The sequence below is a fragment of the Vicia villosa genome, linkage group LG6 (genome assembly GCF_029867415.1).
Source record: "Vicia villosa cultivar HV-30 ecotype Madison, WI linkage group LG6, Vvil1.0, whole genome shotgun sequence".
Classification (NCBI taxonomy): Eukaryota; Viridiplantae; Streptophyta; class Magnoliopsida; order Fabales; family Fabaceae; genus Vicia; species Vicia villosa.
Genome location: NC_081185.1, coordinates 106,616,154 through 106,688,242, shown reverse-complemented (window position 1 = coordinate 106,688,242; position 72,089 = coordinate 106,616,154). Strand labels below are relative to the sequence as shown.

General features: G+C 35.4%; 4 protein-coding genes across 6 annotated transcripts; 2 read left to right on the top strand and 2 right to left on the bottom strand.

Moving 5' to 3' along the window:
- Window positions 1-26,586: 26,586 nt before the first annotated feature.
- On the top strand, window positions 26,587-30,222 carry LOC131612044 (protein PIN-LIKES 6). 2 transcript variants are annotated; one of them, XM_058883864.1, is made up of 11 exons: window positions 26,587-26,737; window positions 26,836-27,114; window positions 27,225-27,304; window positions 27,886-28,010; window positions 28,190-28,311; window positions 28,545-28,748; window positions 28,927-29,001; window positions 29,113-29,213; window positions 29,499-29,551; window positions 29,653-29,841; window positions 29,996-30,222. In XM_058883864.1, the coding sequence occupies exons 2-11, from the start codon at window positions 26,923-26,925 to the stop codon at window positions 30,115-30,117; spliced, it is 1,263 nt and encodes a 420-aa protein (XP_058739847.1). In that variant the 5' UTR covers window positions 26,587-26,737; window positions 26,836-26,922; the 3' UTR covers window positions 30,118-30,222. The 2 variants fall into 2 exon arrangements, with proteins under 2 accessions (XP_058739847.1, XP_058739845.1); XM_058883862.1 differs by having other exon boundaries at window positions 26,613-26,757.
- Window positions 30,223-42,877: 12,655 nt separating this feature from the next.
- Window positions 42,878-45,875, bottom strand: LOC131609497 (uncharacterized). 2 transcript variants are annotated; one of them, XM_058881201.1, is made up of 3 exons: window positions 45,744-45,875; window positions 45,606-45,639; window positions 42,878-44,819 (listed from the first exon to the last, which is right to left on the bottom strand). In XM_058881201.1, exon 3 carries the CDS (start codon window positions 44,813-44,815, stop codon window positions 43,100-43,102), a length of 1,716 nt encoding a protein of 571 aa, XP_058737184.1. In that variant the 5' UTR covers window positions 44,816-44,819; window positions 45,606-45,639; window positions 45,744-45,875; the 3' UTR covers window positions 42,878-43,099. The 2 variants fall into 2 exon arrangements, with proteins under 2 accessions (XP_058737184.1, XP_058737185.1); XM_058881202.1 differs by having other exon boundaries at window positions 42,878-44,815; window positions 45,744-45,848.
- A 12,441-nt stretch (window positions 45,876-58,316) lies between these two features.
- On the top strand, window positions 58,317-60,812 carry LOC131609496 (uncharacterized). Its single transcript, XM_058881200.1, has 6 exons — window positions 58,317-58,641; window positions 58,777-58,950; window positions 59,058-59,177; window positions 59,285-59,449; window positions 59,765-59,935; window positions 60,150-60,812. Exons 1-6 carry the CDS (start codon window positions 58,405-58,407, stop codon window positions 60,522-60,524), a joined length of 1,242 nt encoding a protein of 413 aa, XP_058737183.1. The 5' UTR covers window positions 58,317-58,404; the 3' UTR covers window positions 60,525-60,812.
- A 522-nt stretch (window positions 60,813-61,334) lies between these two features.
- Window positions 61,335-66,741, bottom strand: LOC131609494 (uncharacterized). The gene is made up of 8 exons (XM_058881198.1): window positions 65,744-66,741; window positions 65,540-65,616; window positions 65,260-65,428; window positions 64,731-64,819; window positions 64,339-64,503; window positions 63,872-63,949; window positions 61,995-62,098; window positions 61,335-61,772 (listed from the first exon to the last, which is right to left on the bottom strand). The coding sequence occupies exons 1-8, from the start codon at window positions 66,279-66,281 to the stop codon at window positions 61,667-61,669; spliced, it is 1,326 nt and encodes a 441-aa protein (XP_058737181.1). The 5' UTR covers window positions 66,282-66,741; the 3' UTR covers window positions 61,335-61,666.
- Window positions 66,742-72,089: the final 5,348 nt, after the last annotated feature.

Here is a 72,089-nt window from a genome sequence, read left to right as displayed (position 1 = left end):
CACTAGCATATGCATATCATCTAGCGCATACAAATCCTTACAAAGTCCAATTCTCGTCCTGGCAAATCGTTACAAAGTCAGTTCCCGTCTGGCTGTTACATTAAATCCAGTTCCCGTCTGGTAGTCAGTTCCCGTCTAACTGTTACAATAAATCCAGTTCCCGTCTGGTAGTCAGTTCCCGTCTGACTGTTACATCAAAATCCAGTTCCCATCTGGTAGTCAGTTACCGTCTGACTGTTACTACAAAAGCCTAGTCTCCAACCCTCGTGTTGTGATAGGTGTATTTCCCGACCCACGTGTCGTGAGTTTCCAACCCTCGTGTTGTGAAAGGTGTATTTTCTCCGACCCTCGAGTTGTGAGTCTCCAAACAAGTGAATCTTTTCCATGCAGGTACGCTTGTCAGAACCATGGCAGATAATTCCTTCGATACAGGTGAGTTTGCGATAACCCTCGCAAATAATCCCAATGGTGCAGGTGAGTTTGCTATAACCCTAGCAAATAATCCTAATGGTGCAGGTAAGTTTGCGATAACCCTCGCAAATGATCCTAATGGTGCAGGTGACTTTGCGATAACCCTCGCAAATAATCCTATTGGTGCAGGTGAGTTTGCGATAACCCTCGCAAATGATCCTAATGGTGCAGGTGAGTTTGCGATAACCCTCGCAAATGATCCTATTGGTGCAGGCGAGTTTGCGATAACCCTCGCAAATGATCCTATTGGTGCAGGTGAGTTTGCAATAACCCTCGCAAATGATCCTAAATGGTGCAGATGAGTTTGCGATAACCCTTGCAAATGATCCTAATGGTACATGAGCCTTTCCAGGCAATCTTCTTTAAGACGTATTCCATCCTTTCTAGGAGCTTTTCCAGGCAAACGGAGTTTTACAAAGAATTTTACAACAAAGGAGTTTACAAAGGGGTTTACAAAAGTTTCTCAATTGGGTTTATCACGTTAGTCCCTCGGCAGTGATCTTCTCCAAAACATCATCAATAATCAAAGGTGTTATCTTTCTTTTCAGAGTTACTAACATACTTTAAATAATAATCATGCATCATTCAACTAACACACCTCATTCATACACATCGCATATACATACACCGCTCTCATTTATTTTGAGAAGCTCACTGCATCATGCATCGCATGCATCATAAGCATTGCATAAAGTCAAAGTTGTTTTTTTAGGCCAGGCTACGATCTAAATGCGTAGCTCCTGCAAAAAAAAAAAAAAGAAGAGCGTCTGCTTCACAGTAAAAAAAAAAGAGAAGAGAAAGAAAGAATGGTATTCACCTTGGGTGGCATCTGTAAGCCCATCTCCCACAGAACTTCTTCCCAACAAGTGCAAATTTCAGGGCATTCTCAGTGTTCAATCATCTTCTACCTGTAGATCACGATAGGCAGACGTGCCTATCTGACTCTTTAGGTTTAAGAAGATTGAACAGGGGCAGCTGTCATACCCCAAAATTTGCCCGGTCAATTTAGGTCTTTTAATTCATCAAGGATCAAAATCAAGAATCATGGGGTTTGACATTCCTATTGTCAAACCTGCGTTCTTATAGAATATCCTGAGTTAAAATGAGGGTTAAGGTTAGAAGGTGTTTGGGCTCAACCATCTTCGAGATTTTTAGTCCGTTTCACAATTGATCATATAACTTATGATTTTTTGTTAGACTATTAATTACAATATTTGGTTTAATCATTTTTAACTATTATTATTATTAATTAGTATTGTCTGATTATAAATATTTGGTTTGGTTATTTTGTATTATTAAATAGTAATAGTACTAACTATTATTAATTAATTTTAATATAATTATCACATTTATCAGTTTCAATTATTGTTATCTATCATTATTTTTTTTACCTGATTTCCTTTAGTTAAATAAAAATATACTATATTAGTATTTTAATTACTATTATTTTATTTATTACTATTAGATATTATTATTATTAGGTTATTAAAACTCAAATTAAGAAAAATAAATCATGAAATTAATGGGGAAATGTCACATATTTGATTTATTGGGATTTAAACCAATTAAAATAAAGGGTTAGTAAAAGAACGTAGAGTTAAAGCTGGAAAGACACAATTTGGACCAAAAGGGAAGAACTTGATACAAAAGGTTTCAATCAATTTCCTGGAAATCTCAATCTTCTCAAATAGAAAGATTTAAGCCATATTTGTTGACCTAAAGCAAGGATATATAAGAAAACAACAATTGCAAACAGAGGGGGATGGTTTTCGGCCAAAAGGAGGACTGGACAGAGTTTTAAAAAACCGTGAAATCAAGAAGGCCATGGGAGAGGAGTTGCGGACAAATTCAAACGATTCCAACTATCCAGCAAGGTTCTTCGACATTATCTGAAGCTTTCCAGGCCGTCACCATTCTCTAGAACACTCAGATTCGCTCTCATAGAGGCCACGGTTTGCACACTTTGTTTATAATCGAATCCGTTAATTCGTGCGCTATTAGATAATTTTGGTTGCATATTCTTGTTATTCATGCTGAATACAACGTGTTTGAATGCTTTGATTAGAGTTTTGTGCTAGAAATAACTAAACACCATTGTTAGGGTTCATACCTCTCAAAAGAGGGATTTTAGGTTAGAGGTAATTACAGGTCCAATTAATATATCCATTGAGTTCGTGAGGTCACGTGCATTCGATCTGGGCTATTCCATGGTGCATATTGGTGTTTAATTTGCAGGTTGGTGAAGATGAACCTACGGCCACGGTAGAAAACCGTGGGTGAATGTCTTGTGTTTCAGAAAATACAAAGGAAGAAGATGGTACTGTAGCGGGCGCGTTTTATTTTTCATTTAAATTCTGGAATTTATTTGTGTCAATATATTATGTTTTACGCTGGTGTTATTATCAACAATTAACGAATGGCCTGGTGGAAAGGGGAATATGCAGTCAGCGCGCTGGAGAGGGTTCGATCCCTGGGTGATTCACCCTTCTCTTTATATTTTGAAATGTTTCTTTGCAAGATCATGTGCTCAGGACCAACACTGCATACGATGCACCATCAACCGGCGACCGTTGGATCTCCAGCAAGCAAAATCAAGCGCTCCAGATTTGTATGTCCATGGTACCCCATCAACAAGCAGTAATACAGAGTCACAACCAGGTTTTTCATGTATTTATTTTTATTTTTATTTTTTATTGTTTAGTTTAAAATATAAATTATGTTTAATCTATTTAACTTAATTTAGAATTTGAATAATATAAATTTAATTGATTTATAAAATTAGGATTAGAGATATATTATTTAGGATTTTCTCGATTATGTCGATTATTCGACTTAATTGATTTAATTAAATTTTAATTCTTAATTATAAATTACAAAAAAGCCCTAGAATGGCTATATAAGATATTAAGGTTTGCCCAATCCCACTAGCCACTTGGCCAAAGTTTTAGGATTTAATTTGTTATTCGTTCCGACTAAACATATTGGTCGCAATGGTTAGCAATCGATTAATTTATTTAATCAAATCCAAATATAAATTAAAATAAACTTATTTGGCTAAAGGGTTTCAACCATTTTTATTGGTTGCGATGATCAGCCTATTTTCCTCACCTTTAATCATTATTATTTTTAATCGAATCAATCGATTACGAGGGGTAATGATACAAATTAAATTATTAAGATTCCTAAAAAATACTTCTATTCGTTGTCAGTGATAATTGAATCCATCAGTTAAAATTGGTAACGATACCACTACTAATCTTTTAACTATGGTGATCGAATCCATCGATCATTGCGGTTAATAGTACAAATTAAAATCAGGGTTGTACGCCCAAACATTCAAAATGCACTAAACCACGATACTACGGATTTTCATCCATTCAATTGCGATTTTCAAATCACAGCTTCTAAAAACTACGACAGGCCATTCAAAAAGCCTCCAAACAATTTCAAATACATTCATAATCAATTCTAAAGGCGTACAATCCTGTGCCCGAACTACGTTGACTCTGATTCTCCCTAAGGAGATACGTAGGCACTTGGCAACAAGGCGAGTCCCCTTCCTTCAAACCCTAATCATGTTCAAATAATTAGCCTCTAACCCTATTTTACTGTCTGTCATCTTTCTTTATGTTTTGCCGTAAACCTTTATCTTTAAGTGTTAGCCTTTAGGAAAGGGTTGAGGGTGCCTAACACCTTCCCTCGACCTGAATATAGTATCTTACCCCGAATGTCGTATGTACGTAGGGTTTCCTATTCGCCCTTCAGAATAGGTGGCGACTCTCTAAACATTAAATTTTTAGGCAGGTTGCTACACCGTTGCCGGGGATTGCCAAAATATAAGTTATTATTCAGTCAATTAAAATTTTATTGCTCTGCAATTAAAATTTTATTTCTTTTGCAAAAATTTGATTTTTATTTACTTATTTATTTTTATTGTTTACTCCCAACTAATAACTGTCTAACCTTGTATGCGAGGTAAGACCTCAGCTGAACTTCTTTTTGACGTAGAACCCGAAAGATTATTGCGAGCACGACTCCGAGAAATTAAGCGGAAAAGACTGGCATCGAAAGAAGAATCACCTGTAGTTTCAAAATCAGAAGACGAAGAAGTAATATCTATTCAGTCCGAGCAGTCAGATTCTGAGCCTGAAACTATGGCAGCTGATCCACCTCCTCCAGAGAGACTTTTAGGTGATTATGGAAGGGCTAATGCACCGCTTGGAAGAATGACCATATTAAATCAACCGGTTAACGTGGCACACTTCCAACTACATCCTTCCACTATCCGTCAGTTAGAAAGCAAGCCCTTTGCTGGAAGAATCAATGAAGATGCAAATAAGCATTTACAGAGATTCCTCACCACAATAACATCATTAAAAATAGAAGGCCATTCTGAAGAAGCCAAGAGACTTGTGATGTTCCCATTTACTTTATCCGAAGATGCAGAAGAATGGTTTTACTCACTTCCAGCTGGAAGCATCACAACATGGCAACAGATGGAAACCGCCTTCTTGAATGAGTATTTCCCTGCTTCAGTCTTCATTCGAAAAAGATATGATATCGTGAATTTCAAGCAGAAAGAAGGGGAATCGCTGGGAGATGCATATAAAAGGTTTAAGAGGTGTTTGGTTGCTTGTCCTACTCATAACATGGACCCAACCGAACAAATGCAGAATTTTGTTAATGGTCTCCGACTTAAGACTAAACAGCTTATCGATACTGCCGCCGGTGGCTCAACAAATTTTTCAACAACCACTGGTATCAAGAGAATCATAGAAGCTATTGCCGCTAATGAGCACATTGAGTTATATGACCGTGCAATGAGCCAACCGGAAGGTAAAATTGATTTGAAGCTTGCTGATCAGGTAGTTAAAATGGAAGAACAAATTGCGGTTGAAGTAGAAAGAAGATTGAAGAAGATGAATATTAGTGAACAGAATGTAGCACAAGTTGAGCCAGTCGCCTCAGTTGTTTGTGAAATATGTAGTGGACCGCATTTTGCGATGCATTGTGTGGCAACGCAAGAATAGGTGGAGCAGATTCATATGTTGAGGCAAAATAATCCATATGCCAATACATATAATCCAGTTTGGAAAAATCAGCCTAATTTCGCATGGAAAGAACAACAAGGAAACTTTCAAAAGCAAGGATCAACTCAACAACAACCTCCATATCAACAACAATTCTAACACCATCCACAACAGTTCCAAACTCAGGGGCAACAACAGGTACAAAAAAAAGCAGATTGGGAGATCGCTATTGAAATAATGGCAGCTCAAAATTCTCAGTTTCAAGAAGAGACAAGAACCAACCTCAGGAACACCACAGCTTCAATCAAAAATCTGGAAGTTCAAATGGGTCAAATAACACATCATCTCACTCTACAGGCACAAGGTACCCTTCCAAGCTCAACTGTGAAAAATCCGAAAGGCGAAGAGAAGATTAATGCTGTTACTACAAGGAGTAAGAAAGTGGCAGAATCAGAAACAGAAGAAGAGGAAATGGATGATCCCTTGGTGATTGAGGTAGATTTGGAGATAAGAGAGAATGTGAAAGAGCCCGAAATTGTGATACCACCGGTTAAGCAACTTGAAGAGAAAAATAAGCAAAATGCTAAACCGACAATCAAGCTACCTTTTCCTTCTAGAGTGACAAAGAAGAATTCAACAGAAAAGGATTTTGAGAAGTTTGCAGCTTTGTTTAAAAAGTTAGAAGTCAATCTCCCCTTCTTTGAAGCACTTGAGCACATGCCGTTGTATAAGAAATTTATGAAGGAGGTGATTGCTAAAAAGAGACCCGTGGGAGGAGAACCAGAAATTGCAACTGAAAAGTGTGGTATAGTCTCGCCAGCAAGGAAGATCCCCATCAAGAAGAAAGATCCTGGAGCAGTGGCGATACCATGCAAAATCAAGAACAGAATGTTTAAAAAGGTACTCATTGATTCTGGTTCTAGTGTGAGTTTAATGCCACTATCTATCTTTAAAAAGCTTGAATTGGGAAAGATAAGTGAAAGTGAGACAAAGTTGAAGTTCGCTGATCACACCATCAAGAAATCATATGGGATAGCTGAAGACGTTTAGTGGAGATTGACAAGTTTGTATTCCCTGTTGACTTCCACATCATGGACATTCCTGAAGATGAAGAAACTCCTATCCTTCTTGGGAGACCATTTTTGTTGACAAGTCGTTGCAACTTTGACATTGAGAAAGGGACTCTGACGGTGAAAGCCTTTAATGAAGAAGTAACCTTAAAGATGCTAGAAGTCAAGAAACAAAGTGAAGGTGTACATAATCAAGCTTCTGTTGGTATGATCGAAAGTGAGGGAGAATACAAAAGCCCTAAACATCTCCAAGAAAAAGTTTCAAGCATAGCTTCTCAGGTGGAACTAGCTCATGTTGCTATCAAAAGTCCTAATGTCGCTATAGAAGTTAAGAAGAAAAAGAAAGAAAACCAAGGTGAGAAGATGAAGTTTGAAAGTGAGTTAAAGAGAAAAGTGGTCCATGCCTTTCATCTTCATGAGTTCTTGATGGAGAAAGTAACAAGAAACAAGGTTTGGAAAAGGAAATACCCTCCATAAAAAAGGGTAATGGACCGTCGAGCCATGCGACGTTAAACGAAGCGCTTCGTGGGAGGCAACCCACGGTTTTAATAATAAATCTTTCTGGTTGTTTGTCTTATTTTCAGGAAATAAAAGAGAGCATCTCTAGTGGAAGCTAGGAAGTGATCATTGGAATGCAATACCTCTGTAAGCAACCTCTCCGAGGCTGGTTCTAAAACATTGAGGACAATGTTTAGTTCAAGTGTGGGAGGGGTTCTTTTCAGTTGCTTTTAGTTGATTTCCATTTTTGTTTTTGTCTGTGTGTTGTGTTGACATTGTGTTATAGATTGAGTGATGGATGCTGAATGAATGATGAATGGTAGTTAGTGGATGAAAGGTGCAACCTGAACTTAATCTCTCGAGGTACTTTGGAAGTGGACATAGCCGAAAGTGTCGGACGCAACTTGAAGAACTGGACTGAGAAGGTAAGTGGTGAAATCGAGCCAGAAAAGAAAATCACATGACATAAAGGGTGTGTTGAAGCTGCAAACTTAGCCTACATGGTGAGGAACATAAAAAGGCAAACACATTTAAAGATCATCATGAGAGTGAAATCAGGTATGACTTTATCTCTCTAATTTTGCGTTTGTCCTACCGACACAGTACAAATATGAAATCACACACTGAGGCACTTGTTTGTTCTCCCCAGAGCCTTTTCGTCCTTCATTTATTTTTGTTTTATCCCTCGTTAAACCCGTTGAGCCATTCCCCCTTGTTTGTTTAAACCCACACATGTCATCCTTAACCATAATTCTATCATTTTTGTTTGGCACTTGTGTAATTATTGCTTCTTTTGAACTTGTGTTAAATTGTAAGTTTGGGGTGGTGCTTAAGAAAATAAAGGGCAAGTATGATATGAAAAAAAAAAAGAGATAAGAAAAATGTGTAAAGCACAAGAAAAAAATAGTTTGAAACACTTGCCTAAAAAGATTTGAAAGACTCGAACGATGTTGATTACCCGGTAATTAGGTAAAAAGGAGAGTCTAAGAAGAAACCCCCTCACACAAAACCGAACACAAAGACAAGAAAAATAACATAAGTGCTAGTTCATAAACCATTTGCATATCAATCTCTTGTTTATCCTTCCTTCCACCTCAGCCCCGTTACAACCTAAAAAGTCCTCAAAAAGTGTGTGAATTCCTTTTGTGTAGTGAAAGTAGGATGTATGCAAAGTCAAGGGTTGATATTGCATATCGTGATGTTGAGCGAAAAGCACTCTAACCCCGAGAGACAATGTGAGAAGTGTAAAAAGTTTGCAGGTGAAATACACTCTGTTGTGAAGTGTGATGGACAACAAGGTTCGATAAGCCCAAAAGCCTAATCAAGAAAGGGAAGTAAGTTGCGAAAGACATCGACTATGTTGTGGAAAAGAAAAGTTTAAGGTGACCTCTGTTTGATCTCTTGCATCACTTGAGGACAAGCAATGAGATAAGTTTGGGGTTGTGATCGGTCACCATTTCTACTTAATTTCGTCATAAGATCGCCATACTTGGTAACACTTTGTGGTTGTTTTTAAGTGTTTTTCTTTGATTCATCTAATTCTAGTTATTTTGTGTGCATTTTGTTTTTGTGCCATTTATCTTTGTCTATTAGGTGCTTTTGATCTCTCTACTTGGTGGTTGTAGGTTAATTCAGGATCAGAGGGAAATTGCACAAGAGCTGGTGTAACAGAAGCTGAAAATAGTGACAGGCGTGTAGTATTTTGATCATAATTGGAGCTTCGTAACTCGGAATGACGCGGTTCCGGTGGAAAAATTTCGCTAACGAAAAGGGCTACAACTTTGATGTTGAAGTCAAAGCCAAAAGAGGCAGGGTCGGACACGGTCAGACCGTGTCAAGTGACACGGCCGTGTCCGACCTGCTGAAGAATTCTCCCCAAAAGTGGCAGAAGCTGACACGGTCAGCCCGTGTCAAGTGACACGGCCGTGTCAGCCTGTGCGGACAGAATTTCTGATTTTCTATGTTTTCACAATTTTAAAGTTCTGGGGGCAATTTGGGTATTCCGGCTGAGATCTGAAAACCTAGAGGGATTAAAAGAGGATTGAGAGACAAGGAGAAGAGACTTTTGATCGTACGATAGAATTCCAGAGCAGAGAAAGATAGCTTCATCAAGGTGTTGGAAGACGAAGAGATTCAACGGTGGACACCATTGAAGATCCGAGTTCTCCTAATCTTTGTAAATGTCTAAACTTTTTGATTTTGGTTTCTTGAATATTATGAGAGGCTAAACCCCCCAATGCCAGGGGGTGTCCCTGATTTGAATTGTAATGACTCTGAATATCGTTGTTCTTTAATCAAGTATTCGTATTTTGCAATTTGATTGTTTAATGTTTTTATGCTTTCTTTGTCGGCAAAACAAGATTGATCCACGGTTAACAATCTGTAGGACTACGGTTGTTAAGGTTTTTAAACAATTAAATCTTATAGTTATCACCTAGGACTAGGGATACCGTAAGGTTATTTGAACAATTCTTGATTATTTACATCTTTGGTTTACAAACCTTTGTTTCTAAGGACTTAGGCATTAGGATTGCAAACCAAAAGGTTTTCACTAAGGACTTAGGAAAACACCCTTAAGAACGAATAGTTGCATCATATGAACTTGTTGAAGAGATCTTTTTACAGAGTCATTATAAGGCTGATCATACACCTACCTTGGCATTACTCTAAATTTATACACAAAAGCTCAACTTTACTTTCAGCTTATTTATTTGAATTTTATTATTTTAATATAAGAAAAATCCCCATATGCTATTTTGTTTAATTGACTGGTTACAATAATTTGTCTTTCCTACGCAATCCTCGTGATCGATACTTGGGGTAAAACCCATTATTACTACATCGGTGAAAATAGTACACTTGCTATTTTTTCGATCATTTGTGTCCAAATTTTATATAATAAAAACTATTTTTGATGTTAAAGGTATGGTTTTTGGGGTTTGGAGAGAAGATTTTCGTAGCAGAAAAACAAAACAAAAATACTGATTTCTGGCTCTGCAATAGTGGGTAACCGATTACCCAATTATGGTAACCCGTTACTACGTTATATTTTAACCCGTTACCATAACTGGGTAACCGGTTACCACTGAAAGCGAAAGTTTTTGAAAAACTTTGAAAAATTATATCTTTTGACTCGGGTGTTCGTTTAACGCGCCGTTTGGACCGTTGGAAAGCTAAAAATATTGTCTTTCAATGAATATAATTTTGGTAATTAAAAACTAATATTTTCGGTTGGAGACTTATGCCTCGCGTTTCAGTGTTGTACAAAGTATGATGATTTTGTGATGATTGGCGATGATGTTGCAGGAATGATGATTCTATAGATTTCAGAATATAATTCAATGATGTTGTTGTTGTTGGCCTGAAATGGTAGAAAATATTGTTGAGGGCTTATGCTCTGGAATTGCATAAATTTGTTGTCGCATTATTGATATCATATGCATACACGGTTAAAGGCTTATGTCTTATTGTTGGCCTGAATTGACAAATTGTTGAGGGCTTATGCCCTGTTGTTAAGGGTTCATGCCCTGTTATTTCTCATTATCTGGCACTTTAGAGAGGGCTTATTCCCTGTTGGTACCACATGCATGATTCAGTGAAGTAGCATTTCATTGTTTGTGTGTTTGCATGATGATTGGTGTAAAAGATGTTTTGATGATATTGTGATGTGAATTGACGTCTTAGTGATATTGTGTGTATATGATGTGGAAGACGTATGTATTATACTATGATGGACATTGTGTGTTGTTTGGATTGTGATTGCATATCGATATGCCTTGTAATTTCTATAAACGAAGTAAAGGCGGGAGGTAAAGAAGTATGATTACATGAACTTAAATTGCTATCGGCTCATTACTATGCTTTCTTTTATATTGTTATGATATTTCACCCCTTCTATTTGAATGTCACCTCTACGTGGGTAACATGCAGATGATCTGAAGTATGTTGAGGTTAGCTGAGAAAATTGTCTCGTATTGCGTAGATTGAGTCGGTGTCAGCTCTGATACGTAACACTGATCTGAATCAGCATGTACCAATTGTGTCACAAACACAAATCAAATACAAAATACAAATAAACATGTTAATAACTTGACCAACTGGTCGACCATGCTCTGATACCACTAATGAAACACTCTCTAACCCCGCAGAAAATATATTTCAATCATAGCAAAACATGCATATTAAAGAGGGCATCACATGTATTTCAAAATACCAAACAAAACAACATAAAATGCATATGTTCATATCCATTAGACGTATTTAAATTCATAATCCATATGCATATCACTGTGGAATTATAAAATGATACCAATAATGAAGTATCATAATAATAAATCAAGCATACAAGCATTCGGCACTAAGGCCACATATCACATGATCTCAACATATCCAAAATTTAAAGAGAATATAACAATATCTCTCAAACATAAACATGAATCAAAACGTATCCCTAATGTTACATAACCAAAGCATGAAATCTCTATCTAGAAATGCAATCAACAAAGGAATAGGTCTCCTACTAATCCTTGCAAGCAAAGCACCTCTACTCCTCGGTACCTGAGCAATGTCGTACAAAACATCATTTCAACAGAAGGGTAAGAATTCATATCATTTAAGAAGTATATAATAATAAACAACGTATAACAACATACAAAAAAATAATTCTACACACTTCAAGCATACATGTATTCAACACTTTATAAATACATATCACATGTTTGTATATACTACATAGCTCAATAGATTCAAGATACCAAGTAATCAAATCACAAGTATCAACAAAGTATCATTAACACAAATATCGCATAAGTACACCATAACAAAATTCACATCGACACATGTGACTCCAATGCGACTCAATGGAAAGGCATGTGGCACCAAACGTTATCCTTAGCGGATTCCCCACGTCCATCCCTCAGACAGATAACTACCAAAAACCCGTCCTCTAAGCTTTAAAATAAATCCTCTAGGTTTGGGACAAGTCACTAAATTACACGAAACTAACGAACATCGCCTCTTTCACACCAAATGAATGCATATGCAAATATCAACAATTATATGCAATTAAGACCATCTCACAATCTTAATCATACAAGCATATATTCCATCATTCATCACATATGAATTCATCTCACATTATCACAAACATACACATATTCATGTCATTAGTTACACATGAAACACATCCATAGTACTCACCAAGTCAACACACCACCATTAACATGTAACAAATAAGATTCAACAATGTTAACCTCACCCAATTCTAATTCACAACATACATACATACATACATACATACATACATACATACATACATACATACATACATACATACATACATACATACATACATACATACATACATACATACATACATACATACATACATACATACATACATACATACATACATACATACATACATACATACATACATACATACATACAAAATTCAAGTATTATGTTTCCATCAAAAAGTCATCCAAAACCCATCCAATTCATATCAAATAAATTATTAAGATTCATGGAAATAAATGATAAATATAAGCATATAGACCCCCATTCAATTCATGAAAATATAAAATATTTTATCCCAGGACGCGCTGAGCCCGCCCTACCGGGCTAAGCGCCCTTACAATTATGCAGAAAATTTTGCTACGAACAACATTTTGTCTTTTACGAATTTCATCACCAAAATCCTCCCAAAAACTTATAAATCATGGATTAAATGTGTCCTAACATATATCTAACATGTAGCATTATTTACCAACATCAAAACATGATTTCAAACATCAATTTTATGATTTCACGTTCAAACCCTAACATGTCAAAGTCTATAAATTGAACAAATCCATAATCATCTTACTACCCATCACATACTATTACATACACCCATAAATTAAAGAATACCCACCCTTACCTTAGTTGGTTTCTCTTCTAGGGTTGCCTCCTTCTTCTCTTCTCTTCTCTTCTCTTCTCTCCTTTTCCGCTTTTCCTCTTTTCTTTCTAATTACTCTTTCTAACTACTTTCTCTTGTTTTGTTAAACTCGCACTAACATAACATTCTAAATGGGCTTACTAAATCTCACCCCTACCTTTTCTCATTCTAACACACCATTAAGCCCAATTAATTATTTTATCATTTTCACACCTAATAAACCAACACACACACACATACACACACACACACACACACACACACACACACACACACACACACACACACACATATATATATATATATATATATATATATATATATTCACAAACCACACAATTTAATTAATTACTATATCACATAATAATTAATAAAAAAAATAATAAATAAAATAACTAGTAAATAAAAATGGGAAACGCATGATGATAATCGCCCACGTGCAAACGCGATCTAACTCTTAGGTCATAGCACCCACATTTCCTCATGAACACGTCCTCGGATGATAGCGTGAGGCGAATGCAATAATAGAAAGATGACTCGCGAGCAGATCCAGACGCTGAGCCCAAGCAGAAATCCGTCTCCTCGACGTGGTTTACAATGCCTCCAACAATGAGCTTGTGCATACTCAATCCTTTGTGACACTTGAAACTTCTCCTGGCCAAATGAAACTGTCGAGCAGCGTCTGTGACAACGTGAGCTCTCTATTATGAGCTCATATCTAACTCGCTTCGCACAGTGCTCTACGATCTTCCTCAATGCATTAGCTGAATCTAAGTCATTACTTCTATGTCTACAAGCAACGAGTTGGGAGCTCCTATTCTAGACTGGGCATGTGGTTGGCCCAATGTTAGGCAGGGACCAGTCCAATGCTACTACAAGGAAGGCCCAACAAACTAGCCTAAACTGCCATAACCATTGGGGAGCTTCTCTCCCACGTGCCCCCTATAAGGACATGTGGCCAAATGTCCTCCGAAAGAACCGGTCTTCCAACATCCGAGGATCTCGAGGCAGTTGACCCAGGATGTAGACCACACGCTGGTCTTCCCTACCCACGTAGGTTCCTGGCAGTCTTCTATTATGGGCCGGAAAATCCAGTCTATAACATGTTAGAACAAGATTGAGAATCTATATTCAGAATCTAGTTTTCATGATAGCAAGCATATATTTTGTTAGTAAAATTTTTACTACTAATGCTTTCATTAAGTGTGCATATATTATGCTATAAGCCTTATAGCACAATATCACAAAGAAACTCATACAAGCTTCAAGGAATTAAACAGAAATATCAGATACATGAAGAACTCATTAAAACAAGAAGATCACATGTGTAAATGATCAAAAGTTCTGTACATAGAGTAAGAATTCAACAATCAGTAACAGAAGATCATAAGTCATTGTAGAAACAAAGGCTTGACATTACAAAGAATATTAATCTTCCTCAGAAGTACAAGCAACATCAACATTCACAGCAACAGAAGTTTTGACTCCGTATTCAGAAGCTTCAAAGAACAATATAAATTGCTCCAATTAAATCACAAGCAATTTATCACGTTACTCAATGCAAAAACAAAATTATTACATCTATTATTTTCTACATTTTGACAAAAGGTAGGAAAACACGCTACCAAGAGAAACTGTCTTGAAAGAAGAAAAACAAGGAGAACACGCTACCAAAAGATAAGATTCGCCTTTTAAATAGGCGTGTTATCATTCAGCCTGCGACAAGCATTAAATGCTATGTTCAAATATGGTTCAACGGAAATATTCCAACGGTAATAACAGACTTCTATAAAAAGAACAAATCTATGATAGAAGAAATATGGAAAAGAGAGGGAAACAACGTGAGCAAGCAAATAAGCATAAGATTAATTAAGCTGCTCCAACAGAGGCAACACACACAAAATGTGTGATAAAACTATTATGTTGAAATACATATCATAAGCATATGAAAAGAAAATCAAAAAGAGTGAAAAAGAAAATGCTGCATGTTTTGCAGAATGCTCCAATGGAGTTATAAGAAATTCTCAAATACTTGATCGAACCATACACTTCTCATGTTGTATGACAAAGAAACTGAATACACTGAGTTGCTGCTCGACAGTGTTTCATGTTTACTTATGATCATCAATGTGTCATCAGCCATTACAAGCTCAATGATCAGTATTCAAGAAGAAGAAGATGAAGATCAATAAACAAGAAGCAATTCATACAAGAGTTGCTGCTCTTAATCTGCTTACTGAAGAAGAAGAAGATCTCATCCAGAAGTTGTAGAAAAGAAGAATACAATAATATTTTTTATTTCTTGTAATTATTTTTAAAACACATAGAGTTGTCGCTCGTATTGTGTTATATCTTAGGAAACTTCTGATAGATTGTTTAGGCACCAGAAGTGACTTCTAGTCAGTGTGTCGTAAACATATGTACTTAGAATAGGAGTAAATCTGCTTGACTAAGAAGCACACTTGTAATCTCCAGAAGAACAATTCTGATAGAATTGGTGTTCCTTAGGTATCCTCTGATATGGATACTCGAGAAGTACTTGAGATCTAGTTAGACTCTTGGAGGATTCTAAGTCAATAAATGTTATATCTCGTGGAGATCACTTAACGGTTTATTGTCTAGGGTTAGTCACGAGCAGTTGGCTTGTGCAGGGTTAGTCACGAGTAGTTGGCTTGTGCAGGTGTTGCTAGGCTGATGAATGTTATATCTTGCAGAGATCACTGAACGGTTCATCATCTAGGGTTAGTCACTTGCAGGTAGCTTGTGCAGGAAGTCAGTCACGATAGTTGATCGTGCAGTTGTAATCAATTTGGTTATAGTGGATTAAGTCCTCGATTGAGAGAGGCAAAATCACCTAAGGAGGGTGGACTAGAGGTATCCTTATTGAGAATGTGAACTAGGATAAAAATGGATGTCTTTTATCTTCTTCATCTATCATTTAACTCAAAACATTCACACTGATTATCTTCAGAACTGTCCTTGACGCAGTCAGAAGTTCTTATGGAGTTAAGACGTTAAATTGAATATGTATCTCATTGGTTATGACGTGTTATATCTAACATGCTTCTGCAACAACAATCTAAGCATATCCAGAAAATGAGATACTAAGAAGAAAGCAAAGATTTATAGAAAGGGAAATAAAATTTTAAAGAACACAATTCAAACCCCCCCTTTCTTGTGTTTTTCTCCACCTTCAATTGGTATCAGAGCATTGCTCTATTATTATCATACCCCAAAATTTTCCCATCATATTTTGACTCACATGACGTTCAAATGCTCAAGACTATGCAAGAATAGGGCACACTTACCTGTCTCCTAAGGAACAAGCCTCCAACTAGGGTTTTATTTCTCTCAAGGTAAAATCAGGTTCTGATACCTCAAGTGGACTTCATGGCTTCTCAAATGTCTCAAAGTATCCTCATGTCAAGTTGCAAGACTTGAATCACAAGTTTACTCAGACAAAAGCTCAAATGATTAACAGTTGACTGATTTGACCTAAAAGTCAACTATGGTCAATATACAGTCAAAACTCCTGATTTTTTGTCAACATCAATATTTTGAAGTTACATTCATCATTTGATCAAGGGTTGATCATGATTCATCCAGGAAAGTTCAGAAATCAACAAAACTCATAGTTTCTAAATTAGAGTTTTTAAGGAGAAAGTCAACTAAACTTTGACTTGCTATAAGTCTCTCATACTTTATCATAAATTCCCCAAAAGAAGCTCATTTTCAAGGAAATTCAATTCTCTACAACTTTTTGTAATCATGGTGTTGTTTAGAGTTGTTTTGAGCCTTTGTTTTTAAGCTTACACGCAGGAACGGAATATCACCATGGTTAGGTCATGAACAAGGAGTGTGTTCGTTTTCGTGCATGCCAGACGTTTCAGCCAAAACCAATGACGCCATTGAATTCACAAGGCCTTATTTAGAGAATTTGGGCACCGTTTGAATTCGTTTAACGCCTTAATTCGAGTTTTAATTTTTCCAGGAAGTTTGCTACGAAAATACATAACAGATATCATAGCAAAACTGTGGGAAATTCGTAGATAATCCCCAGGTGTGGAATGATGAAGAAGATGAAGCTGACTGGGCACGTTGGAGGCTTGAGATTGGCCCTTCAACATGATCTCTCTCTCTCTCTCTCCGTATGCGTGGCGCAATCCTGTTTGTTGGTCAACCAGTCAAGAATCCTCTCTCCATTCTGATTGGTTACGTGTGGAAGCAGGGGGACCCACGCGTGGAAATTTGACTGCAACCAATACTTTAATCATGTGTTGTTATATAATATTTTTTTCAGGATACATTAACAGCATAAAGTAGTGAATTGATTGGCCAAACGTGAGACTTGTATCCCTCATGACCTGGAATCGATTCCAGGTGCAAGCATTATTTTTCTATGCAATTATTTGTTGGCAGATCCGGTGTTATCACCCCAGGGAGGACTACGATGCGCCATCGCTCCCCCGCTACAAGATCTTCTAAGATGCAGATCCAAGGGACACTGCATCGCTGCCCACGATGTACCTTCATGGACCATTCATACCAGATCCCAACACCATCAGTTCTTTGTTCTTTTTTAATTTCCTAGGTCAACTTTGTTTTCTTTTTTTTCTTAATAACTCTTTTTTTACTAACCTTTTTTACTAACTTCTTTTTACTAACTTTTTCTTTACTAACTACCAATTAACAAAAAACATAATTTAGATCAACAACTAGGATTAGGTTTAAATTTAATTAGTTAATTTAGGTTAAATGATTTAGATTTAATTTAATATTAATTAGTTAAAATAATTAGAATTTAGGGTTAATTTTAATTAGGATTTTTAATAGATTTTTAAAATTTAATATGATTTAGAATTAGGTTAGTCTACCCAAAAAAAAAACCATAAAACCCTAAAAATATATGTTAGGTAGGTGTTGCCCATTAACTACAGTCTAGGTTTTAACCATTAGGTTTCTTAACCCTTAGGATTTTTTTACCAATAGGTTTTTCACCCATTAGGCTTTTAACTAACTTAACCAATAATTAATTAATTTAGAATTAGGTCTCAACCTTTTAATCCTAACCCTGCTTTTTAATCTTCATCCATCTTTCAAATTCCCGATTTTTGTGGTAAAACTTGTTTATTTATTTATTTGCTGCTTATTTAAATTCTAGAAGTTATGTATATGTTGCAAGGTTTTTTTTTGTAATAATTTTAGGTTTTTATTTTCGCGCTCAATTCTTCCTCTTTTATTGTAACTGTCCCAAATCCTTGTAATTGCATAGGTTTTATTTTCTGCCTTTACTTTCTCCATCCCCCCGTTTTTAGTTATGTACTCCCCTAATCCCGAAGCCCTGTAATAGCGTAGATTTACTTTCCGCACATATAAACTGCTATGGACTGTGAACTTTAACTATTAGATGTATGATTACTAGGATTATATGGCAAGACTAAAATCAACCTAGAATAACCCTAATTTTCAAGATTAAATAAATCAATCACTCTGTTTCACACACACACCTTTAAGGTAATCTCTCTTATGCTGCATTTCGATTAAATAGCCAAGTCCCTCGAATGTGGGGATACCTTAGCTTGTTGCCTTCGATTCAAAAATCATCAAAAGATCATAGTCCATTTGATGTTGCCTACGATATAAATGATTTTGTCCCTCGATTAAATAATGATAGTCCCTTTGAATGCTAAGGTATCCTTACTTGTTACCTTTATGACTATTCTCATCAATTCATAGGACTTCCTACCTTCTTTATGGTATGGATAACCCTATGGCAATACGATGACCCTCGATGTCCCTTCACATCCAATGAAAGGACTTCCCACTAACTAATGGTGTGGATAGTCTTTTTCCCTTGAAGACTTAAAGAACAAGAAAGACATTAAACTTAGGGTGGGTAGTTCTTAATTGCTTGCTCAATTCAAACAAATTCATAATGCTTTTCACACCTCTTTTTCAAAACTATTTTCAAAGACTACACTTTGTATACATCCGTACGAAGATCATTACAAAGTTAAAGCTCTTTTCAAAAAGGTTTTTCTAAACACACACTACACTTCCTTTCAAACAAATCAAACAAAAACAAAGTGAGCTAAGCAATTAAGGGCCCATGGATAACCATGGATACAAAGGGTGCTTACACCTTCCCTTTGTATAACCTGCCCCCCCAAACTTAATCTCTTTCAAAGGTCTTTTCTGTTCTTTTAGCCTTTCCAATTGGATAAAATAAAAGTCGGTGGCGACCCTTGCTATCCGCAACATTTAAAAAAGTCAGTTCTCCCACCGTGTTATAGTTATTGATCTCAGAATCAAACACTTAACCGTGTAGAGAGATCCAGAAGGAGAAAAACCACACTGAGTAGTAAACAAAGATTTACTTCTACACTTAGTATGATCAGAAGCTATCAGAACAAAAATGCTTAATACTCTGAGGAAATTATCTACATATCAAAAGGAGTTTGTGGATCATTTTTAAAGAGACTCAAGACATCAGAAAGAAGGAAGTGTGCTTGGTGAAACATTCAAAGTCAAACACGTTATCTGACTCATGCCAGTTGGTCAACTTCAATTCATCAGATCAAATTAAAGAAGATGTAGAACAAGATTTTTGAAGCAAAAACTAGACAGAATCATTATATCAGAAGATGCTATCTCTCAGTAAAGACTTGGAAGTACGGTGTATCTTCAAAATGGTCAGATATTTCTAAACTCTATGATTATTTATTTAAGTTTTTTTAATGACTATATAGCTTATTCACTTTTACCAAAATATCATACTCGTAGCTTTAAGTATTTATGTGCAGTCTTTTCATCACTCTCGAGAAACTAGTTCAACCACCTCATTAACTCACCTGTCTACTTCTAAAATTCGATTCCCTTAGTAATATAAGTCTATTCACCATAGCCCCTCAGCAGCTATTTCTTCCTCAAAATGCCTCCACTAACCTATCTAGGTAACAAAAATCTCCTTGAAGTATGCTTAGAAAATCAAGTTGAAATTTTACCAGTTGAAAACCATTTTGCTTATAGTCTCATGGATGTAGTCTTCTGTCAAAAATGGACTAGATGCCTCTCAATGCTCAAGAAACCTATCTACGCGAATCTCGTTAAAGACTTCTGGAAACACGCGTGTCTTAACCCTGAGGATAACTTTATCTCGTCTTTTATATTTGATATCCTAATTTCCATTAACTGTTTCTCCTTTGTTCTTGCGACTAGGTGTGAGGATCAAGGAATTATTGTTAACTCCTTTGAGACTCAGTTCATTAAGCCTGAAAAGTTGAGAATCCTTCACGATGTTTCTTCAGGATATAATTCCACTAACCCCGAAAGTCTCCTAACCATTCCAAAGACCTAGTTTAAGCTTGTTACTTCAAATTTCCTTCCTAGAAAAGAAAACCTAGATATCCTAAAATATAGGGATCAAGTGTTCATGTATCTTCTGATGAATGATGTGCGCATAAATTTGCCACAGTCTATGTTCATTCATCTATGGAATTCCATTTATGAATCCAGAAATCGCACTAAGTCCTACATTCCTTTTGGAATAGTGCTATCAGAAATATTCATTCAAGAAGGAATTGTGGATATCATTAATGAAATGATAATAGATGATGAAATAGAAAATTACCCTGAAAATGTGTTATTAAGAACTAAAGGCAACATCTTTAGAAACTAAAAAACTTAGGTATTTATTTAAACCTGCTCTCTAATGAAATTATGTTTATGAGTTTGCATTACATTACTATTTTGTTCTTCTCTTTGTTTATGTTGCTAGACTTTCTGGATAAAGACATTCTGACCTATTTAAATCACTTAAGCTAAAACTCGTTCAAAACGATGCCCTGACTACACTAAGCTCCGTCAAAAACTGGACTATGTGTATACCAACTAAAGTTAGAAGAACAAGTAGAACAAAAAGGTCAGATGTTTAGGTTTACAAAGTCATAACTAGAAGTTAAATCTAACCAAAAGTCAGAAAGAAAATCGTACAAAATCAAAAAGTTCATAACAGTAACTCACAAAAACAAGTGATTATTGAACGTGCGTCCAAAGGTTCTTTGAAATGTCACACGGTCAAACTACGGAGACAAAATCCCTAGGAAACTGTTCCAAACTCTTCAAATCACGTTTTCCCTTTCCAAAACAGTCAAAATCAATTAGTGCCCAACAATAATTACCTTTTAATTTAATGATTCCCTTCGTTTTCCATTACATCATCGCTGCAGTTATATATATCACTAACACTTCCTCGCTACATCTATCCCATATCTCTCGCCACCCGTCTGTTCTTACCTCTTTGTTTGTTCATCACTTCCTCGTTCTCATATTAAATGGATTTCCAACCCAGTCTCATTATCATCAAAGAGAACTACATTGGACTAGCTGAAAGAAATAATTGTTTTATGGAACTTCTGGAGAGACAGGGCTGGTTTAATTATGCTGTCCTTCTCAACGGTCCAGTCTTCACCAACCTTGTGAAGACCTTCCGGATGGAAGCATCTGTTAGTGAGGACAATCGCAGCATCACAGCCAGAATCTATGGCATTCCGTTTATCATTACGGAAGAATCCATTGCTGAAACGATCGGATATGCTCCCAACACATCTACTATCAGTCTCGTGTCGTTTGATCGCTGGAATATGAATCACACTATGAGCAGAAATATCAGACGCATCTTTAACAATACGGAATTTCTGACCCATTTTAGACAAGTTTTGTTTAGGTTCGTCTTGTCTAACATAAAACCTAGAGAAAACTTTCATCAAATCCTGTCAAATAGGGATCGCTTTCTAATTCACGGACTTGAAAACGGTCGTCCTCTAAACCTTCTAGCAACCATCTTCTGTCATTTGAAAGAATCTCTCACTGCATTTGGTTGTGGTCAAAGTGTTCACATTTCATATGGGAGAATTCTATCTGCTCTGCTTGAATCTGCTGAAGGGATTCAGATTATCCGCAATGCAGAATTTGAGAACAATGATGACATTCTTATTGAAGAAGAGTGTAAAGCGTTCTATGCTTAGATATCTATAGTTTTCTCTATTGTAATTTTTCGGTTAAGTTATTATTTGCCTTAATTCTTTGAAATATAATGAAATGTTCTGTTGTTTAATTGTTGTTTATGTTATCTGCTATATATTTAAACTGTTTGAATTCTCTTAATTATGAAACAGAAAAGACTTATTTGAACTAAAATCAACTAAAAGATACATTGATATTCATATATAACTCTTAAGATTATCTAGTTCAGGGGGAGCTATGTGACAGAAATAAGTTTATATGGTTATCTAACTCAGGGGAAGATTATACATCTCAGGGGGAGAAAATAGTTCTTAAACCTGCATCATTTCACCTTACATTCTTTATAACTTTTTTATTATGACAAAAAGAGGGAGAAATAATAGATTTTGATGAATAAGTTGATGAATAAAATAAGTTGCTTGATTGAACATATAAAAGGGGATGAAATATACTTGCTTAATTATTATAACCTCATAAAATTGTTCCATCAAAATACATGGTTTTTGTCATCATCAAAAAGGGGGAGATTGTTAGAACAAGATTGAGAATCTATATTCAGAATCTGGTTTTGATGATAACAAGCATATATTTTGTTAGTAACAATTTTACTACTAATGCTTTCATTAAGTGTGCCGATATTATGCTATAAGCCTTATAGGACAGCATCAGAAAGAAACTCAGACAAGCTTCAAGGAATTAAACAGAAATATCAGATACATGAAGAACTCATTACAACAAGAAGATCACATGTGTAAATGATCAGAAGTTCTGTACAAAGAGCAAGAATTCAACAATCAGTAACAGAAGATCATAAGTCATTTTAGAAACAAAGGCTTGACATTACAAAGAATATTAAGCTTCCTCAAAAGTACAAGCAACATCAACATTCACAGCAAAAAAAGTTTTGACTCTGTATTCAGAAGCTTCGAAGAACAATATAAATTGCTCCAATTAAATCGCATGCAATTTATCACGTTACTCAATGCAAAGACAAAATTATGACATTTATTGTTGTCTACATTTTGACAAAAGGTAGGAAAACATGCTACCAAGAGAAACTGTCTTGAAAGAAGAAAAACAAGGAGAACACGCTACCAAAAGATAAGATTCGCCTTTTAAATATGTGTGTCATCATTCAGCCTACGGCAAGCATTAAATGCTATCTTCAAATATGGTTCAACGGAAATATTTCAATGGTAGTAACAGACTTCTATAAAAAGAACAAATCTATGATAGAAGAAATATGGAAAAGAGAGGGAAACAGCGTGAGCAAGAAAATAAGCATAAGATTAATTAAGCTGCTCCAACAGAGGCAACACACACAAAGTGTGTGATAAAACTATTATGTTGAAATACATATCATAACCCAATGAAAAGAAAATCAAAAAGAGTGAAAAATAAAATCCTGCATGTTTTGCAGAATGCTCCAATGGAGTTATAAGAAATTCTCAAATACTTGATCGAACCATACACTTCTCATGTTGTATGACAAAGAAACTGAATACACTGAGTTGCTGCTCGACAGTGTTTCATGTTTACTTATGATCATCAATGTGTCATCAGCCATTACAAGCTCAATGATCAGTATTCAAGAAGAAGAAGATGAAGATCAATAAACAAGAAGCAATTCATACAAGAGCTGCTGCTCTTAATCTGCTTACTGAAGAAGAAAAAGATCTCATCCAGAAGTTGAAGAAATGAAGACTACAAGAATATTTTTTATGGACCCCTATTTTCAGCATAGATAGTTAATTGATACATTTTACTGTGAAGACCATAACTGGAACTACGGGATGCCATTTTGCGCTTTCTAATATGCATTGGAAAGCTAAGAGAAAGAACTACAATTTTTGTGTTGAAGACAAAAGTTGATTCGGAGTGCAAAAGACTCGAATAAATTGTTTTAGTTTCAGATTTTAGAAAATAACTTGATTTGGGCCGGTTTTAATGTTTTTCGACCCGGTTAGGATCAGAACTAGAATTCCTTGTTTCCTTTAAGCTAAGTCTGTCGTGGTACTATTGACGCTCTCCTATCTATTACTCACAAATTTTACTTTAGGCAGCTGAAACTTATGAGAACTAATCGCTTTTGTTGATCTGATGTATTCAGGTTCCAATACCACTTTGAGATTAATATAACTTTACGATCTAATTTCTATTCCTTTCAATTTTGTTATGTGTTTATCGGTTACTTAATCGGGTTTGTCATAGAATAGTTTTGTTTGGTTCGATTAATTTTATTTTCCCTAATTTTGATTGCTTGTTACCTTATGCTTAATCTGTTATTCGCTTTATTCTTAATCAATTGCTTAATTCGGCAAACAGAAACATAATTCTTATAATATTATTGCACTTCTTATTTGATATTGTGATCGAACAAGAATAGGATCCGCTTAGGGCAGTGAAGTTATAATAATTAATGATAGGTAGGAACTGAATTAGCATATTAGCTTTTTATTCGTAATTGTAATCACATCCTGTTAATTATTTTCTTAATCGAAATCGAACACCCCCCAATTATTTCAATCGTTGGTTACAATAATAAAGAGTCCTCATAATAAGATACTCGAGTGTCGCTTCCTTTTTACTAGGTTTTGTTTAAAAACTCGTTTTTGACCCGTGTGCGACAGTGGACCAACATACATTGTTTTTTAGCCCATTGAAGGCTTTGAACTGGTCTTGTCAACTTTATTATCTATGTGAAATTCCTTTTTCTGTAGTTTCCATAAGAGTGACTAATACAAGTACAATAATGGCAAAACTCTGAAACTTTCCCATATTTAATCTCCACGGAAAAAAAAAAGCAAAGTTAATTCTTTCCACAATAATCTTGTAACTAAATTCCTTAATCATATCTAAATCCACAAGCACTCTCACATTGACCAAAATCTCTCTCAAAATAAGTCTTATTAGAAGTAGAGTCTATGCATATTGGTGTCTCTATACTTCTAGTTATTGCAAAAATGATTTTTGGTTGTCAATACTCTTGAGACAACCCATGAATTTTGATATAGACCTGAGCAAATGTTTGTTTAAGTGTTGAAGGTACAAAGTCCCTTGTCCAAAGAAATAGCTTCAAAACCTTAGGTTGATAGGTTCCAAGCATTGTCGCATGATTTCATTGATGAGAACAGGAGGAGGAATAATGTTATGACAACATAGAGTTTTCTTTAAAGCTCATTTTCCGCATGTTGAAGAATTTTAAGTGAAAGTTTCATATTTAATTAATGTTATATTTAGATTATACAAAATTTTAAAAAATATTAATTAAAATATTTTTGTTGAAAAATTGACAATATTTATTAAAATATTCTTATTAATAATAATTAATTAATTAAAAAACAAGTGAAATTAAATTGAATAAATACAAAACATTATTAAAAAAATGAGTTTTTTTGCTAACTCGTAAATATACATTTTAAGAATGAGTTTAATGGATATGCACCGAAAATAATTGTATACTGTCATCCAATTAAAAATTAATAATCTGATATATTATTTTTTAAATTAAAATGTGATGTAACTGAATACATGGTCGTAATTGGTTCACCGTATAAAATTAATTTACACTACCGCTTTTCTCTTTAAGAATTTCAAATAAAAATCTTCAAAAAACTAAAATATCTCAATTTACAATCTACCTAAATTTTCATAAAAAGGCCCCCTCCGTTTCTTTTTATAAGACACACTTGATTTTTCTAGATTCATTAATTAATTAATGTATTTGGTTTTAAATACTTACTAGTTACATTAATTATTTAATTAATCTAAAAATGTGAAGTGTGTCTAATAAAAAAAAAAGACTGAAAGTAGTATTTCTTTAATTTTGTTTTAAAGTATCTTGAAACAGTAATTTATATTTTCCATAAAAGAAATACTGTAAATAATGTACTGATATTTCAAAGTCAAAATTATATGAAAAAAAAAGAAGTAATATATGAAGCAGTCTAGATACAATGAACGAACGCTGGAAACGCGAGAATAGAAATGACACAGATGTAAGGTTTCAACATGCCAGGAACGAAAAGAAAGGTAAAGTTACCTTCTTCATTTGGAATGTGACTATAGTTAATGCTTACACTTTAATGTTAAATCAACATTAAAGTGTAAAAAATCAGAAGAAAACCACCCAGTCTCTTTCATTCCAAGGAAGAAAGTTTGTTGGCTAAATAAAATAAAAATAAAATAAAAACACCCATTAATATTTGTCACAAGAAAACCAACAAAAATAAAATAAAAAATCAGAAAATTGTTAATATACTAAAAAGTACTACTTCGTAATTATATATGTGGGACAAGCTGTTGTTTTGGCGTGTTTGCAACTACCATTCTCTTTCATTTCAAGGAAGAAAGTTTGTTGGCTAAATAATTAAACCTTACTACCTTAGATTTAGATTTAAAATTTTATAATTAAAAAACTAACTATTCGATTATTATGTCTTTTGGGGTTGAATGTAAACAGAACAAAAAAAGTTTCTAATATGAATCGTATTCATATGCCGTCACGTGACAGTGCCGCTGAAGTCACGTGACTTTTATAGTTACACCTCATCCTAATATATAACATAATAACATGAACCTTATTAAATTAGTATTATTTTTAGATTTTTAGATTTCTAGATTGTTTCTCTCTCTTTCTCTTTCTCTCTCACTCTCAATCAAATTTCTCTTGAATCAAACACTGGCTAGGTTCATCTGCAGTTTTTGTAAGCAAAGGAGTTCAATTGTCAGTTATTGATTTAATTTATTTTTTTAGGTTTATGATTTTTGATGTATTTCTAATTTTTAAACCTATTTTTTGAAGGCATGAAATTCTGTGTAGTTTCAGAAGAAACTGAAGAGTGAGAATTGTGGTGTTGGAATTGGAATAGGAATTGTGGAACGACGACGTATGATGGGAACAATGGAGAGATTACTGTCGGCTCTGGAAAATGAGAATCGAGGAGGAGAATCAGTGTTGGGGTCAATCAAAATAGCGGTTTTGCCGATAGTTAAAGTTTTCACTATGTGTTTTTTAGGTCTTCTTATGGCTTCTAAGTATGTTAATATCTTGCCTGCTTCTGGAAGAAGGCTTTTGAATGGGGTATGTATATCTATATGTGTATCTATTTATGTCTCTGTGTACTGTTCTTGTTTATGTTCTATGTGTTTATTTATAACTAAATTAATGAAATTCACTTTTGATTTTTGCAGCTGGTTTTTTCATTGTTGCTACCTTGTTTGATATTCTCTCAGTTAGGGCAAGCTGTTACTTTACAGAAGATGCTTGACTGGTATGGGATAGTACTCAACTCATTCGCAACTTTAGATTTTCCTTTTTTTTTTCAATAATTATAATGATTATGATTTGATTCATATGTAGTGTTGTCGTTAATATGTTTTACTCGGTCAATCAATCATATCTGACATTTAGAGCCGTCTTTGAGGGTGTGCAAGGCGGCCTTGAACATAGGGTCTCACACTTTTTCATAATTTAGATATGGTAAATACACATATTCCGCGGTTAATTTATGGTTAAATATGGCCCTTTAAAAAAAATTCACGAAACTAACTTCAACTTCTTACACTGGTTCTCTCAAAAGTTTGTTATACAACAAATTTTTAAACTATAGTTGTGAACTGGGATGTTTTACGGAGAATTGAGATCAAATGCTGTGAATGTGATAACTGATAATGTGGAGAATTGCGGTTAAATAGAGCTAATGAGGCACAATTGAGGTTCCATTGCTATTGCGTAGGCATAAAAAAACCTTAATGCTGCAGGAAGCAGTATAATAATGTTTATTGAACTTTTCAGAAATTGTATCCAGACAATATGTAGGCACCAATTGATTGATATTTCGTTCTTTTGCAGGTGGTTTATTCCAATGAATGTTGTCTTGAGTTCAATTTCAGGCTCGGTAATTGGTTTTATAGTTGCCTCAATTGTTCGTCCACCATACCCTTTCTTCAAGTTCACCATTATCCATATTGGAATCGGTAATGCGATCATACTTGATTTTCTTTTATTTGATACTTGAACTTTGTCACCTTTATATGAAGAGAATGAATTAATGAATGTAACATGATATGAGATTGACTTAACGCAATTGAAATTGGTGTTCCGTCATGTGTTGTTTTACCCAGTCTTGAATCATGTCATTGCAATTTTTTTACAGGGAATATTGGGAATGTGCCTCTTGTCCTGATTGGTGCTTTATGTCGTGACCCAAATAATCCCTTCGGAGATTCTCTTAAATGTAGCACAGATGGAACTGCCTATATTTCATTCGGCCAATGGGTAAGTTCTAGATATCTTGTAGACCATGACATCATGTTTTAGTTGATGATATCATGTGCCTTGACTTATAATTTGTTGACTATTCGAGCAATTTTTAGTTTATAACTTCTTTATTTCAGGGTCTTTGTTATAATTTAGACTAGTTTGTATGTTTATATTGTTTTAGAAATCTTTCTCCCATTGAAACAAAAAGGTAGTACTAATTGGGAGCTTTTAATTCTCACTTGTCTTAGGTTGGTGCTATCATCCTGTACACTTACGTATTCAATATGTTGGCACCTCCTCCAGAGGGGACTTTTGACATCGATCATGAAAGGCTTCCCCTAAAGAACAGTACTCCAAAGAGTGACGGTCCACCGGAAGAAGCACCATTGATTGCTCAGGAGGAGGAGGAGGAAAATAATTTAGCAGGTTCAAGCAATTCAGGGAAGTCAAAGGTGTGATTTACAGTTTATTCAGCTTCATGTTAATTTCATAATTATGTTCTCAAATTTCAATGGAAATGTATTTAAGTTTCCTTCTCATTTCCTTCAAGTCCAACTTCCAAAATATCTGGGTAGGGGATGGTTTGATTATCTCATGTATCTAACGCTTCTGACTTGTTTGTTGATGCAGATTAAACTTATATTAGCACTCATATACGACAAGTTGAAGCTTAAGCAAATTCTTCAACCCCCTATCATTGCATCAGTGAGTTTCTCCTTATTGAATCTGTACATGAATGTTAAAAGTAATGTTTGTGAACTAGTTTAGTAGATTAGCAGAGCTGGTTTTGATTTAATGTTTACACATGTTTTGCAGATTCTAGCCATGACACTTGGTGCAGTCCCATTTCTGAAGAAACTGATCCTTACGCCCGATGCTCCACTATTCTTCTTCACCGACAGTTGCATGATTCTTGGGTATGCCTATTAAAAATTTCTTTTCGTTCTTCTATTGGTTTAAAAAAATATATCTTATCCTCCTTTCATTAAAAAAAAAATCTTCTCGTAAAACAAATATTTCGAGAAAAACACTCAATTTTGTTTATAAACCGATAAACTTCACAAGTATGTATTATGGAACTGAGCCTTAGTATCTTAGTTTTATAATACTGATAACAAATTATTTTCTATCATCCGAAGTCATCGTGTAATACTTATGAAGTTATTATAGGTGATAATATCTAAATGTTTTTTGGTGATCAGGGAGGCCATGATTCCTTGCATTCTGTTGGCCTTAGGAGGCAACCTTATCGACGGTAAGTTCATTTCATAGTATTCTCATTATCAAACAATGTTTCAAAATCTTTTGACTGAAACATTTAAATGAATCATGGTTGGTTTTTGGTCTTGGTTGCAGGACCTGGAAGTTCGAAACTTGGTTTTCGAACAACTGCTGCTATTGTTTTTGCGCGGTTAGTTTTAGTGCCTCCTGTTGGACTTGGAATTGTAATGTTGGCTGACAAGCTCGGCTTTCTTCCCCCCAATGATAAGATGTTTCGATTTGTTCTACTACTTCAGCATTCAATGCCAACATCTGTCCTTTCAGGTATATAGCACAACCATCTGTGTCCTAGTCTTAGTTCTTACTGGTAGTGAATACTGTTAAGGTCGATTTTAACATATAGTGTTTTACTTAATTCATATGTATAACAAATACTGTTAAGGTCGATTTTAACATATAGTGTTTTACTTGTTCACAGGTGCTGTTGCTAATTTAAGAGGGTGTGGAAGAGAGGCAGCTGCTGTTTTATTCTGGGTCCATATCTTTGCTGTAATATCAATGGCTGGATGGATTGTTCTATACCTTAGCATACTCTTCTGAGACTCTGCATATAAATAGATATCATGTTTATTATGCAATAATATTGTAGTTTAATACCATAAATTTTTTTCATTTGAAAGTTAGATTAGTGGAGAAAATCTTATATCTGATATAGTGTAACTTTATTTGTTGATCTTGAATTCTGTCTCTACTGATTGATGAATTCACCAGAGAACCTTTTCAAGAGGAGCTGGAAAAAATTAACGGAAGAAGCCCAAGTTCTACGTTGGTTAGAGATACAGTTTGAATAGGTCGTGTAAAGTTTAAGCAATTATTATTTTACGAACCGGTTTTTTAAGACTGAGTTTGATCCAAAAACCGAATATTTGTCGGGTCTATATTAGATTTGCTAGTTTGCTACTAGTACCCTCTACTATGGTTATTGATATGACCTAAAACCATCTTACTGAATTTGAGAAGGCTTTCTATCCAAAATAATCATTTTGTGGTCTCTCTTTGTCCCCAACCCCCGCCCCAAAACTGACCCACACCAAAGTGCTCATTCAAGGTGTTAGATAGCTTAGTTGCAATTATCATTTTACAAGATCATTTTGTTAAGACTTTTCATTTTAATTGAAATTTTGTAGATGTTTGTAGCAGAGCGGTCTTAAACTTTTGAGAGGTTCTATGTAAGAAGATGAAGTTATCTTCAATTGAGTTGTGAAATTTTTTAAAGAGTTTTATTTAGCTGTAAATTAACCGTATTCTACATATATGAAAGATGTTTTCTTTTAAAACAAGATCTAAATTTTATTTAAAAGAAACTTTTTAAGATATTTAAGCAGTGTTGTCAACAGATTGAAAAGAATATTTTAGTTTAAGTGTTCCAAATTGATTTGGAGGGCTATTCTCTAGCAATATAGGAGAACATATTCCTCAATTCAATTATTTGGATAGACAAGATGAAGCATCACTAGTTATCTTCACATGCAAGGCATGAGCAAGTCCACATGATTGTCACTCAATGTGATTCCCAATCTTTTAAAAAACAAAAAGACATTATGTGCGGTTAGAGAAAAACAAAGTTGTGACGAGTACACTTGTCGTTAGACTAAAAAGACTTCTATAGTTTATTGTGATCTAGAAGTTGAAATAAATAAAAACTATTGTAACTTGATGATGACGTGCACCTTGCGTAAATGAAATTTACTTGCAGCGTTGAGATTTGAGAATTTTTTTTTAAAATAACTGTATTTTTCAAAAAAATTACGTATATAACCAACTTATTAAGTTTAATATAGTAAAAAAAGCAAGTAAATCTATGTTGTTGGAGTAAAATATAGTAAATCATATGTAATCGTTCTCTTTGTTGAGGGAATATGTAATACGAATTGATAAACAAAGTTTGGTAGTTATGTCTTTCAAAATGGCCGAGTAATAGAGAAAAAATATTTTCATTTCCCACACGACTCATTTCATTTTCCAAAATTCTCATACTCACTTTTCTAAAAGAATTTTTCTAAATATCTTTTCACCAAAAAAAAAACTTTTAGAATGCTTGTTATATACACAATCATCCATATCAATTAAAAATATATTAGTTGGTTTGAATTGATTTGTGTATTCTTACTATAAAGTTCAAAACAAAAAAATTGTTGGGAAATGACCTCCATAATTTTTCTCCTCCGTGAATTAAAAAATAGACAGTAGCAGAAACGTGAAATAAAACTTTAAAGATGCAAGAAAATTTTAGCATGAAAAACCTTCTCAATATGATAAAGGAAAAACCACAGGACTCTTAGGCCTCTTAAACTTTTACTATAATGATAATGGGAATACAACAACTTCACCCTTAGGTGGAACTCACTATAGTGTATCTCTCAATTTACAAAAAATACTCTCACAGATTGGCTCACTTTTTCTCTCTTTAGCAAAGCTTTCTTTCTCTCTTGCTTCTTGTTGCTCTTCTCTTGTGTGTTGTGTTTTGAATGCTTTGTTAATGGTCTTATTTATAGAATAAGCAAGCCAAAGTATCTTACATGCATTAAGACATTTGTCTTTTGCCTTTCATGCACAACACCAAGTATTTTTTGTAAAACATGCACCATAACAAGTGTTCTTTGCAAAGCATGCCTCATAACAAGTGTTCTTTGTAAGACATGTACTACACCATATGTACATCATATACTTTGTTACTTGTCATCAGTTGCAACCTTCCATATTGTCAAATGTATGTTGGTCATGTGTGTAGCAACCTGCCTAAAAATTTCAGCTTTCGAGTCGCCACCTATTCTGAAGGGCGAATAGGAAACCCTACGCAGATAAGAGATTGAGGGTAAGTTATTATAATCAGGCTAAGGGAAGGTGTTAGGCACCCTCAGCCCTTTCCTAAAGGCTAATGTTCAAAGATTAGGGTTGCATGGCAGGGTTTGTAAAGAAATGTGGCAAACAAAATTATAATGACATGATTGAGATTTTGAAGAGGGGGACTCGCCTTGTTGCCAAGTGCCTACGTACCTCCTTAGGGAGGATCAGAGTCTACGTAGTTCGGGACGGGTTGTACGCCCCTTAGAATTGAATTTGATTAGATGTGTTTTTTAGAGGCTTTTTGGTCAGCCTATCGCAGTTTGGTTTGTTTTGTAAATTGAATGGAGTTTAGAATTATATTAGGGTTTGGGGCGTACAACCCTGATTTGGCACAATTAACCGCGATGATCAATAGGTTTGATCATCATAGTTAAAAGATTAAGGATTTGCATTGTTACCAATTCAAATCGATTAATTCGATTATCACTAATAACAACTTATTTGTATTTTACTTATTTATTAATTGGCGTTTTATATTGTTACCTCTCATAATCGGTTAACACGACTACAAATAATAACAAATTAAATTAACTAATAAGGCAAGATTAATCACCACAATCAATAAGATGATTGCAGCCATTTAATCGAATAGTTTGATTTTGTATTTATTTAAGTAATGTTTTAATTAAAATTATCATTGTCCATAACGATTAATCGATTTAATCGGCGCGAACAACAAGTTGGAACTTTAATATAAATATCACATAATAATTTATTTATAAAAATAATAATTATTATACAATATATATATTAAAAGATATTTTAATTAAACAAAATAGATAATAAAAATTAATTAAGAATATTAGGATTTAAATCCTCTGTGGCTAATTATGGTGCATGGTATAGGTCTTCAATCTAGGACGTTAGATCTAAAGGATTTATAATCCTATGGCTGGAACTGGGTGTGCACCATAGGCTACAGGATACACGCAACGTGGGATCAAGAAGTAACATTTGTTTTTGTAAAAATAATAGGGAGAAGGGGCCAGGGATCGAACCCTGGACCCCTGGGTTATACACAACGCGCGTTACCACTTCAACCAAAGTGGTCAGTTGTTTATTACACGCGCCCATTACATGATATTAGATCTAAGCACGCACGCATGGAAATTGGCGCGAGATTCAAACGCACCTATTACGCTATGACACGTTATCGTCTTCCTCGATCAGACCTGCAACAAACCTGCGTATTTAGCTACGAATTGGCTATGAACGCACTCGTAGCTAACTTACTTCCATAATAGCGAATAGCCCCTCTGTTCACATAAACATTTCGCAACCCCATGGTTACCCTCGTACCACCCACTCGAACTCAGTTATACCATCAATTAGCCCTAATTTAACTCCTGGCAGGAAACCCCAATTGAAAACCCTAAAACTCGAAAAACGGACTCTAATGGCCGATTATCCCAGAGCGCGTAACAAACCAATTAACTTTCCAGAAACGTGCACAACAAGCATATGAATGATAATGCATAAACAATTTAACATGAGAACATGTGAATTATGCCAATCGATCCAATGTTCAGAACGCCATACCTTGGTTAATTGGAGGTCGTTCTGGGGGTTTTGATGCTATGCAAGTATTCAAGCAGCTTCAGAATGATTCCACGAACGTGTAGCAATGCTTAAATCCTTCTGAAACACTACCAATCTTTGAAACCGAGTTTGAGTTTGGTGAAGATTTTTTTCTCATGCGTGCCTCTCTTTTTCTGCAGAATCTCCCACCCCTAGTCCACTGGCTTATGTTGTATACTTATAGGAGAATAGAATTAGGTCAAGAGAAGAATCAAAAAGCCTTTGAATCAAATCTTTCCATGTTTGAGAAATTGATTTGATTTCTTGAATTCTAAACTACTATATTTGGCCCAATTTGTATTAATTTCCTTCTCCAATCACTTATGCACGAAATTACATTATATTTGATTATCAATTCTGATTGGAAATCAAACAAAATATAATTTTAACAAAATATTTGATTTTTAGTCTTTATTAAATCATAAAAATGAAATAAAAATTATATTAATTCAAATATAATGCTAATTTTTGTGGCAAGTGATTTTTGGGCATGCTAATAGCTTGTGGACCAAGTTTGTATGAAAATACTATGGGCCCTCTTGCAAAGTTTCTCCCTTTGAACCCTCCTTTTTCACATTTGGTCCCTAAAATCACCTGACTTTGATCAAGCATATCTCCCTCAATATTTGAGCTATGAAGGAGTTCCAATACTTTTTGGAAACCTCAAGAGGTCCTCTACAAGCCACTTTGGAACATATTTTTCATTTGAAGCTTTTATCTTGATCATATTCTCTTTGGGAAAAACTGCTTTTGAAGGATGCCTAGAATTGACCTGTAATCTTTTGCTTTGTATCTTTTAAATGAAGCATTTCTAGCCTTGGCTTGTGAGACACAAAGTTATAGAAAATTCAATTTCCTTCAAAATAGGCTTTGAGTGGGGAATTTCTGATGTTCCATGTGAAAGTTATGCCCAGTCAAAGTTGGGTTGACTTTCTCCTAAGAAACCCTAATTTGAACCTTTTTTGCATTTGTTCATCTCTGAGTTTCTTTTAATGGAATCATGATCAATTTTTGACCAAATGATGGTTATGCATCCCTACACTTGATGTTTGATCAATGATCATAGTTTGAATCATGGTTTGAATCAGTTGACTGTGGATCTTGGGGATTGTTTGAGCAAAGCTTTGGCATTGAATCTTGAACCTTGAATCATTGTGAATGGAACATGGAGGGCAAATTTTGGGGTATGACAATGTGGAAATGGTTGGACCCCGCATTTCCCCCCCACTAACCATAAGGGAATGATCTTGATTAGTTTGGGGTTGTTGTCATCCAGCAACTTGTTTACAAAACTCTATCTTATCTTTTGGTAGAGGTTTTTTCATCATGACTTCCCCATTCTCATTGGTGTGAACTTTCTCCACATTCAACAATTTACTCTCCAACACATCACGAATCCAGTGATACCTTAAATCAATGTGTTTTGACCTTGAATGGTATGTCGAGTTCTTGTTGAGATGATTTGTGCTCTGAATGTCGCAATAGAGAATGTAAATTTCTTAATTCTGATTTAACTCTTGCATGAACTTCTTCATCCACAGGATCTCCTTACAACCTTCAGTGATTGCAATGTATTCAGCTTCCACGGTACTCAAAGCAATGCACTTTTGTAATTGTGATTGCCATGAGACAGCTCCCCCTCCAAAAGTAATCAAAGACCTGAAAGTATATTTTCTTGAATCTACATCTTCTGCCATATCTACATCTACATACCAAATGAGTAATTGATTCTCACTACCAAATCACAAACATTGTTTCACAATTCCTCTTAGATATCTCAATATCTATTTCATAGCATACCAATGCTCCTTTTCTAGATTTGACAGGAATTTACTCACAACTCCTACATCATAAGCAATTTCTAGTCTTGTACAAACCATTGCGAACATAAGGCTACCCAAAGCGGAAGAATAGGGTACCTTGCTCATTTCTTCCTTTTCTTCTTCATTGCTTGGACATTGTGTCTTATTGAGTTTTAGATGACCAGGTAGTGGTACATGCACAGGTTTAGAATTATGCATGTTGGAACTTTTAAGGACTTTCTTGATATAATCTTCTTGTGACATCTACAAAATTATTTTAGGAAGATCTCGAATGATCTTCATTCCAAGAATCTTCTTTACCACACCTAAATATTTCATGGAGAAAAAGTTGCTCAATGGCTTCTTTAGAGCAACTATCTTTGTTTTATCTTTTCCAACAATGAGCATATCATCAACATACAAAAAAGTATGATGCATTCACCATTATCATATTTCTTCACAAAGACGCAGTGTTCTACAGATGTCTTTTCAAATTTATGTTAGGTCATGAAGAGTTCAAACTTCTTATACCATTGCCTTGGAGCTTTCTTCAACCCATATAGACTTTTCTTGAAGCGACACACAAGGTGTTCTTTGCCTAGTTCTACAAATCCTTTGGGTTACTCCATGTATATTTCTTCCTCTAAATCTCCATGTAAGAATGTTGTTTTAACATCAAGTTGATATATCTCCAAGTCTAGCATTACACCTAGACCAAGGATTGCTCTTATGGATGTCATCTTCACCACTAGTGAGAATATATCTTTAAAGTCTATGCCTTTCTTTTGATGGCACCCCTTCATGATAATTTTTGCTTTGTATATGGGGTTTAGGTTGTTCTCTTCGGACTTAAATTTGAACAGCCACTTGATTTTCAAAGCCCTTCTTCCATTTGGTAATTTCACCAAGTCATACGTCTGGTTCTCCTTCAATAACTGTAATTCTTCTTGCATGGCTTGCATCTATTTATCCTTGTCATCCGTCTCAATAGCTTCCATGATTCTTTGAGGTTCTCCTTCATTGGTGGGAGCGGCATACTAATCTAGGGAATATCTTCTTGATGGTTGTCTTACTCGTGTGGATGTTCTTTCTTGAGGTTCTTGGTCCCTCTAATCAGTCTCTTTTATTTTCTCTTCCAGTATTTCCAGACCTTGTTCTATTTGGTCAGTGTGCTCCGTATAACTGGGTTATACTGTTTGAACAGGTTCAAAATATCGTTGAGGATTCTCTCCCCCTGATTTTTGTACTACAATGGTCTTTGGCTTCTTAGATTGAATATCATGGATTGTTTGATCTTCATAAAATACCACATCTCTGCTTCGAATAATCTTCTTGTTTGCAGGATCCCATAGTCTGAAGCCAAGTTCATCTCGTGGAGAACCAAGTTATATGCACTCCTTCGTCTTAGCGTCGAGTTTTGCTCTTTCATATTTGGGAATATGGACAAATGCCCTACACCTGAATACTCTTAATTGACCGTAAGAGGCTTTATTTCCATACCACATTTCAGCCGGTATATCTCCATTTAACGGTCTTGAAGGAGACAAGTTTATCAAATCAATTGCAGTTCTCACTGCTTCACTCCAAAATGGTTTGGGAAGTTTTGCATGAGAAATCATACTTCTAACTTTTTCTGCAATCATTCTATTCATCCATTTCGATATTCCATTCATTTGGGAAGTCTTTTAAGGTGTCTTCTCATGTCGTACTCCATGAGCTTTACATAAAGGTAACAAAGTATTGTGCACCACCAAGAGACCTTTCAGATGTGGAGCAAACATCTAAGTGAACAAGATCTAGGATTTTCTTCTGTCTTCTATCATCTGATCTTTGAAAAGATACTCTATGTTGTTTGCTTGCTAGACAGTCTTCACAGGATTCAAGTGGTTGTCTCTTGATATTTGAAAGGTGATATTTAGTAAGAATCTTTAAAACTTTCTCGCTCATGTGGCCAAGTCGTTTGTGCCAAAATTATTTGGTTGTGTCTTGAGACACATTATTCTCTCCCTTGTTTATCTTTCCCTGCATGATGTACAAGGAGCCTTCATTTTTGTCACGAGCAACAGTCATGCTCCCTTTGATAAGTTTACATTTACCACCACTGAACTGGTTTATCATCCCCAAATCATCCAACTTTCCTACTAAGATAAGATTTAGACGCGTTTCTGGTACATGTCTTACTTCCTTCAACATGAGTTTATTTCCATTCTCTGTGATCATAGTCACTTCACCGATACCAACAATCTTGCTTGTGACATGGTTTTCCATCTTCACCGTACCAAAATCTCCTCTTTAGTATGATGAGAACAATTCTTCATGAGGTGTAACGTGGAAAGATGCTCCTGTGTCAACTATCCAAGTGTAATCATTGAATGCAACATTTAAATAATTATCATCTCCAATAAGGAAAATATTCTCGTTGTGCGAGACTACTGCAGTTGTGGTTCCTTCTTCCTTATTCTTCTTTGGGTTTATCAAGTCTGGATGGATTGTTCCAGTCTGTTGATCTCTCTTCAAGAATTTACACTAAGGTCTTCTATGGCCAGGTTTGCCACAATAATAACAACTTAGTCTTGTGTGATACTTGGATCTAGCTTGTGATCTCCCACAACCTCCTCTTTCACGATTCTTACTCCTTCCTCTATTATCAACAATGCTGGCTTCGAACTGGTTATTGAAGCTTTTTTCCCTCCATTTTGACTTTTCCTTTAGCAAGGAATTTGTAACAGAATCCATGACAAGTTTTCTATCTAGAGCAGAGTGACGACTAGAGTGTCCCAACTCTCAGGTAGAGAACTTAGGAGTAGAAGAGGTTGTAACTCATCATATATCTTCATGTCAGCTTTTGTCAATTGATTCACAATACCTTTGAAGGTATTCAAATGATCGATCATGTTTTGGCCATCTGAGTACTCCAATTTCACCAGTCGTTTGACAAGGTGGGCTTTGTTTCTCGGCGTCTTCTTTTGAATCAAGGATTCAAGTTTGGTCCACAACTCATACGCATTGGTATAAGTTGATACATGCTCGAATAGACTCCTATATATGTATTTTCTGATCATGGCAATTGCCTTCCGATTTCGGAGCTCCCACCATTTTTCTTCCTTTCCCTCTGGCTTATCTTTTTGGGAGATTGGCTCATGCAAATATTGAACATATCTCCATCATGATTGGTAGAACCCTCTATTTTGAGAACACGGGAAAGTAGTTCCTTCAACAAGGAGATTTTGTAAATAGTGTTTTACATTGGAAAAGTCATCGTAGTTTGTGAATAGTGCAACTAGGAAGTTCCCGAGAAAGAGAGGTGGGTCATTATTAACATGCTTAAATACCAAGTATTTCCTTAGTCAGAACTTATTATGACACACTTTCGTAATACTCTGATTTAATTCCAACAATAATAATACTTTTCTGATGTGGAAGATCAAATAATGATGCAACCACAAAGCATACTAAGAATTTTATTATAAGTACAACATCGTAGTATCCTAGAGCTCACACAGTGATCTGATACCACTGTAGAGAAATAACCTCCATAATTTCCCTCCATCGTGAACTTAAAAATAGGCACTGGCAAAAATGTGAAATATAAGTTAAAGACACAGGAAAATTTTAGCTTGGAAAACCTTCTCAATATGAGAAAGGAAAAACCACGGGACCCTTAGGCTTCTTAAACTTCCACTTAATAATAATGGGAATACAACAACTTCACCCTTAGGTAGAACTTACTACAATGTATCTCTCAATTTACAATAAACACTTTCACAAATTGGCTCACTTTTCTCTCTTAAGCAAGGCTATCTCTCTCTCTCTCTTGCTTCTTGTTCTTCTTCTCTTGTGTGTTGTGTTTGAAAGCTTTGTTTATGGTCCTATTTATAGGAGAAGCAAGTCAAAGGTACATTACATGCATTAAGACACTTGTCTTTTGGCTTTCATGCAAAACACCAAGTGTTCTTTGCAAAGCATACACCATAACAAGTGTTCTTTGCAAGACATGCACTACACCATGTGTACACCATATACCTTGTTACTTGTCATCACATGCAACCTTCCATTTTGTCAAATGTATGTTGGTCATGTGGAAATGGTTGAACCCCACAAAAATAACAAATTGATTTGGATTATATTGATCGCTAATATAATAAATAACTGTGAAAATATTTTTTTTTAATATCTAATTTATATAAATTATTATTTTTAATATAAAATATATAATTTTTTTCCATATAGATTGTAAATGTCACAAATGACATTTATTTTTTGTATTCTTGAAGTTGAATACCTTATCTTAATTTATATATGGTTGGTTCGGATAGACAATCTTGCAAAAAAAATGGAAATTCGTTGTTCGAACTAATTAACATAGAGTTTCATTGATTTGTTTCGATTTTTATCCGAATTAAAAAATGTCATACCTACATACTATGGTTTAGTTGAATTTTGGTTTAGTTAGAATTTGCCCGAACCAATAAAAACTCCTACAATCATATACACAGTCAATCCCATTTTTATTTTTCACTTTATATTCATTTTTTTTTTTAGGATTTTTATAAATTTAGAAATTGTAAGTGCGTGTTTAATGAATGTTTTGTTGAGTAAAAAAATTGATAATTCAAGTGCTGTAACCGGTTACCACGGGGTCGTAACTAGTTACAACTAAGAGAAAATCACTTATGAGAAGCACAAAACAGAAAGCATCACAAGCGTAAGCGGTTACTACTAAGTTGATTTGTATTTTTTAGGAGTTGTAACCAGTTACAAGTTTAGTGTAACCGGTTATAGATCCGAGAAATATATTTTTCAGTTAGTTTTATGATGTTGTTTGTATCCCAATCACTTGATAAGTACCTTATAGATATGTGTGCAATGTACAATGAATGAAATCAATAATTCTCACCCTCAACTATCTCTCTCTAACTCTCTATTGTCCCACTCTCACTTTCTCTCATTTTTTATCTAGTTTGAATTGATTCAAATGGAGGAAAAGACAACAATCAACAATTACATGACGTGAATTACTCGATTGGTGAACCAAATTAAGGCGTGTGGACAAACTATTATTGAGGAGAATGTTGTGTCGAAGATCCTGCATTCTTTGACGACAAGATTTCACAACATTGTGGTGGCGATAGAGGAATCGAAGGATCTTGCGACATTGAGTAAAGAGGAGCTTCAAAGTTCTCTTGAGGCTCATGAGCAAAGGATGGAGGAGAGAAATAACGAAAAGGCAAAATAGGAGATCTCTTTGCAAGCTCGATTCAATGAGAAGAACAAGAAGTCGAAAGGAAAACGGTCCATGAAGAATAAAGAGAATTTTCATAATTTTGGTGGAAAAGAGTCTCAAAATTCTAAGAATTCTACTTGTCAAAAGGATGAGAATATATGTAACAAAAATGGTTGTCAATGTAACTTTAAAGGCAGAAGAGGAAAGATTTACATGAGCAAAACACAATTGTCAAAAGTTCGGTCTTTACAAGAGATTGCAATGCGGACAAGAGGGAATCTCAAGGAAATGAAGTCAAGGTTGCAAGTCAAAAGGTTGATGAAGAGAATACACTCTTGGTCATTATCAGAGAAGGTGAACGCAGTAACAACAGGTTGCGGGACAGCGGCGATTCCGAAAACGTCGCAGAAACGTATGCAGAAGAAAATATTATGGAGACTGTGATAGAAGGAGTCTAGTGCAACGAAGAATGGTACTTGGATTCTGGTTTATCTATGCATATGACAGAGAGGAAGGATTGGCTTGTCAAAATCAATCAAGCCACGAAGAACAAAGTGAAATTCACGAATGACATCACTTTAGCGGCCGACGGGATCGATGATATTTTGATCATAAAAAGGGATAACGGGCATTCATTGATTAAAGAGGTACTGTACATTCTACTTTCTAGAAATCAAATGTAACCTTCTAGAGTTTTTAATCCCAATTAAACTTTAGGGTTTTAGATCCTTTTGCTAACTTTTCACTTGCAATTTCGCTTACACCTCCTTTTATATTTTATTTTATTTATTTATTTTAATAATTTAATTAATTTATTTGGAGCAAACTTGACACTAAACATTAAAGTCGGGAAACTGTCCTCCCTCCCTACTGGTGCCACCACCACGAGAGCTTTTGTTATCACGGTACTACTGCAATTCTTGATCCATATTAGATGCAGGAGACATGAATGGTGAAGATTTAACACTAGCAAAAGGCACAACATCAGAATTAAGAGGATTTGGTACAACATGAGTTAAAGGGAAAGAAATTAGATCAGGTGCAGACAGTTTCTTAAACTCTAGAAGAAGAATTTCTACTTCATCTAAATCCATTAGACTAACCTTGCTCTCAGCTACGGAACAATTAGAGCAAAGTCAATAGGAAAACCTTCAAGGATCACATTTATGTGACAAGATGCGAGAATTGAATTTCCAATAGAAGCAAGAGCATCAACGATAGTACGAACCTTAAGAATATACTCTAGAACATATGAATTATCAAGAGTTAGAGCACAAAACTCCACAAGAAGTTATCTAGTACGCACACGAGTTTGCTTTTGAAAATAGCCAAACAAATGATTCCAAAGTTGATGTGTATGAGCGCATCCAAGCACACATGGAAGAATCTCATTGGACAATGTAGATTAAAGCCAAGAAAAAAGTATTTGATTATTTTGAAGGCTGAGTGAGTATCCAGGGTTAACACTACCAATTGTGTGAGCTTCATCATCAATGAATTTTAGAGGAACACGTGTTCACACAACAAACTCAGTTAGACCGTGCACGTTGATGTATGGTTCAATTTGTTGACGCCATAGAAGAAAGTTCTTCTCATAAAGTTTTGGGCGATCTTGAGTGAGAAGTGAAGGCAACTTGATACTTGCGCATAATTCAAAATCGCGAGCACCGAAGAAGTCGAAACATGAGCGAAAACTACCAACGATGGCCCCGTTTACAGTACCTCATTCATGGTGATGATCGTGATCTAACAATATACTATGTGGAGTTGTATCCATAAATTTCTGAAATTTATATAATCTAGTGGCTGGGAATGTAGAAAAAATCATGGTGAAATCATTTCTCATGAATTCAGTCTAAAACATCTAGAATTGATTGTCAGATATCCAGGCATCAAGTTCTTACAATCAATTCAAACTTAAATCAAGTAATTACAAACTTAAATCTACACATAATTTAAGAAATTAGTGATCACACAAGCCACGCCACACATGAATAAGGAGTAAGCTAAAAAATTCCATCTCAAATGGCTGTTACAAAATGCATTATTGATGAAGAATTTGAAAAAGCACTTAGAATGGACACCACCATCTTCTGTGTCTAGTCTCCCCTCGGTTTCGAGAACCATTAAAAGCTTGCTGATTTTGCGCAGCCAAGCGAGTATTCGAATGTCTAGTCCCTTCACTCCGAGAGTTTCTACCTAGCCACAGTACAATAACCATACCTACTAGACTAACAGTCGGAGCTGCAGCAAGAAACAGCCATCTTCCCCTACTACCTTCTGTTGCAGAAGAATTCAGAGTTTCGTGAGTAGTGGTGGTATCATCTTCTTCACTCGCTTCAGCTTCATCAGAAATATCAGAGAAACTATCATCCATAACGTGTAGTAGCTGCTGTCTCTCATTGATCACATTTCTACCATCGTTGTTCTGTTTTCCCTCTTCGTAATCCTTATCATCGGTTGGAAGCTCATAGCGACAAAGAGGGCACGAATTACGTGTCCTCAACCACGGCAAAATGCAATGACAATGGTAAAGGTGAGAACAAGGGAGCTGATTTACTTCAGTTCCAAGAGCCAAAACATCCTTGCAGATGGCACAAACTAGTTCTTCGTGTTTCTCGTGTTCCTTGCTAATGACTACACGGGGTAGATTATTTACAAAAGATGCAGCAGCAGGAGGTGCTCCTCGTCTTGAAGGGTCATTGTCAGCGAGATGATCAAGCAGATCATTGAAGCGTCTGGTATCCATGAAGTCTCCGAAATTAGCTTCATTAGGTAATTCAGCATCGTCCAAAGCTAACCAGGTTTCCCTGATTATCTGGCTAAATATCCCCTCAGTTTCAGTGGCATTAAACCTTTGTTCCCAATTAATGCGGCTTCGGCTCTCATTTGGACTTGCGGTTAAAAGAACTTGAAGGCGAGCGGATGCAGATTCATCAACCTCGGGTAGTTCCCATTCTCTTTCCTCCTCGCCCTCCTCTTCCTCGTCATCCTCTTCCTCGTCTTCCATATTGTCCGAGTTCCATTGGCTGAGGCCAGCATGCATTGGATCGATGTCAGTGTCAGTATCAAACTCATCTCCCTCGTCCGGTAAATTAAAAATTCCAGTGCCAACAAAACTCTGTCTATCGATAGAGATATCCGAGTCACCTCCATAAGCACTGAAAGAAAAAGAATCGACCTCACTTTGGGGAACCATATACTGTCTAAAACTTGCATTTGATTCATTTTCACCATAATGAGAACGCCAATTATCAAAACCATCACTGTCAGTATCCGAGAGAACATGCCTCCAGCTTCTAGAACGACTAGGAGTAGTATTTGCACTAGCATTCTGCAATGACCATGCAGGGTTGTCACCATCTACAACTTGATCTTCCTCTACAGATGCAGTGGAATGGTTTTGTCCACCAATATTCGGAACCGATTCAGAGCTACTGTGCCTGAATCTTTCTCTCAGCCTCCTTTGAGAAACTGTATGATTCCCAAAGTCTTCAAGCAATAGAAATTTACAGTCACCGCATACACCACCCATTGCGAGATCACCGGTTATCTCATCATCAGGCGATAAGGCCTTGCGGCAAAGTGAACACAGTGGAACACATAGAGAATCAGCACAGTCACCGCATACACCACGCATTGCAGGATCACTTGTTATCTCATCATCAATTGGTAAGATGTTGTGGCAAAGAGAACACACTGGAATAGATATTGAATCAGCACCACCATGAATTTGTGAATTCAACCGCAATGACAAGGACCGTATATTCTCAGAATTTGCAGCCATCTATCTGAAACCAAACAAATTCCAAATTAACACAACACACTAATATAATGTAATAAAAAAACAGACAATTTAACAAGTAAGCAAAATAGTCAATAACAAAATACTCAAATCATGCAGTAACAAACATATAATAGTAACACTTATGTAGCAACAATACTTAAGATTTAAAGCGCGTCTGGTATCACTGCTTCAATAATGGACAACGGACGCAGCACTGACACTATAGTTTACACTCAATCACTTACCATCACAAACAATTGACTACTTAAAATCATGCAAAACAAACACGCCGTCCATTTACCATCACTAACAAAATACTCTAATCATACAGTAACAAGCGTATAATAGTAACACCTAAGTAGTAACAACACTTTAGATTGAAAGTAACGGTGCTTCCGGCACTGACACATGTAGTTTACATTCAATCACTTACCATCACAATTCACAAACAATCTACTTAAAATCACACAAAACAAACACATCATCCACTTAATAATATCATGTGGGTTGAGTTCAATTTCCATTTTTCAGACCTCTCACACACACACAAAGACAAACACACATAAACTCTTCCCCCATTAAATATATATAATGATCTGTAAGTAACATGTGTAATTCTAATTTCTAAGGAAATGGTGCACGTGGGTCGTGGAGTAACCAATAAAATACAATTAAAAGATACCCAGAAGATGAAAAGCGTGAATCGGAATGTGAGTACTGAAGAAGCTGAATAAAAAATGAATTTTGAACAGTAAAATGAAAATTGCAAATTGAAGAGAGAGATTTTGACCTGAAATGGATGAGGAATGAGCTGAAAGAGGGATCTACAAAGGAAGAAGGGTTAGATCAGATTTGAATACATCACAAAAAAAAAAAATGAAAGCAAGAAAATGAAAAATTGAAAGAGTGAAGGAATGAAAGGAAGAACCTTTTTTGTTTCGTATCAAAACATGGTTAGCCGGCGACTCTGTCTCGTCAACAGACCAAACTTCACGACGATGTTTTCGGATTCAGTGTCACCTCTTTTAATTTTGTCTTAAACCATTCTCTTTATTCTTTTTATTAAATTATAATTTTTTTTGTTTTTAAATTGTAAAATCATTTTAATAATTAAGAAATACGAAAATAATTCTAAAAATTAAGGATTATATATTTATTTAATGTTTAAATAGTAATTAATAATATAAATTTTAGTATTGTTTTTTGTATTTATCAATTACCAAAATTACTTTTAATTAAATATTTAATAAAATAATATAAAAAGATGCCATTTCAAATGGTGAGGCTTTTATTATAATATATTGTCTTTTAGCTCTTGAAAATTTTAATTTTAAAATATAGAGTATTTTGGATTAGTTTTAGTGGTGGCTGAAGGCCAAAAATATATGGTGATAGTTCGGCAATCTAAAGGAGGTCAATGAATGTTATATTTGTGGATCAGATCACTGAACATTTCATTGTTGGTCAGTCACAAGTGGTTATTGTGCAAGGTTGTTAGTCACAAGCGGTGACTTGTGCAGGAGTCAGTCACAAAGGTTTCCTGTGCAAGGGTGTTAGTCACAAATGGTGGTTTGTGTAGGGAACACTGTCTTCTCAAACTTCTGACCTTCACTCGGTCACTCAAGGAACAATCAACATTCAGTTGATAAACTTGTGTTTACATGAATGCTTCTTCTAAGCATATTACACGAAAAATTAAGCACATATTATTTAACATAGTTCCGAGCAACAACTCCTATGTTAAAACAATTTACAAGAAGAATCCTAGACATAAAACATTATACGAGCAACAACTCTAGTGTTCATTACATTGTTCTACAAAGATGTACATGATAGAAAGTTGGGTAGCATTTTGTAGTGGTCTTCTTCTTCATCTTCTTTGAGCAAGTTCCAAGCAGCAATTCCTTGCTTCTTCTGATTTCTTCCAAGATGCATATGAAGATAGTTGAATGGCATCTTAAAGAATCTTCTTCTGATCAGCTTCAGCATATCGACTTAGGCTTTAGCAACAGCTAAATTGCCTAGCAGTATTTTGATCGGTATGTGCTTCAGCTTCTCTTCTTTGACATATGCTTCTAATATCAGCTTGTTAGCATAGTCATCTTCTTCATCAGTGTATTCATGTTAATCTGTGATGGTTGAGTTCCATTTCAAAGCAAATCACAATTAACAACTGCAACGACAACAGCCGTTATAGCAGTATGAACATCAACTGTGACATCTATTTTTGTAGTGATACCATCGGCATTAGAAGCTACTCATAGATGTGATATGAACAACATAGGTGTTGCCAATGTCGTCACCTTTTATTGGATGATTTGATCTTCATATATAGTTCTCAAAAGAGACGTTGAAGGTTAAGAAGGTCTTTTAAATTCCAATGGCTAGTTCCCAATGGATATAATCAAGCTTTATTATGGATAGTACTTTCCTTTGTCTTGTAGCTTGATACGTGGGAGACAGCTTCTGAGAAATAGTACATACATCTGGTTGTAGTGGTTGTGATATACTGTTGTACTAGTTTCTTCTTTTTTTGATCTTATCCTCAATTAATGTACTTCTGGTTCTAAAGTAGTAAGCTTGGAGGAGATCAACTTATCTCCATCTTCCTTCTAATAATGATTCTGATATGTAGTTCAGAAACTACTTTGAGTGAAAAATAGAATCATTATCCCGTGAGAGTCAGAGTCTCATTTATCAGAATTGATAGCAGCAACTTTTCTGAAGAAACGATACTTGACTTCTGATCTGGAGTTGACTTGTGACAATGTAGCTTGTCCAGATTTTGTTTCAGATTCCTTAAAGTTAGAACCTTGCTTTTTAGATATTTAGGCAGCAGCCAATCTGAAAACGAGTTCTTCCTTTCTTGAAGGCACTTCTGATTCTTGAAACTTTGGCCTTTGATCTTCAATACTTCCTTGAGTCTGATCTTCATATGCTTGACTTGACCTTTGATGTATCTGATCTGTATTCAGAATCTTCGACTTTATCTTCAGAGATAGAAGCAGCAACTTTTCTGATGGATAAATCTCAGCTTCTGATTTATGCTTGAAAGCTCGATCTTGCATGCTGATTTCTGATGTTGAAGTACTGGTTCTGACTTTGACTCCTTCTGATTACTTGTGACTTTTGAAGTAGCAGCTTGTTGAGAAGTGAACAGTAACTTCTTCTGATGATCATTCAGCAGCAAATAGTATTTCTGAGTTGCCTTGCTTAATTCTGATGATTCTTTGCGGACAGCAATCCAGAATCTCCTTGAACATAATACATGCACACTCAAGAAAACTATTAAGACTAAATTGTTACATACAAAATATATGTGTTATTATCGTTAAAACATATAGACTTATTTCCTGAACAAATCTTGCTCTTAAAATCTCCTCCTTTTTTATGATGACCAAAACATGTATTTTGATGGAACAATTTTACAGGGTAATATCATGAAAAATAACATTTCTGTTTGTAGCAGTACTCCCCAAGTCTTAGACTCGTGATTTATTTCTTCTATCAAAATCATCATCTCTTTTCCCCCTTTTTGTCATTGAGTTTGCAAGAGATATTTGATGATGTCATTCAGATTCGGATAACCTCAGATCACACCATATTCAGAGTTTTTAGCAACAGCTCCCCCTGAATGTGTAATCCCCGAAATTTAATTTAAGCTTGTTCATATACGTTCTCTTATCCCAAGACTCACAAAATTAGAAATTTTGAGTTATCGGAACATAGAGTGATATCTCCATATAGTTTTCCAAATTTTAAGCCTTTAGCATCTGGACTTGTTCATCGGAACTTAAGTCTTCAGATCTTCAGAGCTCATTGTCCTTAGACATTAGAGTCACATCACTTCAGAGTCTCTTGGTATTGATCTGCTATTGTTCATCAGAACTTGTGTAGCATAGAAGCAAGAGTTAGGTTCTCCTAAGGTTGGCCACGCCGTTCATCAGAATCAGACCCTGTTTCTCAAATGAGACACTCCCACTGAATTTCAAACTTGATAAAGATCAGATATCCTAATTATGAACCGTCCTGGGTAACTCCCCCTAGTTCCAATAGATCAAATACTATTTTTAGGTCTTGATTCATGATAATTCTCATACTCAGAGCCCATTTGACAGATTCATTTCAGAGCCTGATTTCCATTCCGGAAAATCCAGTGCCTAAATGAAATCTTTCAGAGCCTGATCTTGTTAGATTTGAGTGAGGTCTTTTATAGCTTCTGGGGAATCAAAGTTTGTCTAGATATAACTCTTGATTTGAATCTTCTATCCAACACTTGCAGACAGTCTTCAACTTCTGATAAGCTCATTTATTCTGGTATGTGTCTTTGGATGTTAATTTTGTCTTGACTGCTTGACTACTTTCAGTAGAGACTTATATTCTGAATATTCCGTTCTTGGTGTCTTCTAATCTCTATCTGGTTCTGAAAGTTCTTCAGCTCCAATGGATTTCTCCCATCTTGACCTGTATAATAATGCCTAGTAAACTTGTTTAGAGTTCCTCGGTTATCGACAAATAAGCAAACATTAGTGGTAAATGCTTGGAACTTGTGTTGCTAAGATTAGAAAAGCTAGCAAAGATGTTTCATTTGAGAGAGTATCCTTTCAGAAGAGTCATAAATTTCAAGTTAATCTCAGAGATAGAATCCAGACTTACTATTCTTTCAATAAATGTTTTAACATATTATTGTTATAACTATTCATGTTTAAGAGAGGCAAAAGGGACATGAAAGTAATGAGGAAGATAGTGGTGATGAGAGTGGATAAAGTGAAGACTTTGTGGATTGTATACACTTTGAAGATTTTGAAGAAGACTGAATGCACGATTTTGATGAAGACATTGAAGAAGGATTTAACTTTGAAGGTGTGTCTAGAAATGATAATGCTAATGATACTGATAAAAGTCAACCAACCAACCCTAACTTTAACACAAAATAGATGGATAGGGAACATGTTATGGAAGAATATGATATGACAGATAAGCTTGATATTGGGGTTGATGAAGATAGTTGTCATGACAAGCCTACAGTGATTAGGTTAATGAAGAGGAAACACTTACAAAAGATTTCAAATTCAAGGTAGGGATGAAATTTTTATCTTTGAAGCAATTTAAAAAGGACACAATGGAACACAGTATTTTGAATAGTAGGGCGGTAACATTTTCTTAAAATGATGTCAATAGGTGTAGGGTTGTTTGTAAGCACAAGAATAAGTGTGGTAGTTCAACATTTAGGATCAAAACTTTGTTTCAAAAATACAAGTGTGGTAGACATTTATTAAATAAGAATTCCAATGTTAAATGGGTTTCTAAGATGATAATAGACAAGTTGAAGAACAATTCTAAGAAGAAGTTAAATGAAGTTGTAGCAGATGTAAGAGCTGGGGTTTTCTACCAAGATCACTAGTTGCAGAGCTTTCAAAGATAGACAGTTAACAAGACAAGTTGTTGAATGAGATTCAAGAAAACAATATAATATTTTATGGTCATGTGGTGCTAAATTAAGGAGGGCTTTTGAAGGAAACACGTTCAAGTTAGACATTCCTAGACCAAGACCTGAGTTGTAATCAAGATTTGAAAAATGTTACATGTGTTTTGATGGGACAAAAAAGGCATTGACTTAGGCATGTAGACCATTCATAGGATTAGATGGTTGTCACCTAAAGAACATATATGGTGTAATTATATTGATTGCTTTTGGTAGGGATGCCAATGATCAGTATTTGCCTATTGCTTTTGGAGTTGTAGAAACGGAATCTAGGGAATCTATGAGCTGGTTAATGAAGTTACTTATTGAAGATATTGGTGATACTAGGTGGTGCTTTATGTCTGATCAGCAAAAGGTATGTATAATTATTTAAGTTTATTGATTATTCTTTGTCACTTTATTTATGGTTATTGTTGTTTCAAGTCTACGGTTTGTTATTATGTGAAGGGGCTTGTGGAGGTTTTTGAGGACGCATACCCTGCACATAAGCATAGGTTCTATTTATGACATTTATATGCTAACTTCAAAAATAAGTTTAGAGGTATGACATTATTCAGAGATATCATGATAGGTGCAACTAAGGCTAATTATTATGAAGCGCGTGATTCAAAGATGATGCAAATTAAAGAGGTGGGCTTAGATGCTTTTGAGTAGTTAAATGTCATTCCAAAACATAAATGGTGTAAGCATGCCTTTCCATTCTACTCTAAGTGTGATGTTCTAATGAATAACCTTAGTAAATCATTTAATTCCACTATACTGATGCAAAGAGACAAACCCATTATAACCATGTTTGAGTGGATTAGGAACTACCTTATGGGTAGGTTCGCAACCCTTAAGGAAAATGTAGAAAATTACAAGGGTGATATAATGTCTAAACCACTTAGGAGGTTATATGGAGAGATAGAAAAAGTGCAAGCTGGTTGCCAACATATGCAGGTAGACTAACCTTTTAGGTGACACGTGTGATGTTCACTGATAGTTTTGTTGTAGACTTAGCAAATGAAAGTTGTTCATGCAACTTTTGGAACTTGGTTGGGATCCCGTGTAGATATGTTGTGTCTGCCATCCATAAGAAAGTTGATTATCCTATCAAGTATATAAGTATGTGCTATTATAGGAACACCTACTTGAAAATGCTATAATGAGGTTGTGACACCCATAAATGGTCAAAACAAATGACCCAAGACTTCTGCTCCAGAAATTTTGCCACCACTTTACAAGAGGGGTCCAGGAAGGCCAAAAACACTCAGAAGAAGGGAATTATATGAGTCATCCCAAACAAGATGGAAAAAATCAAACACAAGCCACAAGTGCAAGACATTCTTAGTGTATGGGCACAACACCAGAACATTTAAGAAGAATAAACAACTTGCAATTGTTCCTGGTGAATTGAAAAGATATGTTGAAACAACCACTCAAGGAAACCAAACTACAACTGTGAATACAGGACCAAAGAAGAGGGTTAGTATCATTATGTACTCTTATGTATGTTGACACAGTTGCGTTTTTACTATCAAATTGTGTATGTATTCTTGTCTCAAATTGCGTATGTTATGGGGTAGGCCCAAAGGAATATCTAAGAAGGGAGGCCCATGTAAAACAAAAAATACACATGCTCAATCTGATGAGTCTTTTTCTCAACCTGATGAGGTTTTTGCTCAAGTTGCAATAGCTTCTAATCAACCTGTAACACATGTTTCTGTATGTTCTAATGAGGCTATAAAAAGGTATTCTGGGATAGAGTCTAATGCCTTGGTAGCAATGTTGAATGATGAAGATATAATGGACATTAAACCACTTAGTGTTGACACTAGTCCTGTAAAACCACATGTTCCCGCCAAGCATTCTCTCATTTCTCTCTCATCATTGGCCAAGTGGCGCCTCTGAGGCCACCTGATGATTTGACTTTAGTATTGACCCAGGGACTCATGTGAAGGATCCTCACCTTATCTACCATGCGTTTGTGATCCTCACCCTTGATTTCGTTTCACTCTTCCTAGTATATTAATCATGTGCTTCTGGTTTGAGTCAACCGTCTAATTTGTTAATTGTCAGCGCCTTAGGCCTTTAGCATTTTGTCTTAGTCCATTTGCTTATTTAAACACCATTTTTATCCCTCACATCCCTTAATGGTGTGAGGGAGAGGGAGTTGGGCTTTTCCCTCAGGCCCAGGTGCCCAATTGTGGGCATCATACCTCTATTTAAGTTCTGAACCCCCTTTTTCTTTTTTTCTTTTTTTCTTTTTCTTTTCTCTAATTCTTATATTCTGGGCCTCAAGCCCATAATTATTTTATTACATACCTCCATGTATGTATACCCCCATATTATTAGTTTTTATGATAGCATTATTTATTTTGATTACTTTCTTGACATTAATTTAATTAATTAATCCAATAAAAATACCAAAAAATTATGAATAGTTAATTATCAATTTAATCATTTTAAATTAAAATCAACCTCGGGCCATTATCCACCGATTCAAACCAATTTTCAAGATTAAAATTAATTCTTTCCAAACCAAAATTAAGGGTATTTTCAAAAACATTTGATCAACTTCAAGTTTTAACCAAATCAAGCTATTTCTTCAAACGTAAATACTTCAAATCTTTTTCATAATAAACGTAGATGAAAAAGAGTCTCTTGGACGTATGTTTTTGTTGATCTTCGAATAAAAGGATGCTAGCCGTATAGCTTATTTTTCGAGTATTCGTCATCCTTCCAAAATGTAATACTACAATCAAATTCAACTCGTATAACATAGATGAAAAAGGATCTTTTGGACGTATATCCCTGTTGATCCCCAAGTACTTGAATACAAGTCGTATAACTTTCCTTTCGAGTACTTGTCATCTTTGAGAGATCTCGATTCGGTTCACCATTCAAATGTCTTTTACAATAAAATTGGATGAAAAAAGGATATTGATCCCCAAGTATTTAGATACAAGCCGTATAGGTCACCTTTTAAATACTCGTCATCCACCTAATAACAATTTCAACCAATCAAACATATATTTTTCCGCCCTAGCACGACCGAAAAATTTTCACAAATGAATGATGTTTTATCCATTCTAACGCGATACAAACAAACGCTTAAGCCTCCCACGTCTGAGCATCCAAGAAACGTTTAACCTCTAGAATGTGACTTAAGCATCATTCACTAAAATCAACCAACAAACAATCATTTGCTACTAAAAACTACGTAGCTTTGAATTCCTCATCGCACCTGAGGATACGTGGGAGCAAAACTCGCAATCTTGTCAAGCACCCTAATAAAAAATCTATTTTTAGTCCCTCTTTCTTTATTTACATAACGCATAATAATTAGAAGAAAACAAATAACATTACACTAACACTATATTTGTAAAATTCACTAAATGGTTCCCGTTAAGTACAAATGTAAGGGGTATTAATATCTTCCCCTCGCATAATCGACTCCCGAATTCGAAATTGGTTGCGATAACCATATTTTTGTTCTTTTAGAATTTTATCGACATTTTCCATTTTCTTTTGGAATAAATAAACTTCGGTGGCGACTCTGTTATCTTTCAAGCGTTCGTACGCCCAGGCATTTTTCGCGTCGCAACACTAAGGACCAATATTGTACTCTGTATTACACCTTCTAGACTAAGGAAATTTTTTTCTTTCATTTTATTTTCCCCATTATCCGTTGTATACAAAAGACTCAATCCTCTGGAAATTAGTTCAACCGGTAAACGAATTCGAGCGTTGGTTACATATCAGACGCTGATTAGAACAACTTCGTGCTTAGCTAGTTGGGAATAACGATTATCATCCTCTTAAGGACTTTGTCATCCCATCTCAGGACAAGCCATACGCAAGTATTATTAACCCTGTGAATCTGGCTAACAACTTTGAGTTGAAATCCTCTTTGTTGCAAATCGTGCAGCATAATCAGTTTTCTAGTAACCCGACGGAGGACCTGAATTTTCACTTTTCGGTGTTTGTGCAATTCGCTGACACATTAAAAAGTAATGGCCTTGGCCCTGAATCTATTTGATTACGTCTATTTCATTTCTCCCTAAGAGACAGGGCCCGAGCTTAACTTCAGTCTCTATCGTCAAATTCCGTAACAACATCAAATAAGTTGAAGAAAGCGTACCTTGCAAGGTTCTTCTCGCCTAGCAAAATTGCTCAATTAAGGAACCAAATCACATGCTTTAGGCAGAATGACAGCGAGTCACTTTTCGATGCATGGGAGCGATACAAGCAAATGATGATATCCTTCCCACACCACGGGCTATAAAAGCGGTTGATTATTCATACATTCTATAATTGTCTTCTCTATAATGCGAGAATGACTATTGATGTCGTCGCAGACGGAGCTTTGATGAATAAACCCTTCGCTGATGCCTACTCGCTGATCAAAAGTATGGCTCAAAACCACTACTAATGGGGAAGCGAACATGTTCCTTTTGAAAAGACATAAAGTAAGCAGTTTTGGTCATATGAATGCTAAAGTATATGTACTTACCTAGAATATTGATAACTAGGTCACTACCCCTGCAGCTACCGTAGTTGTGTTAACTCCTAACTATGAGATTTGTGGAGTCCCTGGACATGTCACTACTGACTGTTAGTTAATAGTCGAGCCTACTCCTGAACAGGCCAATTACGCGTAAGGAAATCTGTATTCTAACACATACAACCTTAGATGGAGAAATCTCCCTAATTTCTCCTACAAAAACAATAATGCTCTATTATCACCTAGTTCAGCCCCTACTACTCCACCAGGCTTCCAACACCAAAAAAGGAGCCCATGCTACTTCCGCTACCCCTAAAAATTCAAACTTGGAACTTATGATGGAAAACTTTGTCTCATCTCAAATGTAGCAAAATAAATCAAAACCTTCATACTAATGAGTTGATTAAGTAGTTGTATAACAAATTTTATTCTATAGCCACCCACGTTAGAGACATAAATCTCTCTAGTGCCCTAACAACATGCGGTTACCGCTACCCCAGCCATAATATTTTGTGGCCAACTGTAGTCCAACCTCAAAGGGCATGCTAACGCCATAACACAGTGAAGCAGTACAGAGTTAGAGGGCCTCATTGATATGAGAGTTAGAAATCAGGATGTAAGAAAGAGTGTTGAAAAGGACCCTGAGACGGTAACTGATAAAGACACTGAGAGATAACTGATAGTGGTATATGATGAACAAACTCCGAAGGCTAAGGAGGTGATAGAGAAAGATAAAGAACAGCCATATGTACCCCATCCTCCTTATAAGCCTCTAATCTAATACCTTAAATTACTTGCAAAGTCTAAGATAGAGGGACAGTTTAAAAAGTTCGTGGAGCTTCTAAAGACACTTCATATCAGTATCTTTTTTCGGAGGCGATAACCCAAATTACTTCACTTGCTAAGTTCCTCAAAGAGATCTTAACGAACAAGAGGAAACTCGATGACGACTATAAAGTGATGCTTACTGAAGAGTGCAGTGCCATTATACAGAATAAGATGCCACCCAAATTGAAGGATCCAGTGAGCTTCTCTATTCCCTGAACTATCGACAAGTACATCATCGACAAAGCCTTATGTGACTTGGGAGCCAGTATTAGTTTGATTCCTTTTTCTATTTGCGAGAGGCTCAATTTAGGGGAACTCAAACCAACAAAGATGTCTCTTTGATTGGCTGCTCGATCAGTAAAGTACCCAGTAGGAATACTGGAAGATGTCCTACCAAGAATCAGCCAGCGTTACACTCCTACTGAGTTCGTAGTGATTGACATTAAATAGGACCCTCATATCTCAATTTTGTTAGGTATAACTTTCTTAGCTATTGTTGGTGCTATTTTAGACGTTAAGAAAGGAAAACTTACCTTTGAGGTTGGTGATGAGAATATTCATATTGTTTATTCATAAAAAACCTTTCTATAAATGACATGTGTTGATTTGTTGACATAATATATTAGTGCATCAAGCAGGTGTCATCATAAGCACCATTGACTAAAGAGTTGGTTGCACCTCCGACAGAGGAAGTAAAGGAAGATGAGGCAGAAATTTATTTAGACGAAGGTCTGGAAGAATGCCTCTTCCTTACTCTTAATCGAGTTCCTGAACCAAAGCAGCCCAAGATACAGCTTAAATAACTATCTTAAAACCTTAGATACGAGTTTCAAAACTTCAAGATCACAACTTCAAGACTTCATGTTCATTTTCTTGATTCAACCTTGTCTAGCACTTTTAATTGAAACTTGATATATTTGACTGATGAGGCTTGTGATGCCCCTTTCTTGTTCAAATGCCATCAACAGGAACTATTGAAAGAGTTACAGCGATCAAAACCATTTGACAATTGTCATCATCAAAACCATAACTTTTTGACAATATTACCCCACTAATGGAGTAAAGAATGGTTAATATTTAACTATTTATAAAATCAATTTCCTAGACTGGGTAGGCCATCATTATGTGACCATAGACGCGTGCCTACTAGCAGTTGGCAGAGCATCCACTACTCAAGATCGACGCATGTAGGGTGATCAAGAGTTCACATCAACTGCGTTATTCCGAGACAAACTAATCATGATTAAGCATTTAATATCCCTTGTGCTCCCCATGCTTTACGCTTGAGGGACTTGCCCCCAAGCCTTTTCTAAGGGGCTCACCTCTTCAAGCCTCACTTGAGGGACTCTCCCTCCAAGCTACACTTGAGGGACTCTCCCCTTAGGCCTAAAGAATTGTAAAGAGGGTCGCCATTCTCCAGAATTAATCACTTTATCCTTACTAGGCCTCATGCTAGAGAGACTATGGACTATGATCTTTCATTGGGCCATAGAAGAGAACAGCCCTTGAATTGATCAGCCCAAGAAAGTAAAAAAGGACCATAAAGTGAACGGGAGAGTGTGTATTTTAATCGCCCGTCTAGAACATGGGTCGTCCGATTGAGCTTAGGTCGCCTGACCCGAGTTCAATTCTAATCATTCTCTCCCAAATGTGGCTATGAGGTGTCTCTGAATGGGTTGGTTTGGTCAAAGTTGAAAGGAAGAAAATTGTTCTTCTAACCTAAGGAAGAAATGTGTCTCCTAATTCCGCGTACTATCTGGGAGTTAAGAAAATACTACTCCCCACATGATTCGGCCTGCAACTCATGTTAATAAATATCTCCACCCCTATGGTTCGAGGATTCACTCATTAATTCTCGAACATTAATAGGGGATGTTAACCTAAAGCTTTGTTGGGATTTCATTACTTTTAGTTAACTAGGGAAAATTCTTTTGAGGGAAAATTCATTTGGAATAGTATCAAACTTCTCATCCCAAAACTTAAAAGAATGCTCAACGAATCATTGAAAAGTGTGATAATATAATTTTTTTGGTTAGATCAATGCTTAGAGAAACCTTTAGTCATGAAACTTAACATTGAGCATGACAAGCATCCCCATTCACAATGAACATTGGAGATTTCCTCAATTCATCTTTCATATGTTTCTTTCTATCACCCAATTGATGCAAGATCTATAAATAACATTTTGAAAATTTGTAATATACATTGGTCTACTCAATACAAAGATGTCACTATTCCAAATATGTGATTGAAACAGCTTTGCTTAGCTGGGGTCTTGTGAGTTGAGTTGTCACCAAAGCCTTTAGTGCCCTCCCTCTCTCCTTCCCCATCTATACCACTATCAATTTGACCTTATTTTTTCTTTTTCCAAAGTATCATGTCAGTCCATAATTATCTTGTATAGAGAAAGAGGAAGAAAAGTATACACAACCTTTTACAATAAACATTATCAATAAAAATAATGATGTAAATTATGAAAAGAAAAAGAAAAAGAAAAGTCACCCTTGCTTACTATCATGAAATTATATGCATACAAATAGGACCTTTTTGAAGCCTGTCATATTCTTATACCAAATATTTTACAATTTACATACAAAATTTACATTTAATTAATGTACTTTATTAATATTATGGTTGATATTTCATTTCATGCCCCTCAAAAAAACGATAAAAACGGAAAAAGTTGGTTAGGTGGAAGTTGAATGATAATCAGAAACTTTTGCTTGTTTTTGTGATATCTCTCTCTCTCTCTCTCTTTCTCTTTTTCTGGTTGTGGAAGCAAAAGAGAAGATGGCGTATAGAAGAAGACAAGGCATATCAAGAGCTTCAACATTCAAAGAAGAAATCCATTCATCATTGGATGATGATCCTAAAGATTCTCATCAACAAAATGGCTCTACACCTTCCCTCTCTTCTTCTAATTCTTCTTCGCTCGCCGCTCAAGCCATTAAAGCCTCCGCTGCTCGTCGTCAGCCTGCTCTTTCCTTTGCCTTTGACTCCTCTCATCCTGATCATCAACGATCCACGGTATTATTCGGTTATTTTGATATCAGATGTTAAATTTATCAGACATTTGTTTATATTATCGTAATAGATAGATAGATAGATATACAGATAGATCTTAAATTGAATATAATGGTTTGAATGAATGCATTGATGTAGAGTTTTGATGCTTATGGAAATGACAACAACAAATCTGGTTTCTGGGGTGTTTTGGCTCATAAAGCCAAATCAATGCTGGATGAAAACAATTCAGATCCACAACAACATGACACAAAGCCACAAACTGTCAAATCACATTCATTTAATACATTTTCTAGCCCTTTTTCAACTCAGGTGATTACTATATAATGCTGCATGAATATATGTTTGTTATTTACATTGTTAGTTGAATATGAATCAACTTATTTGTGTGAGTTTTTGGTTTGGCATGGTTATTGAAGCCGTTTTATCAACCTCCTGACTCTAATAAAAGAATGGACAATGCTTCGATTCGGAAGGGATTGGATGCAATCTCTACTTCTCTTAATCATCTAGGTGACACCTTTGAGAAGGCTTATGAGGTAACTCTAACAATCTATCTATCTATCTGTTGATGAGTTTATCTGAATTTCATGTGTTTGATAGTGCGCTTCGATGAATTTCAATGCTACTTGTTTGATTTCCTCAGGATGGAAAAACAATGGTGGAGAGTAAGACAGCAGACCTGAGATCTCAAATCAGGCGAAAAGGTGACAACACAAACCAAGCTTCGAGTATAAGGAATCCATGGCAGCAATCAGATCAGACACAGTCTCATTCTAATCATGAAACACAACTCAAGCAATCCCGCGACGTAAGGTGCCAACTGTGTAATCATGTGTAACGGCTACGGCCTCGTTAGTTCTTGTAGCTAAGGCATAGATGATAGAATACCTTAGAATGATTTTGGAATTGTTAATAGATTTTAACTTAGTAGAATCTGTTCTTAGTCCATATCATGTGGTTAATTTAAGTTTAGTCCACAAATGGAACATGCATATTCTACTATCCTAGTTCTGTCAGATTTAGAGAGAAAAAAACATTAATATAACTGCTACTTGTAAAATTTCACTGCAAAAAGCTATAGCTTATAACAAAAAAGCTACATTTCCTTTTGCTTTGATTTCAGGTGGCATTGGCAACAGCAGCAAAAGCAAAATTACTTCTTCGTGAGCTAAAAACCGTTAAAGCGGATTTAGCATTTGCTAAAGCACGTTCTGCACAACTTGAAGAAGAAAATAAATTACTCAGGGAACGAGAAGGAAGCGATAAGGGACTAATCCGTGATGATGATGATCTGGTATTATAATTAGTTTGTTGTTAACCTATGTGAAATTTGTGTTTATCAGCCAAAGAATTTTGAAAGTGCCATATTATTATGTCATGTAGCATAGGGATGTGTTTTTTTAAGGTAGATGCATGTATAAAAGTAACATCATGTATATGCATAATGCAGTATTATTACTACTACTATTTGAATTTGAGGACTGATACTAAATTTGTGATCTCATCAGATTCGGCTTCAAATGGAGACACTTTTAGCTGAAAAGTCTCGCTTGGCTAATGAGAACGAGACATATTCAAGGGAAAACCGTTTCTTGAGGGAGATTGTGGAGTATCATCAGCTGACAATGCAGGATGTGGTGCAACTTGACGAGGGAATGGAAGACGTCGCAGAACTTTATCCATTGCCTGTCAATGGAATCACTAGGTTGTTATCTGGCTCACCACACTCGTTATCACCTACACCGACATCGCCTGATGAGGTTTCTCTAGAATCAACAAAAGTAATGTTTCCTGTGCCAGAAGAAGATGATGATGATAAGAGTACATCAGAAGAAAATGAGACTCCTACTAGTGTCTCAGTTTCTCAAAATACAGCAAAATGATTACACTTTTTTTGTTTATAAGGTTATAGTCTTAGATGAGATTCTCTTGTTTTGAGGAGTATATGCATGTTTTGTAGCATATATTCATTTATTTATTATAACTGATTGCAATGTGAGCGCTGAGAAATTAAGACCATGGGAGTCTTTGATACTCATGTCTGTTTTGTGTGTAACTTTCATGTCACTATGAGGTTGGTTTGGAAAACTCCTTTATGTTTTTCTTGTGTATTGGCTGATCAAATTTTGTTGAACGGCTATTACAAATATTAAAGGTTTTATTAACATTTATTAACATTTCAAATGTATTAAATCCACATATAATTGACACTAAAATTTATTATTCAGCTCTTATATGTCAAAATATCAAAATATAAGGGCTTAAATGCACTTTTGGTCCATTTAAGTTAGCGAGTTTTAAATTTTCGTCCTTGTAAGTTTTTTTTTGTTTGAGTTCCTATATCTTACTTTTTGCTTGAGGTTTAGTCCCTAAAGCCAAACAAAATCAAACATATTATGCTGAATGATTCAAATCAGACAAATGTAATGACAACTCTGCAATCACTTCTAAATTCTAATGACCATTTTGATCCATGTTGAAGGTTGAGAAATTGTTCATGTGTGACTTGATTGTGTTTTTATAAGGAATCTAAGCATCAAGAATATCTAGACACTCCAAACCCATGAGATTCCCACAAATAAAAATGGTATCACAGATTTATAAATTTACTGAAACGTGAGATTTCTATAACTTGCTAGTCTCGCAAACACGTCAGTCTTGCAAACCACATTCAAACAAATACAAAAAAGAAATGTTAAAATTTGCTAATTTGATTCACAATATATGACAGAAAGAAGTTTGGAGAAAGAGACCTTCATTCCTTTTGTAGATGAAGACTCGCATTTAATTATACATTGGATAAACTTCCTAGGTACAGGGTCATATAATACACTTAACCTCTTACAAGTACATTATATGAATAATAGGTGACAAGTTAAATCCTATTTAGCTGCATTCATCTTTTCTCAGTGTGTCTCCAAAATGCCTCCAGTGAATTTTACATGTGTTGATGTATATTGATCAGGACTGCTGCTTTAAAATAAAGCTTCAGAGCAGAAAAAACTTCCTGGCTTGTATTATGAGTTTAGAATAACTGGAAAAACAAACTAGTAGAGCCATCACCAAATGACCTGAGGTCTGCAGGTTTTACCAAAGCCCTGCACAATGGGCAGGTCCTTTCCCTCTCAAACCTGGCAAATAAGGTAATCAGGAGTCAAAAATATCAAATGTTTCTAATAGCTGTAATGTTATATTTATTAATTCCGTCTATTTTTTAAAAATGTCTTTTTAACTTGATTTTTCATGTTTTGTAAACTACCCAAGCAGTACTTGCTAGTTTAACAGATATGTAAATGAAAATTGTATATTCTTATGCAGACCATTACAAAAGATAACAGCAAAGCAAGTCTCACCACTCTGATACACAGTCTTCACAGAAAATGTGTTTACAACGAAGTAAGATTGGGGCATGCATCTTCTCTTGACAAATGGCACAAAGATCACCGGCTGCAACAACCTGCCATCAGACAAATTACTTGTATGAACAACTTGCTGCTACCATATTACATATAGAATGACAGAAAAAGTATGATATGCTTCTAAATATTAGACCTTATAATGAACTGGATGCAGTGAAACTTTAAAAGCAATCGTGTTAATTTCTACTTAAATTTTATCTCAACCCTACAGCCATTGGACAAAATTAAAAGATTCCTCATTTCCTCTGCTCATTTGAAAATTATGATGATATTTAAATCTTTGATTGATATGCTGGCAAAAATGGCATCTTAATAATGGGTCAAATCAATGAGCATTGAACACTAGTTAAAAAATCTTCCACAACCAAGCTTAGCAAAGCTTCATATTGCTTCTGTTGTAGGCTTATAATACTCAATAAGTGTTTACTAAATCCAGATTTGAAACACCCACGACAAAGCAAATAATAATTAATAATTCATTATATAATATGATGGCACCATTTCTTTTTTTTCTTAAATACCAGGCTTATTCTAAAGTGAACATGTGGCTCAAGTATTCCACTCCATTGTGCATAATTTATTTAATTTTTTAATATTTGTGTTGAGCAGCAACATAGATCTTATCGCAGAGCTCTGCACATGATTATCCCATCTGTCTTCCATTACTAACTTCTATATTTCGACTTTGACGGGTTAGTCTCACTTTCCCCTACTGAGCCATCTCCGGAGCACCTCAACTGCCCCTTCCCCCAGTCTTATAGTCACTGATTAAAGTCAAAAATATAATGTAAACACTAACAGGCAGCAACCCAACATGGTCTTTCTCTGCCACATATTATTGCTTCTATGAAAATCGCTATGGACGTTTTTTCTTCTTCAACTTCACTAGTTTCTGATACCATAAGGGGTTTTCTTTATCTATCCCAGAAAAAAAAACGTCAAATTAATTGTGAAGCCAGTTGGGAAAAATAGCTGTTCATGACTTGCAACTATTATACACAGATTTTATTTGGTGTTTCAATCTAATTGGACGAATTTGCGGTTTTTTGGCGTGTAGGAGCCAAGCTTATTATAGAAGTGGAATAAAGATGTTTGATTTTGGCGATGGGATGATTGAAGGTGGAAGCTCAACCACTAATGTGGGGAACGCGTCCACGGCAGTGCTGCTAAATCTAAGAGCGGTTAAAGGTGGGAATGCAAAGAAGTATGCAAATTATTGAGAGAAATACTGCCATTTTCATGACTGAGAATTTGATGACACGGCAGCTCGAATGGAGGTTCAACAATCACAAGCTGAGATCCAATAGAACTATTGGAAAGGACGGGAAGGGATATAAGATGGAAAGTCCACTATAAGATCCAATAGAATTACCTGATCTAACAAAAGATAAGAGTGGTGCACAATGCACCACTTACCCCACTCGTGCACGGTAGAAGCAGCCATAAAAGTAACCTAAAACTACAGATGTTGGAAAAAATATTAGAAGTTTTATGAAGTATATAGTAAATATAAATGGTGGACTGGTGCCTTTGTTGCTGGTTTGGAATGAGAATTTTCATTTCACGTTTCAGCTGTACTAGGGTTTCTAAAATAGTACATACTAGAGAAAAGTAACTGAACTCACTCTATAACAGAATAGACAACCACCAAACCAAATTGGGGAAAAAACACAACAGGACAGCAATTCAAAAATATTAGCAAATTGTCGTTTAAAAACTAAAAATGGTAATTTGCAGAGAAAATGGATAAACATTGAAACTTTAATAATTTATTGGCCAACAGCAAAATCAAATGAAGGCATCCATAGTACCTGCTCTGATGTTGCATGAGCCCCATAGTGTACTTCTTTACGTGACAATGCTTTCACTGAAGCAAAGAAAGATTGCACCTGAAAAGCGCAAACCACTAAACAGTTAAGAGAAGAATCACCAGGTGTCAACCCGTGCTATACACATACAGTACGTTAATTATATACAAAAAACTAGTTTATTATATAAAAATTTTAAGAACACTTTGTTGTAACCCATCTGATTACTTCATAGTTTGAATCATTATCACAAATGATCAAACCATGAGTAAATTAACATGTCCATGAGAGGTCCGGGTCACAGCTTAAGGGAGGAGATTGACCTTGTAACCTCGAGGGATTAAGTTCAATCCCCAAAGCCAATAGTAGGAGTTTTAAAAAATATTTGTTGGTGACACTAAGTGTCAATAAAAAAGAGGGGGGGAGCTTTTGAGAGACTTACAAACATAAATTTTGAAAGAATACCTCACCTTTTCAACAACAGATGTGAGCTTAAATGTTAGATACAACCCTGTCATCAGTGATGAAAAGAGGCTTCCATATTCTTTGTTCAGGAAGAAACGATACCAAACTGGTGTTGGCAACAAAGCTCGGTAAAGCAGGAGGAGGTATTCAACTAAAGTCAGCATTTGCCCCTAATAAATAAATGATTGTACAATCAGAAATGTGATGAGTAAGATACAGATCCTGAACTCATCAAAACTCTTGGGCATCTTAAAAGAAATAGCAGAGCCGTGTTGTAACTTGTAATAATATAACTTAAAAAGAAGAAGAAAAAAACAACCTTCAAATACTTTTCTATTCCCAAAACATTAAACATTAACACTAAATTTCCCTAGTTCTTCATAATGTATTACCTCACCTGTTTACGATAATTGCGGCCTCTGCTATTCTTGTAATACATTAACAATATACACTTGAATATCATTGCAGCCTGGCGTGCCAAAGTATCTGAAATTTCAAAACAAAATTTGTAAGTCAATCGAATTAATTATCCACCCATTAAATTTTAAACAGAGAATAAATAATTCCGTAATGAGCAGCACACAAGAGTTTCCATCACTGTAGTAGCTTCAATATGTGAAACATCAGTGACCATTACTAGGAAAAAAATCATTCAGAAATAAGTATCAATTGAGTACCCATGAAGAAAATTTTCAATGGCAACATAATAATAGAAGTACAAACCTCTGGCATTCATTATAGAGGTAATTATACAGCAAAATTTAGAGTGAACTACGATACAATTGCCCTTTCACTCTCGAATACACTTGACAGCAGGTTAGTTGTAAGTTGAAAGGAAAAAGTAAATAACAAGAGATTACAAGTGCAAAACACATGCATAAAATGCAGTTAGAAACATGGCTAGTAAGTAGGATGAAGAAACACACCATTGACCATGATGATGAAAATGGCATGCCAGAAGGGCGGTATTTCTTTGGGAGGAAGCATGACTAACGGATACATTAGATCATCATTCTGATACCACCAATAAACACCAACCACATGAAGTGCAAAAGCAACAGATATTCCAATCAAAACGGGCATTTTCCTCTCTCCCTGCAGCCACCAAAATAAAATGAAGAGTATCAAACAGCATGATATTTGCATACATTAACAACACCTTTTCCACATCTCATGGACAAAGAACACATAAGCACAAAGGCTCACCTTCAATGCCGTTTGTTTACGCAGAATGTCATTTGACTTGAAAAGAACAGCAGCAATCCAAATGGTAACAAAAAACCCTGCAACCATATAAAATCACATAAAAATCACCAAACAAAAAGGTAATAAATAAGTTTCTAAAACAAAAAGTTCAGACACAAATTGATAATGATAGTAGTAAACAAAAGATGTGAATTGAGAATGAACCTTGCAAATGTTGGCGAATGAATACCACCAAAAGAAGCAAAGAAAAGGGCAAGACTTGCTCAATCCACCTAGCAGCGTGCTGAATATCATATCTCTGATAAGAAGAATCTCTCCCATTAGCACCAACACCATCACCACCACCACCTGCTTCCGCATCAACATTTCCACTCCCAGACCGTGAAACACCCTCAACATCACCATGTGAAGGGGAAGAAGTCATCCCAGCCGCAGTAGCAGAACCAGAACCATCGTTCCCCACCAGTGGGGTACCCTCCTCTTCCCTGTGATTATCTTGCTCAGTAGAACCGATTATCCTAATAGAAACCTCGCCGTCATTGGGGGCAGAATCGGGGTTAGGTTGATGCTGGTTCGACCTAGGTGGAAGAATACCAGAATATTCCAGAAGCGCTGATAACGGTGCTTGAATTATGCTGGCTGCTGACGGGAATCCGTATCTTCTGGAAATTGACGATGAAGAAGATGCTGATGATGATCCGGCAACCGGAGAGCCTCTGAACATGTCCCCACTCCCTTCCATTGACGTTAAATCCCTAACCCTAACGCTGAATCATAAAAAAATTGAGAATCGGAAAATAGCGTTGACGTTGACGCTGACGTTAACGACGACGCTGATGATGGAATGAAAGGGGAAGGAAGATGATCGAAGATAGAGAGAAAGTGAAAGTGGTTGACCTGTGAAGAGGATTAACGGAATAGAATCAGAGGAAAAAGGGGTTAGGGTTTTGGGTTTGAAAGGGTGAAGATTGGTTGAAATTGGGGGTTATGAAGAATGGAGTGATGGAGAAATGGTGAAGGGGGTTTGTGATTGTTTTGGGTTTCTCGCAGGCTCGCTCGCTCGCTCTCTGGTGAGTTGGGGGGAGAATGGCGCCAGAGAGAGAGGAGAGAGGAGAGAGAAAGAGAGCTAGGGGACAAAGCGCGAGAGATGAAAGAAAAGAGAAGCAACCATTTCGGATACTATACTTGCTTTGTTTTCTCATCCCCCAATTCATGTTTTTTTTTTTTTTCCATTTCATTTTTTACATCATGTATGTATGATCACATACATATGCATTACTTTGACATTAACTTTTAACATGGATAAAAAACATAAAAAATACTAGTAATTTGATATGAGAAATTACTTTTTCCGGGGTGATCCACCATCGTAAAAAGTTACAATCGTTTTTAGCGTTTCAAGCGTTCGAATATGCATCTTCGAATACACATTTTGTACACACTCCTTGTAAGAATAATATTTGGTCCTGCATTTGTCACTATTTTTTATGACAGCATTACATGATAACTTAAAGAACAATTTAGTACTCTAACGGACGTCATCAGGTTCTGGATTCAACCCACTCTGACTCTAGAAGAAATCAGTGGTATTTACAGACTCTGCCAAGTTCTAGAATGCTTCTATAACAATGATTTTGGAAGAACAAGTTCTGAAGATTCTGAAGACGCAGATTATGAAGACCAAGTGTTGAAGACAAAGTTCTAGATGAACAAGTTCTGAAGACTTTGAACACTTAGGTTCTGAAAATTCAAGTTTTGGTCTTTCTAAGCATGTTTCATTATCAACTATCAGAAGTCTCTCAAGATTAGAAAATATGATCAAAATTGGTTTGTGTGATGAAAATAGTACGAGGTACATATGTTTCCACTAAGCGGATAGGATGGCGCAAGGACTGTACTACGGTATTATGTTGTCGATCACTCCCTCACTGACCGTTGTGGACAAAACAGATGGAATTAAGTATTCCAATTCTACCCTTCAACGAACTCCTTTTTGGCTATATAAGGAGGACTTGCAAGATTGAAGAAATGCTGCAAAAAAATGATTCTACACAAAACTTACGCTAAAACGTTGTTCAATTCTCTCTAATATACTTTTTGTAAAGTTTTGTAAAGCAAGTGAAATTTTGTTCGTTAACTTGCAGCAAGTGAGCTTTTGTTCATATACTTGCTAAACACTTTTGTGTTTTTGATTGTATTCAAATTTGTGTAATTTGCTTTAAAGAAGCAACTCTGTAAACACAACCTTTGTAATTCAACTTGTGAGTTGATTGTTCCTTGAGAGACTAGGGTATAATGAGATTTCTCAAGAAGACATTGACGGGTAGTCTTTATGGTTTATAACATTGAAAGTTGGTCTTTGTTGTGGTTTCTATAATCAGTTCGGTTATAGTAGATTAAGTCCTTGTTGAGAAGGCAAAATCACCTTGGCGGGTGGACTGGATTAACTTCGTTAATAGTGAACCTGGATAAAAATAACTGTGTCATTTATTTTTGTTCTTGTGTTCTTTATTTTTGACTTGAGAAAAATTTTATTTTAAACCTTGAAACTCAATTCAAACCCCTCTTTCTTGTATTTTACGCACCTTCAATTGGTATCAGAGCTCTAGTTCTGGTATTGATTATTTATCAAACACTTAACCGTGTCAAATAAAGATCCATAATTTTTTTGTGAAACATTATGGCCATTCCACCACCACCGCCTATTTATTAATGAAAGAGATCATTACAACGTCAAACCTCCAATCTTTGATGGAGAAAAAATTGATTACTGGAAAGATATAATATAAAGTTTCTTTCTAGGCTATGATGTTGATCTATGGGATATGGTAATTAATTGCTATGAGCATCCTGTTGATGCAAGTGGAAACAATATTGAAAGAAGATGAATGAATGGTCAACAAAAGAAAGAGTATAAGAATCATTATAAAGCTAGAACCATTTTGTTGAATGTAATTTCTTATATTGAGTATGAAAAGATAACAAATAGAGACTCTGCTAAGTCTATATTTGATTCCTTGAGAACGACTCATGAGGGTAACGCTCAAGTAAAGGAGACAAAGGCTTGCCTTGATTCAAAAGTACAAAGCCTCCAAGATGGAAGACGATGAAACTATTGAGAACATGTTCTCAAGGTTTCAAAATCTTGTTGCATGACTAAAGGTTCTGAACAAAGGGTATCCTACTTCAGATAACGTGAAGAAGATTATCAGAAGTTTGCCAACTAGATGGAAGCCGATGGTAACTGCACTCAAATTGTCCAAAGATCTGACAACACTTCTCTTGAGGAACTTGTTTGTTCTTTAAGAAGTCATGAAATAGATCTGGAACAAGATGAACCTCATAAGAGAGGCAAATCAATTGCTCTAAAGTGTTCCAGAAAGTATGAGAAGATTAAAGCTCTTCAAGCGGGAGAGGAGGAAGAATTAGAAGAATATTCTGATGAAGATGAATATGAGTTATCGTTTCTTTCCATAAGGGTCAACCAACACTGAAAGAGGAAGCAGGGCAACAAGTTCAAAGGAACAAGAAGGACATATGGTCGCTCCGAGTCTACTTCTAGACTAAAGAAGTTTGGTAGCAACAAAGATGTTACTCGTTACGAGTGCAAAAAGTCAGACCATTACAAGAACGAGTGCCTCAATCTCCAAAAGGAGAAACCAAAGAAGAAGTTTTTCAAAGGCAAGAAGAAAAGGATTATGAAAACATGGGATGATTCTAACTCTTCAGAAGATGAATCCAGAGAAGAGCAAGCTAATGTGGCGTTGATGGCCAGCATTAGAGGATCTGATGAGAAGATCCAATCAGAAGTTGAATCAAAATATGACTCAGACATAAAAGAGGTATTTTCTGACATATCTTGTTCTGATTTAACTTTTCTTTATTTGAGATTCTGGAAAAACATCAGGAACTTCATATCAAATTCAAGAACCGAAAAAGTTCCATGAATCTGTTTATGAAAAACACGGTAAGCTTAAGGAAGAATTCTTCATCTTGAATGAAGAAAACTTTTTTCATAAGGATGAAAACTCTGCTCTCAAAAGTATGAGTTCTAAACTTGAGAAGGAAATTCATCCAGAAGCTTCTGAGAGTATTGCTGATGTCATAAAGAAGTATGACAAAACTTCTAGAAATTTCTAGCTAGAAGCCTAGGTAGAAGCATTATGGCTTTGATGATTTACATCATAAGTAGAAATAGGAATAAAGGCATTGGTTATGACTCATATGAAGAATTTGATTCTGAAAAAGAAGATAAACCAAATGTGCTTCATTCTCCTTTTGTTTTTGTTGGTTTTATGCCTAAGGAAAAACCTCTTCCTATACCAAAGGCAAAACCATTAGCTACACCATGTCGTTTTAATTATTGCAAATATGTTTATTCTGCTCCTAAACCCAAATTTCTCAAAAACTTTGGGAACACTAACAAGAAAGGACCCAAGAAGGTATGGGTACCTAAGAAAAAGATATTTTATGTTGCAGATTTGTTAGCAGCAAAGTTAAGACACCAATCATGGTACATGGACTCTGGCTGCTCACAAAACATTATTGGTGCTTTCATCATTTTCCTCTACATTGGCCTTGGAAATGGAGACCTCCACAGACATATTTTGCTTTTATTCTCTTAATTTGTCTTTCTTCTCTACATTATCTTTTCTCTCTTCTAGTCTCTTTAATTCATGCGCGAGCTCGATAAGCTTTATAGACGGTGTCGTATTTCCAAAGTCTTTAAATCATATGACTCTTTTATGGTTGACACTTTTGGCTGCCAGTCTTTGCACATAGATATTAGAACATTGTTACTAGAATACTAGTTAGATCAAGTCTTACCTAGATTCTCTAATCTTCTGATTAACCAAATAAAGCGAATATGCACGGATTTCACAGTTTCACCGGGTTCCATATGGAATAACTTATACTCTTCTATCAACGTGTTAATCTTTATTATTTCACATCTTCTATATTTTAATGGAGTATCTGAAGTGAATTCCACATTAATTGAACAGTCTTATGATGCGAAATCGAGTAGTATGCATTTACATTTAAGACAAAAATTAGTATATTAACTGCTTTCAAATCACAAGGTGCTTTCTTAGTTTATTCAACATTATAATCCTTTGGGGAGTTATAGTTTCAACACCTTCAATCATTATTTTTGGGATGAAATGATCGTCTTCAATGGTAACCAAAAACATTTTATCAACCAACATTAAGTGAAAATACATGTTATCCTTCCTAATACACATGGTTTTTGCATTAGAATACGGGAGCTCTATTGTACACACCCTTTAAACCATCCTTGCCCATATTCTTAACTTTTGAAGTCACTAGATATAATCTAAATACCATATCTTAGTGCCGGTTGAATATACCTTACCTTAAAAAAATGTTTCAAAGAGGTTTTCTCAAATATAAGAGTTTTTCAAAAACGATTAGTGGAAAATTCATTACATATATCGAACTGATATCATGACCAGCTATATGTTTAGATAATAAGATAAAATATGGGAATATGAACAATTTATCCAATTAATGAGTTAATAGATTTAAACAAGGTGCCTAAATATAACTTTATTGATCAATTGAATCAATCTAACTAACAGTACGGTTACATACAACTTTAATCACAAGAAAAATAATTCAGATGACTTAATCACTACCATACCTAAACTTTTCACAACAAATCACTATGAACAAAACAAACCTAACAATATGCAATTTCTAAGAAAAGGCTAACAACCTAAAACATGCAACTATACAAAATTTTTGAATGAGATAGGGAAAAAGAAGATTACACTAGGGTTGATACTTATTCAACGCATTAGTCATTGCTTTACACCTAAACCAATATCCAATGGCGGACCATTAAAAATTCGTAGTTTTCCATTATTTTGACAATACAACATGAATTTTATACTATATAGGAACCATATGTTGAAATTTAAAACAAAAATTAACAAATTCAATATGAATATTTCCCTCTTCTATTATACACAACTCACGTAGATAAAATCTCAAGACCTTTACTCAATCTTAATCATCCTCTTACTCAGATCCAATATCTACTCCAAGCATCCATTATGCAACAAACTTTACTCAATCCTACTGGTATATTATCTGTTTCATATATCTTAATGAACATAAACTCCCAACTTTGTTCCACAACAATATTTATTCAATTTCACCAAAGTCTTGGATGGGGGAATAAATCCTTTCTTTTTGGTCCTACTTGATTGGAAATTCCTAGTAACACCACACAATACTAATCTCGACCTACAACTCAAGAACTTCAAAAACATCATTAATAAAAGGCCATCCTCTGTGATAGATCTTATTTTTTTTGGGAACTGAGAAACAAATAACTTATGGTATCTTGCTAAAGATGTAATATAAATGCATATTCAATCAAATTTTGTGATTTGGTGTACTTTGAATGCTAAAAACTTTGTTTTGAAATACTATCAAAGTTATGATATTATTACACCTTCTTTTTTTGTTGAAAAATGGCACAAAGTGATTTATATATGTGCTTGAGATACAATATTAAAAGTGT

Coding starts and splice junctions, on each gene's coding strand:
- LOC131612044 (XM_058883864.1), top strand. CDS start 26,923: ATGATGGGAACAATGGAGAGATTACTGTCGGCTCTGGAAAATGAGAAT. Junction 29,214..29,498: donor GACAGTTGCATGATTCTTGG/GTATGCCTATTA, acceptor TTTGGTGATCAG/GGAGGCCATGATTCCTTGCA. Junction 29,842..29,995: donor GCCAACATCTGTCCTTTCAG/GTATATAGCACA, acceptor ACTTGTTCACAG/GTGCTGTTGCTAATTTAAGA.
- LOC131609497 (XM_058881201.1), bottom strand. CDS start 44,815: ATGGCTGCAAATTCTGAGAATATACGGTCCTTGTCATTGCGGTTGAAT.
- LOC131609496 (XM_058881200.1), top strand. CDS start 58,405: ATGGCGTATAGAAGAAGACAAGGCATATCAAGAGCTTCAACATTCAAA. Junction 59,178..59,284: donor CCTTTGAGAAGGCTTATGAG/GTAACTCTAACA, acceptor TGATTTCCTCAG/GATGGAAAAACAATGGTGGA. Junction 59,450..59,764: donor AACTCAAGCAATCCCGCGAC/GTAAGGTGCCAA, acceptor CTTTGATTTCAG/GTGGCATTGGCAACAGCAGC.
- LOC131609494 (XM_058881198.1), bottom strand. CDS start 66,281: ATGGAAGGGAGTGGGGACATGTTCAGAGGCTCTCCGGTTGCCGGATCA. Junction 62,099..63,871: donor CTCATGCAACATCAGAGCAG/GTACTATGGATG, acceptor GTCTGATGGCAG/GTTGTTGCAGCCGGTGATCT. Junction 61,773..61,994: donor GAAGACTGTGTATCAGAGTG/GTGAGACTTGCT, acceptor CTTATTTGCCAG/GTTTGAGAGGGAAAGGACCT.